The following is a 71,795-nucleotide window of genomic DNA, read 5'->3' on the forward strand; positions in this document are numbered from 1 at the left end:
GGATGAGGGTGTCTGATTTATTTTTGACTTCCAAGAATGGCAAACATCCTGCCTGAATCCTTTTGGGGAATGGGACTTTGTAATATTTGAGCGGGAAGCAGAGCTTTGGTTTACATGTGGGCTCCTAACACAATGCCAACTGCTTTATTAGAGGACAGACGACAACATTTTCCTAGGAGGGACAGCTTTCCCAACTCCCATGCTCTCCAGGCTTCTCTACACATATAAGCAGGTTCCCGCTGTTCAGCATATTAACACTAATAGACTCAGCAACATGTCATCCTAATGATCCTAATGATGCATCAAGGAAGGCCAAATCCAGTCCCCTTCAGGTGGACACACCTTTTCCAAAAAGAAAAACAGAATGATCTGTAGCTTGCTCTGATGCCACAGCAACTCCCAAAGAGGCGGAGGGGCACCAGTGAAACTCCAGTGTAGGGACTATGCCACAGAACTAGAGGGACAGTGTGGTCTAAGGGATATGGCACTGGATTGGGACTCAGGTGACCTGATTCTATTCCCAGCTCTGCCACTGATCCGCTGTGTGATCTTGGGCAAATCACTTCACCTCTGTTTCCCCTGTGTCTATGTTCTCTATTTAGACTGCATGCTCTTTTTGGCAAGGACTGTTTCTCCCTCATGTGTATGCAAAGAACCTAGCAAAATTTGGCTCTGATATCAGTTGGGGCCTCGAGGTGCTACTGTAATACAAATAATTAAAAACACCACCACTGCAAAGGAATAGTCAGTCAGAGGTGCTGGTCTCAAGCAGAGGACACACAGCCTCTTCAACGGATGGTTTAAATGGCTTCTGTTGGAATGGAAGTATTTCCCCCCTCCCCTTTTTTTTCTTGCTTTGGTGTCTTGAGAGCATTTGTTTTTCAGTGAAGGGGCCATGTAATCCCACATTCAGACTGTGGTATAGTGAGGAGGAATGTACCAGTTACTAATAGTTTGGATATTCTACAGTCATGTTTAGACCAGTTGGTGAATGGTAACACCAACAAAAGTGCACTCCCTACCATCCTGCTTCTGAAATATCAAATGAGTTCTGCCTTTGAGGTCAATTCCTGAGTCTTTACGTTATGCCTCTGGCCCCACTGAGCCAGCACGCCCTTTCGGGCACTGACAGGAGGTGCTCTTTCACAGGGGCTCTGATTCAGCTAGGAGCCTGGGTGGTTAGTGATGAGCAACCTAATGGTGCAACCAGTAGCTATAGGAGAATGTGATGCATTTGAGACCTGATCCAAAGCCCACTGAAGTCAGTCGGAATCTCTCCATCCACTTCAATTAACAGTGGCTTAGGCCGCTGGTGCTTTAGTAGTACCTTGGGCCTTTGCATGTGCTGCCTAAGGCCATGGGCATAAAAGCTCTTCCGCTACTGGGTGGGGTTTCTAAGAAGGCTTGATGGGCTGTAGAAGAAGTAATATAGCTATGCTGTTATATACATGATTTGGGGGGCATTAAGAGATACCAAGTAAAACACTAACTGCTTGCATGACTCTCAGGGCACTGCCCAGAAGATAAGCTCTTTGGATAGGTGTGATGCTGGAGACTTAGGCCAGTTCTAGGCCTATGTATCAGCTGAAAGCGTCAGGCAAAACGCTGGTGGAATGTTATTAAAATTAAGTTGTTAAAATTGAAGTAAAGTAAAATATGTAGTGTTTGGACTTTCCTAAATGCTGATGATCTGATAACTATAATATGCATATGTTAATCTCTGAATTTCTCATGTGAAGAGTAACATCTGTGCATGCATTTTACATAACTCTCACACGGCTGGGACACACCGCACGAGAACAAGATCCATTAATCATTGCAGAGTTTCACCCATAGAAACGACTATACCTCTTAGGGGAAGAATGGTCAATTGATACCCATTAAAAAGCAACATGTTCTCAATACACTAGGTAGAAACCAGTGTACAGGTCAACAGAGAAGAGGAAACTCCCACCCAGGGATGAGTCATTCAGGATGACTTCACTGAAGAATTACCTCATGGACTCCTCCCCATCACCTTGTTCATCTGTAAGCCTAGGTTCCGAATAGGCACATGGCAGGGTTTTCAGATAAAAGCTGCCTAGGAGAAGGAAATCAGATTCTTTTTACCAGACTGGATCTTAAGAGGGAAAGACTTTGTGTGCCAGATAAAGGACCCCTAGCTTCCACAGCTGGGATAAGCCTCAGAAGCTGAACCTATGAGATTTTGTTACTTTGAACAGAAGTTTTATAAGATAATAACCTAAGTTTGGCTTGGTCTGTCTGACTGTTTAGTATTCTTAGCATTGTGCAAATATCTCTTGCTTCATTTTCATTTAATTAATAAAGCCTAAATAAGTTTATTACAGGATCAGACTGAGCATTGCCTTATTGGATAAAGGAGGGAAATCTAACGAAGAACTGACCCGTGACATGTTTCTAGTCCTTTGGGAACAGAGGAAATTGGATTTTCTGCTATATTACAGTGAAAGGGGCCTAATATCACAGGGGTCCACTTACTTAGAGCCAAGAGGGACTGGGGTTTCCAAGGGGACTGTTTAAATTCTATATGAAGGCTGGCAAAAAGTCTACAGAGTTAACAACCAGTGTGGTTAGCTAGTGTGTTTGAAGAGTCAAAGTCACAGCTGGCACTGGGCTATCTTCCTTGTTATTGAACAGTCTGCCCTGAAGTGGAACCCGCAGTCTTCAGATACCAAGTGGCATGTCAGTAGGGACTGCCTTTTTGTACTATGTTTGTACAGCGCCTAGCACAATGGGATCCTGCTCCATGATTGGGGCTCCCAGGTGCTATGGCAATACGAATAAATACATACTAATATCCTTGCTCAGCTAGGGCCCGATCCAAAGTCAATGGGTGTCTTTCCATCAACCATCATGTGCTTTAGATTAGGGCCATAAAGTATTAGGAGTGTGGTCTTTTCAGCTGAGTGCCCCCTGGGCAGTTTAGACAAGCATACACTAGACAAGCAGATTTGTCCCTGCATCCAGGATACTTAATAAGGGCATTTATTACAAACATTTATTTAAGATGTATGAACAACCAAATTAATCCACCCGAAATGCCTGAAGTAACAGACACTTTCCTGCTATTTCTTCTGTATCATCAGCACTAGGATCCAACAGCAGGTGAAATGAACATCCAAAAGACAGACCAACAGTGTTGTGTATGATAATGCCATTTCCTTAATCTCTCTCAGCTCTGGCTTACCCTTTAGTAAGGCACAGTCAGAGTTGCTTTCCCTTTTTCGGACCAGTTCAGATAAGCTGCCTCCAAGGGTGTTAGCAGTTTCCACTTCTGCTTCAGGAATAAGATCCGATAAATCCCTTTAATATACATGAACCGTCCCTGTATGAACATGATGCCTATACACACGGAGAGAAAACTGTGGCCTGAACATCAGAAACATAGCGCTAGAGAACGAGTGCTCTTGCTTCATCTTGAATCCCTTTCAAATGCTTTCTAAAGAAGTGCTCTTCTTTCTTCCCGAACAGGGTTCATTATTTAGTCAAATAGTGGTGGAAACCGCAGGCAGGCATGGTTCTGGTGGGGCCAATGTTTAGCTAGGCACACACACAAAAATTACATTTGACATTAGCACTAATTGTACACCCAATGGAATAGATGATTAACTGAGACACAGAGACACCAAGGGATGGAAATGTCAGAGCCGTAGGGGGTCTCCTAGCAGGTGGGGGTTGGTTTTCATTAGTGCACTTCGTGTTTGGATGGGCTGTCCCGCTCCTCTCTGAACTGGAGAGGGGTCTGACCCACCCTGAGAGAATGGATGGTAGAAGAAGCTGATCTTGTGATTAAGAAACTCACCTGAGGCTTGGGAGCTCCAGCTTCAATTTCCAGCTCTTCGTGTGACTTTGGTAAGTCGCTGAATGGCTCTGTGCCTCAGTTTCCCATGTCTGATAATGGGGTAGTGATTCTTTTGTCTGTCTTGTCCATTTATATTGTAAGCTGTTTGGTTCAGGGACTGATGCTCACTGTATGCTTGTGCAGCACCTAGCACCAGGGGCCTTGGTCTCAGCTGCAGCTTCTAGGCAGTACTGTAATGCAAATAATAAATGCTAAATGAAGCCATACTTAGACTCCTGCTCATCTCTAGTCCAAACTTGAACTAAGGTTGAGGCATCAGTAATAACTGCTTAAGAAGCACAATTTGGGAAGCAGGGGAGCTGGACTGATGGGCCACAGCGACTGTGCAACCCACCACTATGGTGGGAAGCCCAACTGGGGAATTCAGCTCCATGAGGCAGGGGCTGGGTGTGCTGCAGAAAGCGTGCACCAGATCTTGCCAGGAAGCTATAACTTGTGTTGCAGTGCAGCCATGAACCACTCCTCCTGGCAGATGCACTGAACAGCACTAACTGTCTCCAAAAGGAGCTGCACCCAACCCTCCTTGTCCAGAAGGAAACTCACTCATGGTGAAATCTTCAACAGCTTTCCCCTCCTACAAGCTGTGTCTCCAGCTCTTCCCATGGCATTACTAAGAAGATGATGAGGTACCAAAAGGCAGCACCACCCCAATACATTTTTATTGCATGGGGGCACAAATAAGAGGGTTTCAGCTGAATGCCAGAGGAAAGGTGGGTGTTAAAGAACTTGCCATTTTGTCTCCATCCCCAAGTAGCACGTCCCTGAAACGTCTCTCTCTCCCAGGCAGCTGCCTGTATGCATTGCCTTTAGAAACACCCATTCAGCACTAGAAGGAGTGGAAGACTCCTGGGGAGTGGTGGCAGAGACTTTTAGAAAGGATATAGTTAAAAAAAAAAAAAAGGCCAAATTGTGGTCAATTGAAAAGGGGATAGAAGAAACAAAGGAGAAAGGAAGAGGTGAGTCACTTCAGTTTGAGGGACTGGCCTCTCCTGGACAGAAATTTTAAATTCCATCTCCATGAGCATTCAGACCTGGAAATCTTTTTATTGACTATGGGTGAAATCCTGATCTATATTGAAGTTGATGGGAATTTTGCCACTGATTTCAATGGGTCCCAGATTTTACCCTAGTTTCACTCTATTTCTCCCAGCAGATGCCTCTAAGGAAATCCTAGATAACTTTTTCACAAAATGAATAATTAGTCTGTGGAACTCATTGCCACAAGATAACATGGAGGTTAAGATCTTAGAGTTCAAAAAAGGATTGTTTTTTCATATGGCTAAGAATATCATCCTGTGATGGGGAATGTATTCCACACTGTCATGAAACAGATAACTAGAACTACTGAGCTCAGGGTACCTGGCCTCAGCTGGTGGGTGGGCCAGCCACAATTATTGATCAATCCAAGCTGTGGGTTAATATAAAGAAAGGAACTTGACAGTAGTAAAGGATCTGTAAGGAAAGAGATAGGAACTCTGCAGTCACCCTCTGGGACCAGAAAGAGCCCAAGGAGCGTTGTGGGGTATTTAAGGTTATACTGTTAGCTTGGGATTTTGTTGGAGATTCCAGGGGAAAGCCTTATGAATCTTGGCCCTGATAGAAGGGTGAGCCTAGAGAGGTTGTGAGGGAGAAGGCCAGAGTAAGGTGAAGGTAGGAAGAAGCAAGTAGTTTGAAGTAGCAGACCTTGGCTGCTGGTTATAGGATCTCTGGGCTGGAACCCAGTATAGTAGGACAGCCCAGATCCTGTCACTGGGAAAGGTGGTTTGAAGGCTCTAAGAAGCAGACATGGATGACAGAGAGCCCTGAGAAATGGGAGTGAGGACCCCAAAGCCCAGAGTTGGGGGCGAAGATCTGCTACAAGGTCTTGGACTTTGTTTGTTGGACTTTTCTGGTAACCTGAAAAGAGTGGACTTAAATTGTGATCTGGCCAGAGGGCCAAGTTATGGGTCTGCAGAGTCGGAGCAATGGTCAGCAGGGGGTACCAACTGGGGAGAGTGCTGCTATGCCACAGCTGGCCACATGGAAGCGCTCTAGCAGTGAGTGACCTCCTTTATGCATTCCCATAGCAGGAAGGATTGGACTTTGAAAGGGATAGTGGAACAAGTAGGAAGAATGGATGAACTTCAGTGAAGTCTTTGTTTGCACGTGGATGCAAGTGATCAAGAATGAGGCAAAAGGAACACAGAAAATATAACCCAACAGGTTCATTTGATCAGTACAATATTCTTGAAAGCTTTTCTGGTGGGGTCATCTGGTTTTAAAGCCAGTACTTTTCAGAGCATTCTTTATATATAATCTTTGATTGCTTTACATTTGTCTGCTAGAGAGACATTTAAATGACACTTTGTGCTCCCAGTTAATTTATTAAAAGCAAAGTACTTTGCCAATATCCTCTGTCCACTTGAACTGGTAGTTTAAAAATATACCGTCAACTGGAGTTGGTTTTAGTGGCTGGTTTATGCCCACCATCTCCTACTAAAAGCTACTCCAAGAAAAGCTCTGCTTTTCCAAGTGTGTGGTAGTGCTAAGTTGCCAACATGAAAGTGGGCTAAGTCTTCCTTATTTAAAGGCAGATATTAGACTTGTGTGGGGGATGGAAATCCCCTTTTCCACAAAAGATTTGGGTTTTTTCAAAATTTGGCTTCATTCCAAATCTGAGTGAAACCCCAAAATTACAAAATTCTCCATATGCAGGAGAGTTTTTAAAAGGATGTTTGGTTCATTCACAGTAGTACACATTGTAATGTATAATATAATGCAGAATAAAAATATCTAAATGGAAAGATGTTTCCAAACAAAAAAACCCAAAATATTTCATTCCAAAAATGAAACTGGATGTTTTGACATTGTCAAGTCTTCCCTCCCCACCATTTCTTCCTAAATGAAATTCCAGCAAAATGAATCCAATTTCATGAAACATTTCAATTTTGACCGAACTGCATATTCTGTCAGAATATGGTTCAAAGTTTCTCCAGCCAGCTCTAATTACAGATACCTCTCCAGTTCTCAATCTAACTATGGCTTCCTTAGTTAAACTTCCCTAGAAATAAGAGTCATACCATGGTATCATTATAAGAATGCATATGATAAGTTGGTCAGAAAAAGAATCTCAGAATTGTTACAGCTGAAAGAGACATATAGTCCATTCTCTTGTGCTGTCATTTAGCAGTATCCTAATACATCTAGACCATATCCCGTATTGGTTCAACAAATTATAACGTGAAGGATTCAAGTGACTTTTGATTCCATCACCTCTTTAAAAAGTTGGTTCCATTCAATGGCTGTTCTTACCACAGGTCCTCATGGGTTATATTAAGATAATTGATCTCAATTCTCCGACTTTCTTTTAACTTACAATTCACCATCACAAAGTTCTACTGCACCAAGCTGGTAAGTTCAGGAAGCATTTATAGAAGGGAGTGTTAATTCCCCCTTAGGGGCTGCTCATATTCAGTTCTCTGACCCGTGTTGATGGAATCGTTTCTTAATACTGACAATGTACCTCGATATTTCCCTGTAATTGAATCTGTCCAGACAACTCAGAGGCAGCATTCCTATCCTAGAGATTCTTTTTAGACATAATCAATAAGGATTGACTTCAATGGAAGTTGCACTGGGCCCTAAATGAATAATTTCAACAAAATGTTTCTTCGCCTTAGCTTGTGATAAATCCATGGGGTGGGTGGGTATGCGCACACTCCTAGAAAAAAGGGTGAAGGACTGTAGGAATCTCCCTTCATTTTTCAAATTAAATGTTTTCTTGGTCAGAACTTTAACCAAAGTGGGGGTCAAGCAAATTTATATTCAGTGCAAATGCTGGAAAAGTTTATACTTAGACAATAACTCAAATACTGAGCTCAACCCGCAGGACTGCGCATCCTGTGTTCAGTGCTTGATCCAGTGAGGAAAGAAACGAGCAAAGGTATCTCTAAGCCGCCTGACAGACACTGCTTCCCTTCCTCCTCAAACCCCAGTCCAGCTGCTCACCAGGGATCACTTCAGCCATTGGCACAAACTAAATCAGCCTCGGGGATACTCTAATTTGTTTCTCACTCCCAGTAGCCCCAAAGTGCCATTCCAGCAGCCAAAGGTCACCGGAGCTCAGGAGCACTTTGGCCACACACCACTCCCTGCTTCTTTTTCCAAAATATTTTATGGCGTCTATAGCGTATACCTCAGTCTGCTCTCCCCTTCATGCACTGCCTAGAACTATCAATGGGAGTAGCACATAGGCACTGAGCAGGACAGTGGACTGCTTTGGTTCTATGATAAACACAATCGGACTTTAGGAAGGTGATGTAGGAAGGTTCCGAGTGCTGTCCTGCACTTCAGTTTGGTAAGTGAGACTATTTTTCATTTCACATTTCAAGCAGCCAGCTTTTAGCAGAGGGAGAACAGTAGGTTTGAGAGGCACAGAGGGGATTAGGGATGAAATTAAAGGCATGGAAAGAACTCGGTGTTCAAAACGTGAGAGAAGGGGCATGTGAAAATCAGGGAGGCAGAGGTGGCTGAGAGCTGAGGAGAGCTGGGATAGCAGACTCCCTGGCTGGTACTTTGCACATTGCTTCAGTTTTTTTTACCTCTAAAGAATGGCTGTTTTGAGGCAGCCCCTTCTAGGGCCACTCTCCTGCAGCAGGCCATGGCATAACCATACGTCTTCCTCAGTTTCCCTTTTCTCCATACATTCAAAGGAATATTGTCTTTCTAAAAGGCAAATTCAAACCCTTTTATTCATATAAAGTGCCCCAGTCCACAGATCCCTCATAGTAAAACCAGTTCCTCTCAAAACCGCTTAAGTAAAACAAGGGTTACTACGCAGCAGCTCTCCAATCCCATACAAAAGGTCACCATTCCCAGGTCACCCACTCAAGAGTCATTAACTAGTCTACCCCAGTTCCTTTGTCCTGAGCCAAGGCCTCACTCTCCAGGCCTCCTACCTGGGAGTTCCAAGACCCACTTGTCTCCCACAAGTTTTTTCCCATGTCCCCAAGTCAGGTCTGTTGAAAGAGGGTCTCCTCAGAGTGTTTCATTGCCCCAGGACTCCTCACCTTTGATTCCTATCCCTGCTCAGAAGAACCTCCCTCCAGGACCAACCCCTGGTTCTCGGGTTCTTTCTACAGCACTCCACTCAGGTCTCTCTGCAGTGTTACGCTCCCCAGGCTTCCTTGCTGTGAGTCCTACCTTTGCTCCCTGGGACCTCCCTCTAGGATCAATTGCTTGCTTCTGGGGCCAGGTTACATTGACCATACTGGTTCTTTCACTCTACCTTGGGACCACTTCACAAGCCTTCCTGCAGGGTTCCTCAGCTCTAGCTTCATACTCATCATCATCAGCTCATGGTTATTGCTCTCCTCCTGGTTTCCTGGTACTCTTTCCCCTCAGACAACTAGCTCTCTGTCTGTCTCCTCTGCACCCAGGCAGCTGTCATCTATCCCTTCCTCACTTCTCTGGCCCAGGTGTGTTTATTTAAACCCAATTGAGAGGCAGCTATTGAGTCACAGGTGCACTGGACCCTGCTCCCCCATAAAGGGGCCAATTCACCCTCTAACGATGGTATTTGCATGTGTTTAGTGCTAGCAGGTGAAATCCAAAATGACCAAATTCAGCTGAAATGTATTTGTATTCAGTATTGGGACAGATCCTCAGCTGGTGTAAATTGGTATAACTGATGTCAAGGAAGCTACGCTGCCGTACACCCGCCGATGTGCTGGTCAAAAATATCTTTGTGCACTGATACAGTTTTGTCATGCTGTTTGTACTTTCCAATTTAACTATGGTAGATGACAAACAACAAAACTGTAACAGTCAAGAGACATCAAGCACTTTACAAACGGGGCTTATTAAGTCTAGATCTCATTGTGGGAGTACCCACAACACAGCAAACATGAGTGCCATTGAAACCAGCTTGGCAGTTTAGTAGAGAGGCTAAGGACCAGATAGGCCATCAAGACTAGACTATCATCTCTCCACTGAAGACGATCCCTCCCAGCCAGAGTTGGGAGCCCGTTAGGGAGATAACACGAGTCTTACATTGCTGTGGCCCATGTAATTAACAAGAGAGGGTTTCTGGGATACATCCTCAGCTAATGCAAATTGACATAACGCCATTGACTTCAATGGTGCTATGACCATTCACACTAGCTGGCCCTCAGTCTTAAGGCTTGCAAGTCAGCACACAACATTAACACCATTTTTTAAAATGATCAGAAGTTGTTTCCAATAAGTCTTGCCCAAGAGAAAAAGGCAGTTGTAGCAGCACCAAATCCCTGAGGCAGCCCCTCAGCTGGCGTGAATCATCATAGCTCCATGGATCTTCGAGTCATTGGGTTTGGACTAATTACAGCAAACGGAGCAAAACCCTGAATCCTTCTCATATTGTTCCAATTAGATTTCTTAATTTAAAATCTTCCCACTTTCCTCCCAAGGATTCTAGTCTTATTTATGCTGGTTTTATGCCAGTCTGACCCCTTTGGGCCAGATCTTCAGCTGGTGTTAATCAGTGCTGAAGTCAAGAGAGCGGTGCCTATTTACTGCATCTGGAGATCTGACCCTTTTGACTTCAGCAGAATTATTCCTGATTTACGCCAGCGGGGGTGGATGTGAGCTCAGAATCAGGTCCAAAGTGGGCATGCCACATCCTATTTCATTTTTATTATTCATTATTATTTTGTTGTCTACATTATTGTATGGCTGTAGACTAAAAAGGATAGAATGGTCTGGCTCTTTATCTCCCTTGGTTTTATTCTTTTATGGCATTAAAGCACTTCAGCTCAGCGTAGCCCAAACTGGAGAAGAAAGTGCGGGAGAATAAAACACACAGGACCAAGGCGTGAACTCCATTGCAAGGAGGGAGAGAAAGAGAAACAGAGAGCGAAAGCTTTTGGGTGCAGGAGGAGAAGGGCTGATGGCTGGTTTGCAGAGGCAGGGTGTCTGCAATCTTTGTAGCAATTAGATTTAATGGGACAGAAGCGTTTTTCTCCTCCACATCCCCTCCTCCTCCTCTTCTCTCCCCCTCAGGCTAAAGGGAGGGAGGTGGGTAAGGGGAGGGGGGGATGTGAAAGGGTCTTTGACGTCAGACCTGCCCTATAAAAGCCTGGCAAGGAGAGGCAAAGCTGAGAGCAGAGCCAGTACGACAGCAAGGATGCCAACCCCCAACTCCTCCACTTCTTCAGCCAAAGGCTTCCGCAGGGCGGTGTCAGAGCTGGACTCCAAGCAAGCCGAGGCTATCATGGTAAGAACCCTCCCACCCCACCACCACCCCCAGTAATCTCCCGAACGGCTAACGCTGCACAAGGGACTGCAACTATACTAGATGGACTAACAGAATGATAACTTTATTTCTAAAGCATCACTGCACCCTGGTATCTAGGCACTCAGGGTTGGCAAATCATAAATAAAATCCAGCCTAAATAATTCATGCACACAAACTAATATACAATAAATATAAATATTAGAAGACAAATAATCCTAACTAATAATATAATAAAACCGCCCTCTTAAACTGGAATAACTAATAGAGTGAAAACAAGACTAACAAGGAATCCCCAGGGTAAAAATGCACTTTGAAAATCTAAACACTCTCTAGGTTTTATTAATTTCACGGCACTAAGCCAAAGAGCATTCTTCTTTGCCAACTGAATGAAAACGCATGTCTGTCTTTTTTCCAGTGAAGCTACAAGGTGGTGGGAATTCAGGCAAACTTGCTAACTGTTACTATGTAATTATTGCAGGGTCTGCTTCCACCCACAGAGATTTAGGACCCTGCATGCAATATAACTATAAATGAGGGGAAAATAATACTTCATGCTGAGTCTTAAACTACCTTTAAAATTTGAATCCAGGTGAGTTTCAGATACACTGATTCAGTTGGCCTGGCACTAGGGACATGCAGGGCGTTTTAGTTAAAAACAGTTTTGTCATCTAGCGCCAACTGATGTCTCTAGGAGACATTATAGCCAATGAGACAATAAGGCATGCAGCATCTTGTAAGATCAAACCTTTAATGCATAGTCTGTCCCTTTTTGTGGCAGTCTCCCTCTCTGCTAGATGGCTGACTGTTACAGTGGGCAATCAACTGTATGGAACAACTTCCAAATGCCCCACAGTTAGGGCATTATAGGATCTCAAGTGATAGCTTTGATTAGCACCTGCATTTGGCAAACTCAATTTAGTGCCTTCTATGGTTTGTCCCTAATACCAGTAGGTAGGAGATAGTAAATGTTTTTTTTAAATGGATCTTACTGGGTGCAAAGAGAATATATTGAAAATCTGGATTTCAGATAAGTTTAGAGTTTGTCTATACCGTAGAGTATATGTGTGTTTTAATATCCCTTGGCTTTTCCTAGCAGTGCCTGTACCATCTTTTCCGTAGCCGAGTCACATGAGAGCTTCCCCACATAAACTTCACCCCCCAAATTAAAGCTCCCCTCTTTCCTACCACTTTCCAGAACCACAGATATTAGACATGGATAGAAAAGACATTTCTAGAATCACCGATATTTGACATGGAAAGAAAAGAAAGAGAGATGAGGTCATCTATTCAATACAAAATTGTTGTTTAATATTGTGTGTAAAACTGGATTTGACTTCTGATATGTTATTTGCAGGGGATGGAGCTTTCCATTCTCTGCTCTCAGTATTTTGCTGACCCACTCTTGCCTCCGCTCTATGCAATGCTATGTATTTTGTAAAATCAACTACTGTGCAAACAACAAAAAAGTTTCCTAGACACTGTAGCATGCTAGGAAAGAAAGGAAGGAGAGTTAGGAAATGAAGAGGTAAGCATGATTTCTGTAATACACAATCATAGAAAACCATGGGAGTTTCCACATCTCACTTTGGCATTTTCCAACTGGCACATAGGGAACTACAAGGTAGTTAACTCTTAGAACCCTTTTAGAAGAGATGCAACTTGTACCAGCAAAAGAGTGCTTTGGCTGGCGTAGTAGTGAACTCTTAGAACACTGGCACTTTCCAGATTGCCAGTCAAATGAATGCTTAGAAGAACACCCCTCTGTCTATGGTAACAGCAGGAGCTGACAATGAAGGGGCGTTTATTTGGTGCTATAATACAATTCATGTGGGTATTTAGTCTTTAAATGACAAACGTGACATTGAATGGTCTTGTTTATCAGGTATATTAGTGATAGCAATACTGTCTCCTTCATGGCACCCTGGGAAGGGAGCATAGAAAAGCTCACAATGAAATTGTGTTAGATTGTCTCCTTTTGTCCCTTTTAGTGACTCTCTCCCTCCGCCCAAATGGCTAATTTAAAAATTGAGCTGGACTGCTGAGGGGAGCACTTTAAGTACTGTTTTACCAAAGCTGCTGCTCCTGGATTATGATAGACCCCTCCCCCCCACACACACACCTTTTTCACTCCACTTTCAGCACTGAAAAGCTTATATCATACTTCAAGTTATTTCAAAACACCGTTGCCTTCGAAGGGAAGGGGACTTGGAAAAGCTCAGAACGAAATTGTTAAGCTTTAATAACAGATGGCAAATCTGAAATGCACATTTAAGACTCTGTCTTTTCTTTTTTAGTTTATCCTTTTTACTGCACCTTTAGCAGAAGGTTTCCACATTCACATTATTCATTAATCAGATTTATATCAACTGAGGCTCTGCCCCTGCATTTTTGCTATTTATTGAGTGGGCCCAGATTTTTAAAGCTATTTCGATGTTGCTGTGCTTAGCATCGCAACATCTAACTGATTTAGGAATCTAAATCTCTTTTTCAAAAGGGATTTAGGCACTTAAGAGTCTAAATCTCAGAGGCAACTGATGGATTTAGACTCCTATGTGCCTAAATCCCTTTTGAAAGTGAGATTTAGATTCCTGAATCATTTAGGTATTGTGATGCTGACCGCAGCAACATCTATATAGTTTTAAAAATCTGGACCTGTATTTCTGGAACAAGCTGTCATCTTGTTTCAGTGTTTTAACATCCTGTCAGTGATCTGTTCCCTGTCCCACATACGCACTCTGTTCTAAAGGAGCTGTTGCATTTCCTTTATTATGATGATGATCATGCAACAGGACCCTACTGTGCTTGGTGCTGTACAAAAACGGAACGAAAAGACAGTGCTTGTCTCAAAGCATTGAGGATCTAAGCCTTGTCTACACTAAAAAGGGTTTGACGATATAACTGTACCGTCAAACTCTCTTACGGGAGATGCAGCTTATACCAGCAAAAAAGTGCTTTTGCTAGTATCGTTTATATCAGTACCTGAACAAAATAAGCTATACTGGCAAAAGGAAATAATGACACAATAAAGATCAGTATGCTAGGCTATAGTAAATGTTCTTAACAAGTAAAATCCTCTCTGTTTCCTAGATTCTTGAAAATTATAAGCAGGGAGAAAGCTAAGTTGCTGTGGTTACTCAAACTCAGAAGGCCATACTCTGGCATCTTTACTCACACCAAGTCATCCCGCTGAGTTGCCACAATTTCAAAGGGGCTGCTGGAGGAGTAAAGTACCACAAAATGTCAATCATGGATTCACAATCTAGTCCAGAATAAGCAACTTGATGCTTAACAGAACAAAAGTAATGTTTTTATTGTAGTAAGAATTCTAAAATACATGAGATGAACTAATCTGCAAGCTGATTCAAAACACACCTTTCAACAATGACTTCTAACAAAAACAAGCATTACTGGGAGAACAGTCAGTGTGGAAAGAGGAATCAATTTTGTTTGTGTGTATCTAATTTGCAATTGGTAATGAAAACCCTCTGCAACTGTATTGAGTTACAACTTAACCTCTTTGGGAGTGAATAACATTCTAAAAAATAGCAAAAAGGAGGGTAAAGAGAGAGAGAGAGACCAGTGTGATGGAAAGCTAGCAAACAGACGGAATAGAGTAAGCCGTGGAGATAGCAGGCAAATATTACCTCCCCCAGACCCTTCCAAACAAAATCTAGTATCTTGTTAACTTACCCAGACATACTAGGTGAATGTTCAGGTGACTGCCTGCCAGCTGCTAGGATGATTCTACAGTTCTTTCTAGTAGCCAGATGTAGAGGAGGAAAGGAAACAAAACGGATTCCCTTTCGATGCAGTGCAGTTTGCTGCACACCCGTGAAGCCAGCCTTAATCATGCAGAGGAGGAGGTGTCATGTAGTAAGTTTTAGCAAAGCTGCAGTGTCAATGTCTGATTATGTTGGGGACTGAACGCCAGCATAACTCACCGAATGGAAGCAACTTGTGTCAAGTGGATGTTTATCAATGATCTGATCTGCTTATTCTAGTCTGATTTTCATACAACACATGATCATGCTTTCAGAGCCCTTTCCAGTTGTCCATTAGACTCTGTGATTTATATCTGTCATACGTGGTTCTTTCCTTCTTTCTCTTTTTCTCTACTCAGCCAAAGCTAAAGTTTGTTGAACTTCAGGGCACAGGGCAAGATGCAGCTTTTTGTTAAAGCATTGCTTGACTTGGACCATTGAGGAGGTGATTTGTTACAGATGGCAGGTGTTGCACAGGGGTGTTTGTTCCATCTATCGCAGGAAATTTAAATTAATTTGATTAACTTTAAACACTTCTGATGGTATTTAAACCGGTGCTTAACTGCTTCCAAAATGGGGATGCTTTCTTCAATTGAGATGTAATATATTTGTTAGATGAGTTTTCTGTTTGGACATGAACACATACCCAGTCCTTCATACCCATTGTGGACCTGATCATGCAGATAACCTGTGATGATTTGTTCAAATGTGTGTGGTTTATACTGCAAGGAACAAACGTGTGACAAGCTTCAAATATCATCATATAAGGGAATCTATAATAAAAAGTACTAGGGGTAGGTGCATGGGTTGATGTATACAAATATGCGGCACAGAAAACTATATAAGTGCTTGTGTTTAAAATATCAGAGGGGTAGTTGTGTTAGTCTGGATCTGTAAAAAGCAACAAAGAGTCCTGTGGCACCTTATAGACTAACAGACATATTGGAGCATAAGCTTTCGTGGGTGAATACCCACTTCATCAGATGAATGTGTTTAAAATGTGAGAGGAAACCTTTGAGACTGGCTTCATAAAAGATGCATGCATGATTTTAAAAGTAAATACACCTGGGTAAGTGGAGGAAATTAAAAATACAAAAAAAGGCTAAATGGTAGAGCTGGTTTAAATTTTGCAAGAATTTTTTTAAATTTTCCCCCAAAACCTTTTGGGAGAGCTATGGACATTTTTGAAATATTTTCAATGGACACTAACTGAAAAATGTAGCCATCTGGGTTTTAGTCTCTTGGTGTTAGTCTTCTTTGTGTTTCTTCATAAGTCGTGTCTTCTTTTTGTCATGCTCAATTGTCATCATTCATCATCAGGTTTGGGGGAGTGGTTAGGATGAGTTATATGGTAGGATTCTTTTGACAGTTTAAAGGGGTTTTTTTATTTTGAAACCTTCCGATTGTGATGTAGAAAATGTTCAGTTTTTTGAAGGAAAAAACACAAATTATCAACGAGAGAGAAAATTTCTCTATTATGAAAATAAATGGAAGGTAAATGCTTTCAAATTTGTTAAGAACTCTTTTTTCAACAGGTGAGTGAGGTTTGCACCTAGCTCTACTAATTAAATGAAGGCACTTGAGTAGGTGGGGAGAAAAAGGAAATGAGAGATTTTATAAAGCTTTAAAACCAGACTTTAGTGTATTACCACCCACCTAAGGAAGCTCACATATACCCCTCTGTAGGGGGAGCAACATATTCAGTGACTGTTTATTGTATGCAGGACTAATCTTTACTAGTCCTCCTGTTGGCATATTCAACATATCTGGAGAACTATGGGGGGGGCAAACCTCAAAAAGTTCAGAGATTTTTCAATACAAGAGGAAAGAAGGGCTTGTGTTTGAGGTCCTGAATTGGGACTCAGAAGAACTGGCTTCAGTTCCTGCTCTGTGACAGATTTCCTGTGCAAACTTGGGCAAGCTACTTAAGCTCGCTGTGCCTCAGTTCCGGATCTCTAAAATGGGGATAATATTTCACTTCTCCCAATCTTTGTCTGCCTTGTCCATCTAGATTGGAAGCTTTTTTTAGGGTAGGGACTTTCTTACTGTGCTTGTAAAATGGCTAGCTAAATTGGGTCCTGAGCTGAGTTGGAGCCTCTAGGTGCTACCGTCATACAAATAAAAGTTTCCATTTGGAAAAGCACCCAAAAGTTTGGGTTATTGTCACCATCTTATCTGAACTAGACAAACCTGTTATGCCTGCAAACATGGGCTGGGAACAGGTTTTCTCAGGAGCTCACAATGCTTCCTGTTTCCAGCCTGGCCAGAATAGCTGAAATAACTTTTCTTCTTCTACTCTTCCCTGCAATCAGGGAGCTCAGAAATAAAGAGCATTTCAAATGTGGGGTGAAGATTCAGTTTGGTTTTATTTTATTGCTTAGCCTATTCGTACTCTGTTGCTAAGTCTTGCCCTGGGAAGGAGGTATATTACCAGCAGTGTGCTGAGGCCAGGCTGACTAGTCATGGCTGGGATGGATTTACAGCTTTTCTGGTCAGACCAAACAAAGCATCATGAATGTATGATCCCATAATGAGCAGTAGACACAAGCAGGGCCGGCTCCAGGCACCAGCCTGGCAAGCAAGTGCTTGGGGTGGCCACTCTGGAAAGGGGCGGCAGGTCCAGCTATTAGGTGGCAATTCGGCGGACGGTCCCTCACTCCTGCTCGGAGCGAAGGACCTCCCGCCGAATTGCCGCAGCAGATCGCGATCGCGGCTTTTTTTTTTTTTTTTTTTGGCTGCGTGGGGCGGCCAAAACCCTGGAGCCGGCCCTGGACACAAGCCTGGTAGGAGTTTACAGATGGACCATCTCGCTCTCTTATAATCCAATTAGGGCCATTTCAGATGGATTTTAAACTATTATCTCTGATAAGAGTGGTGTTTAAAAAAAAAGACAACCAAGGGAGCCTATAAAAGATGCTATTTGCAGGCCAAAAAACTACACAGACATACCCCTGCCTCAGTGTTTGGGAATGCGCATAAGACACACACACAAAAAACAGATAGATCAATTTCTCTACTGGTGTAAATGGATCTAGCCCAATTACATCAACAGAGAATGGAGCCCAAGATCTGTTTTTGGTGGCAGTGAATAAGAGGATCATAAGTAAAAAGTGGTTGGGTTGGCATATTCGCTCTGCACTGGAACCTACCACAGCATGAGAGGACTAACCCAGTAAGGCATTGGGAACCTGTGATTCCCATTGAAAGCAATGTGAGTTGAAGGTAGGCACTTGCGAGATCCGGGCTCCTGCCTCCCGTAGAGGCCAGGGTTTAAATCAGTGTGTCTCAAAGCTCTAGAAGAAGCTTCTTTATCGTGAAACAACATACGAAAACAATAGAATCCATAGTGCCCATAGCAAAAATCCAGGCTTAACCTTAGTAATACAAGAAATACCCTCTTTTGGTTAGCTATGGTAGGGAGTCTAAACTGGGGAATCTGAACTGCAAAGGTGACGTGCCTCAATTTGCATCCAGAAGAAAAGGAGTGACTCACTAGGAGCTTGATTCAGTCAATGGGCGACTTTCCATTGACATCAATGGGCAAGAGATCAGGCCCTACTTACAAAAATGTCTATGACTGCTCTGCCACCTGAATTATTTGGATCACGTTTTGCAGTGGAACAGTTCCAGTATCTGAGTACACTTACTGCCAAATTCAGAACCTTGAAAAGAACGTGGACCCAGACTGAGGTTTGCAGAGCCAGATTGCTCTAGTTGTCTCCAATAAGAGCTGCTCTCTGCTAGTCCTGCAAGGAATGTTACAATGGGGATCAGGTGGTGGGAGTCCCATTGTTCCTCGGTTGTCTTAAGGAGAAGATTGCTGCTTTTTAACTCTGCTCTCCTTCCAGTCTCCACGGTTCATCGGTAGACGGCAGAGCCTCATCGAAGACGCCAGGAAGGAGAGAGAAGCTGCTGCAGCAGCAGCAGCTGCCACTGATGCTGCAGAGTCCACAGAAACAATTGTTTTTGAGGAGAAGGATGGGAAGGCCATGTTGAACCTTTTCTTCATGCTTAAGGGAGCGAAGACTTCATCCCTATCCCATGCACTTAAAGTGTTTGAGGTGAGCGGCTAACCTCTTGTACTGCACTCAATGAAAACTGCATTTGATGTGGGTGGAAGGTCTGTTACTGTAGCATGGGGGAACACTGCCAACTCACCAAAATTCAATTGGATAAGGGTCTAGTTTAAAGCCTCCCTAGTATGAATTATTGATTTAATTCTTCAGGACTTAACTGGATGAATTCAAATATTGATGGTTACATTAACTTAGTAGTACACTCTATTCATTTACTGGTGTCTCTATCACACTCTTTCCCAGGGAGACCAATACGAATGAGACAGACCCTTTGCCTGACAATGCTGTGGTTGTAATTCCAGGCTCTGGAATTGCCTTTGATTGAACATTGCCCATAGTGAGCCAGTACCCAGCACAACTAAACTGCGGATTTGTACTCACCTCTGATTCTCATGGTGCCTTCTAATGACCCGCACTCTGCACTGTTGTCCACCTTTATGGCAATCCCTGAAACACTTCAGAGACTGCAGAGTTTGGACAGATTGCAGATGAACCATGCAGCTCCCTCACATAGTCACCCCCTCACTCAAAGCTCTGCCCATCTTTGAATCATATCCCCACTGAACTTCAGCCAAAGTGACTGGACCAGCTTCAGCATAGTGCCCATTAATGTCAATGATACCTACTTACCCCAGGGATGAGTTTGGTCCATAAACTTTCAAAAGTTGCATTGATTTCCTTCATTACTGCATCCTGAATATGCCCGTGACAAGAAGCAGTTCTTACCACTGTATACAATTGCATAGGGAGATGATAAATAATTGGGCTTTCCCAGTCAAAAGTAGCATTATCTATGATATTGGTACCATGGATGGAAGCTCACCTAGGAAAGTGCTGCTTATTTAGCCAGTCATCAAAGATAATGACTTGAATTTATATAGTACTTTTCATGCAGAAATTTTCAAAGCAGATTACAAATCATGAGCCTGAGTCTCTTCATTTATATTGGTTTAATTCCATCGTCTTCTGTGGTGTGAATGAGAGGAGAATTCAGTCGTATGTGCATGTATGTGTGTGTGTAACACCTTAGTCCCCAGTGAAATGCAGCCACTTCTGGGGGTGAAACCTGACCACCATTAACAATACACAGCAACACTGCAAAACAGCTGAAGACAGGTAGAAAAGAAAAAATATTCAGTTGAATTTGTGTGTATATGTGAGGGGGGAGTTTAGTTAGTAATTACCCAAACTGAAATTTGATCAGGACACCTCCTCTAATCTTATGGAAAGCCACTTGGGATCTTTAAGGACTGCAAGTGGCCTTGTATCTCTTGTGAAAGGATGGGTGGAAGCAGGATAGAAATGTACCAATTTACAATATTTAACACTGTGTTCCTGTAGCATATTGCCTTTGCAGTGGGATCTGTGGACCAGAAGTGCTCCATAAGGCAAGCATTTGAGAGCCATGCTGGTCTTGGTCACAGTTGCTGTCTCTTTCCAGGAAGTTTGCGGCTGTCAGAAAAGACTCAGAAGCGCATCAACAACAGATTTCAAATGCAATTTACTACTTCTCTGGTATGAGATGCAAAATGATTCTCATCCCATGAATTTTACAGGGTCCTGCACTTAGTAGATGTGGGTGATATTTATTTTACACTGTGTGTGTGTGTGTGTGTGTGTGTGTGTGTGTGTGTGTGTATAAAATATATTCCAAAGAAGCAGAGAACAATTTAAAAAGTCAAGCAAGAACTCAGGGTGGCTTTTATTCAAATGGCACCTGATTCCTCTTGGGGCAATTTACTCACTGCATGAGGAGCTCTCTCAGCGGAAGCGCTCTCTCAGCTTGACACAGAGAAGTTTTTTTTTTTAAAAAAAGCCACAAGCATGTCAAGTTACAACAGGGGAAGATTCATTTCTCAGATCCCTCTGGCAATGCAGGTACAAGATATGAAAACAGACGGGTGTAATGACATTTGCCTCATCATGAAACAGGCTGCAGGGAGACTGGTTTCACTCTGCTGTATGCGTTGCATGCAGCCAACACATAGGTAATGCAATCAGACCTGTCAGATTAATGCTAAGGTATTGATTATTGGGGGACAATGTAATAGAGAGGTGGGTAGGTACATTTAAAAACATGGTCCTAAATTGAATTTATCCATGACATTGCCTCCGTTCCTTCTTCTCGTTCTGCCTCTGATTAACTAAAAATCACACCCTTTCCTCTACTGAAGAACTCAGAGATTCGGAAAAGACTGGGTCATCACCCAGAGAAATGGGTTTGCAAGGGCCAGATTTCCCTGTACCAGGGAAAATATCCAGGAAGCAGTCAGAACCCTCCTGTGGATGCAAAGGGCCAATCCCCCTTCTCCACTCTTTATCTCTGAGCGAATTAAGTGCTGGTGAAAGATGCCAAATCGATATCCCTGAAGACCAAGCAGTGCTCAGGTACAGCATGGGCAGCTGCAGAGCAAGCTTGCCATAGCATCCCTCTATCCTTTCCCTTTGCCCTAGCTGGAGGGACCACCTCTAGGACTGATATAATCTCAGTAGTCATTCCCCAGTTGTGGAAGTGAGCTTGATGACATCAACGTCTGTCCCCAGGACTGAGGCCACCAAACTCATTTCACATAGGTCATTCAACAGCAATCAGATTTACTCTCAGTTGTTACCAACCTAAGGCTTGACTCAATCCTGTGACCTAGAGGTGAAATCTTGCTCATGGCACCAGCCTCCCCATCTGCTTCCAGATTTTGTTATGGAGTGGGACATAGGCTTATCTATTTCTCCCTCCTTCTTCCTTCTGTCTAATCAGAGACTGGTTTAGCTGGTCCAACTTGGTCTTTTTTGTGCCACTGCTGTAAGCTTGTGATCAGAAAGGCAGCTAAAAGCAATGCCTTGGACAGCCAGATGTTGGTATAAGTTTCCCAGGTCTTGAAGTGGCTAATAAGACCATGTGCTGTGCTTGTGTTGTTTTTTTTAAACTCAGGGAGGACACAAGTAAGATTAAACACCAGAGATAGAAGCTGCATTTTCTATCTTTGCTGTTCTTTTTTCTCCCCCCCCCCTTTTACTTGCGTTCAGTTTGTTTTGTCTGAAAGGAAGCAGGATCAGACTTTGACAACCGAAGCAATAACAGCTAGAACCCAACCAACGTCTGCTCTTTTCCTCAGAAGGACAGATACTGCCACCTATAATAGCATCTAAACGACTGTCACAGAAGGCTTTTTCCCCCTTCTAAAGACTCCCTACTTCTAAAGGGAAACGGAACAATGAATGTTAGACTAAAAGCTTTACTTAACACTTAAAATTTCTGATGGTTTATCTCTCTCTTTCTTTTCTGTATCTTTAATAAAATGTTTTTTAAAATTAATAAAGTGTTTGTCATGATGAGGTCTCTGTATACCAAACTGTTTTATGTTGGAGAGTTCCAGGGTCATGTTAACACCTTTAACTCTTTGGGCTCCTTTATTCCAACTAAATCAATCATTTCAGCTCATGTGCTAAAATGAAGCCTGTTTTCCTATAGCCAAATGCCTGGGGAATAAGCAAAAAAATGTGATAGCTTGAGTTAAAAGTCTAGCTTGCACCTGCATTCAGTTAGTCTGGAGACAGCAGAGAAAATGGGCCACTCGAGTGCTGCTAGTGAGAAACAGACTAATTTATAAGCTAGTTAAACTCTATTAAGATGTCTGACTTTTGGGGTCTCTCTTTCATGTTTAATAAAAGAATTAGAATGATGGGACAGATCCGCACCTAGTGTAACTCATCTTAGTTCCATTTAGCTTCAGTGGAGTTATGCCAGTTTATACCTGTTGTTGGGGATCTCGTAGAGGGTGCTTTGGGATTCTCCAATACACTAAAAGATGTTCCCAGCAGCACACCTAGCTCTGTCACTGAGATTGGAGGGTAGGGCATGAGGCCAAGTTCCAATTCTTCTCAAGAAAAAAGATGTTCCAATGGCAGCGTGAACACTGGCTGATCTCCCATGATGCCGCTGCCTTCCCTTTGTTGGGTAATAAAGATAACAGGAGACAAAGGAGGAACCTTTCCTGTTATTTATGCTTTCATAAGTGTCTAGTAATTAATTCCAAATGGAGCTGAAGGAAGTTACTTATTAGTTCTACCATGTATCAGGAGTCAAGGTATTGGAAGGGAAGCTAAACCAATCACAATGCTCTCTGAGCCAGCCCAATGGCCAAGCAGTAACACAACCTGTTAACATGCTGGAGATTAGAGTGAGAATATTGCTTCCAGGCTAAGAGGGGATGGGAAGACAGTGGAAGTAGCATGCAGACCTGCTGGTTCATATGGCTGGTAAGAAAGGACAGAGGTGGTGGATCTTAATATTACTTTTTAGAGATGCCGATAGCTTTTTTGACAAGAGTCTGTGAAGGAATTTCCTTGACTGAGAAATAGTAGCTGTGGTATAAGATCCTTAAGGAATTCAGAGGAGATGGATGTAATGCATGAAAAACTGTCTGTGTGTTGGAAAGAGAGAGGAACTCTACGTGTTTAATCCTGTAGCTCCTTCAGAGAGAAAAAATGACTCATAAATGATGTATAGCATTGACAGTTTCTTCACTGTCTTTATTTCAGCACCTTGGCCAGTGCACAGGACTGACACTGCCTGGTAGATGAAAGCTAGCTCCTCACTTCTCGTTTTGCTTCCTTTGGGGTAATAGTGGCTGAAATCCACACCCATAATAGGCATTTGAGAGATATTAAGTCTATTGGTGGAATGTCACTTCCTTGTGTGTACTGCAGCTGTTCAACATAAGTAATAAGGTTCTGCAGCTACAACAAATTGCAGCCATTTGTTTGCACACTCTGAGCTGAGAGCTGGTGCCTCATCACTTCGGTAACAATTAGAACAGTTTGAGGAGGGCAATATTCCATGTACAGAAAAGGCCACCATTTAGAAATTACTTTTTACCTGAGTCAGAGTGAAAAGCCAAAATAGAGAAAAAGTTAATTAAAAAAATTCTGAAAATTTCAAATAGGAAATGATGATTTTTGACATTTTAAATTGAAGCAAAAATTTTTCAAATCACCATTTCAAAATGAGACATTTTGTTTCAAAATAATTTCTCATTCTGATTTTCCCAATTGAAGAATTGAAAAATATGTCACCATGGTTCACGTTTTCTTGCGCAAAATTTTGACATTACAAAATGTGGTTTAATCTTGCAGAAAATGTCCATTATGATTTAGTGGCATTTTGTAATGGGAAAATGTTTCAGTCATAGAATTTCAACCTACTCACGTTACAGTATACGAAAGGGAAGGAATTAACAGGAAAGTGTCCTGTTCTGATTTCAGGCGTTCCTAGCTCAGCATCAGAAATACCCATGCTCCTCCCCTGCAGACATCCTGGAAAGAGTTTGTGTTTCTGGACTTTCTCCACTTTAATTTCACTTGTTGGAAAGTTTGCAATGCAATGTTATCAGAGCCTGTATTTTTATATTATATCTTTCCCCTCTTCCACCCTCTAAAGACATTCGAAGCTAAAATTCACCACCTGGAGACAAGGCCCAGCAGGAAACCTCGGGCAGGAACCACTGAGCTGGAATATTTTGTACGGTGTGAAGTCCATAGCTCTGATGTCAGCACTCTCATGAGCTCCATCAGAAGGGTGTCAGAAGATGTGAGGAGCACTAAGGAAGACAAGTGTAAGGAACTTGCAGCTGTTTTTTTTCCCCCAAGTCTAACATGAAGATTGAACTTTAGAAACTGTGGCACAGGGATTTCAGCACTCACATGCCAGGAATCTGAATAGACTAGACTAGACTAGACTACTCCTCCCAGTAAGCTCCTCAGATCCCATCTTTTCTCTCTCACCTTCTCCCCTTTCAAGAGGTGTCGGATTCCTTCTTCCAGGTCCAAATAGCAACAGGATTAGAAATGTAATGCCCAATACCTAGTACTGTACAGCTTCCACCCTGCTTATTCTAGCCAGTTGTCTGTTTTGCATTGACCTTTCTACCCATGTGTCAGTAACCCCACGTGTGTTTGGAGAGTGCTCTTTCTACACCAGTGAGACACTAGTGACCAATTGCTTGTCTCTACGGATTAATAAAATGAATCCTTTCTAGTTGAGCCAGAATTCTATTTTGATACATCACTAAGGTCAGAGGATTTCTCTCTTCCTCCCACTTTAATTCCTGGAGCAGCCATTAGGTGGGTGGTAAGAGTAAGGTAGCCCTGGAGGTTCATCAGAAAAAGTCAATAAGAGCTTTAATTTTTTCCTGGTGAGATGCCAGCACTCCAAGAATTGGCAAGTGATTTAAACATGATATAAAGGCTGAGGCAATATTTGGGCTAGATAGGGAACAACTCTGGCTAAATGTGCCCAACAGATACAAACAGAAAGGAGAGCAGAAGATGGGGATGATGGGAAAGTGATCAGTCATGGGGGCTTTCCTTACTATATCTGGCATCAGAAGATCATGTGCCTGGGGTCCTGGGTATCACCCTGCTAATCTGGGGCCATTATTATCTCCCTGCATTCCTTGTAATTCTGTCCCTTCAGTGTTAGCTGATCAGTGCTGCATCATCTCTCTCTGACCTAGGGATGCAGGTGAATAGCCTGGTCCAAGTCATTGGATGATGGTTCTCTATGTACATACAAGCCTGGGAAGGCTGGTAAAATGGATTTGTTCCCTTACTACCTAATCCTTGATGTACTTAAGCTTCATCAACAGAAGCACAGGTGTGTGGGGGTCATGCAGGATCCTAGGTGTCTTACAGTGACCATGTATTATTTTACCCTGGGGAGGGTGAAACTGCTATGAGTGAAAGACATTTTTTTCCCTAGTGGTTTCCTAGTATCAGAAAATGTCATTGTGCTGGGAGTTTGAAAGGGAAGTCATGTTTGCTCATGTGATGGAGGTGACTTTATTATGTCTGGCTGTGGGATAGGTGTACCATAGGAAGGGATCATAGGCAATCATGGAGCATAGCCATTGAAGCACAGTGGTGTCATGTGCAATTAAATCATTTGGAATTGAAGTGGTCATGTGTTTATGCATGTGCCACATCAGGTCATGTGTGTGCTATGACTTTATCTCCTCCACTTGACATGTTAGCTCAACATTCACGTCTATGGTCTTATTTCTCTTTACAGTTTACTGGTTTCCAAGAAAAATCTCTGAACTGGACAAGTGTCACCACTTGGTCACCAAGTTTGACCCAGACTTGGATTTGGATCATCCGGTGAGTTGGTGTGTTCAGACATATCCTCACTTTCCAGCCACGTGTCTTCCAACAGAAACAGAGAAATGGAAAGCACCGGTGATTGGAACTGGTTGGGAATTTTTTGACAAAATATTTTTCCATCAGAAAATGTCGATTCTGCAAAACCATAACTGTTTTCAGGAAAGGGTCCATTTGGACTAATTTTTCATTTAAAAAAATATTAAAATACAAAAAGATCAAAATCAAAAGGAACTGTTTTGATAGACTTGAACCAAAACTTTTGTGGGATAGTCAGCTCATGAATATTTTTGAGATTCTGACTTTTCATCCAAATTGGGAAAGGAAAGCTTTTTAAAATGTCAACCATTTTCCTAGGATGGGAAAACCATTTCTGGCCTAGCTCTACCTGTAATCCCACTTTGTCTATCGCCCTGTAGCCAGTACAGGTTTAGTTCCTGCAGGATACTGTATTCCTCGGTGCTTTGTCTAGTCTAGTTTGATCAAGAGATGGGGCTTCTACTACATTCCTAAAGAGATTATTCCTCAGTCCAAAAGATCTCACTTCTGAGGAAATTTTCATGGCTATCCAGCCTAAATTTTAACTGGATCTGTTTCAGAATTGGTTTCCCAGAGATGGAGTAGAGACAGGGCCGTCCCTAACTTTTTTGCCACCCCAAGCAAAGAAAAAAAAAGAGTGCCGCCCTCCATAGTGCCGCCATAACACACTCCCTCAGCACCGTGCCGCCACACCCCCCGCGCGGAGCGCCGTACCGCCGAACCCCCCAGCGCCGTGCCGCCAACCCCCCCCCCAGGCCCCTGCGGAGCGCCACGCCGCCGAACATGCCAGCCCCCCGCAGAGCACCGCCGAACCCCCCCAGCCTCCCACGGAGCGCCGCCGAACACCCCCCCGCCCCGCGGAGCGCCGCGTCACCAAACCCTCCCGCCGCCACACACACCTCCCACAGAGCGCCACCGAACCCCTCCGCCGAACCTCCCAGCCCCCCCCAAAACAAAAAACACTGAGCGCCCCCCACCATCCCAAGATTGGCCGCCCCAAGCACGTGCTTGATTGGCTGGTGCCTGGAGCCGGCCCTGAGTAGAGATGTCTTGTGTTTGGCTTGATGGACCTGGCTTCTCAGAAAATGAATAGACAGGACATACACTGGATTGGGGCAGGGCCCAATTCCTTCGCCTAGAAGGAGAATAGAAAGCTCTCACTTTGAGATGGGGAATGGAGTTACCTATGGGTATGAAAGGAGGGGCCTCTGTTGTAATGAGAGGCAGTTGCTAACTGTTAATGTGTGGGTGTGTACATCTCCCCCCCCATAGGGCCTATATTAAATGTGTGTGTGGTGGTGCGGGAAATGAGAGAACTTTCCTGTATGAAATGTTAACGAACTTAAACACTTGTTCTCTGTTCCCTTTTGTCACAGGGATTCTCTGACCAAGCATACCGGCAGCGAAGGAAAATGATAGCAGAAATTGCCTTCCACTATAAGCAGTAAGACACTTTCCAAATGTATGTGCAGGAGCAATTTCATAGCACAGTGCCACCTGCTGGGAACTCATTATGCTACTTCCATAAATCTGTCTTCTATCAACTTATCTTCTTCTCTGTTCATTATTTTGCCCTTCCATTCTCCCTTTCCAATTTCTTTTCTCAGGTCCTCTGCTCCCTGCACTCATTTCAGCTTCCTCCCATGTTTAAAAATCTGCATGTTCATTAATTCTTAGATGTTAAGGCCAGAACAGACTTGCTGCATAATACAGGCCATAGAACTTCATGCAGTAATTTCTGCACCAAGCCCATAACATTAGTCTGAGCTAGAGCATCTCTTTTAGAAAGATAGCCAGTCTTGTTTTAAAGACTTCAAGTAATGGAGAAACCACCCCATCCCTAGGTAAATTGATCCAATGGTTAATTACTCTCACTGTTAAAAATGTGTATTTAAAGCTAGACAAATTCAATCTAGAAATAAGCTTTCAACCACTAGATCTTGTTATACCTTTTTCTGCTAGATTAAAGAACCATCTACTATCAGAACTCCCTTCCCCATAAAGGTACTTGTAAACTGCAAACAGGTCACCTCTAAACTCTCTCTTGGATAAGATAAATAGATTGAGCTTCTTAATTAGTTCGTTATAAGGTATGTTTTCCAGACCTCAAATCACTCTTGTAGTTCTTTTCTAAACCTTTTCCAATTTTTCAACATTCTTTTTGAAATATGAATACCAGGATTAGATACAGTTTTCCAGTAATGGTCTCACTAATGCTGGATACAGATGTAATACCACCTTCTCTGTCCCTACTTAATATTCCTCTGCTTATGCATCCAAGGAATGCATTCCCTTCCCCACCCCGCCCACTTAGTTATAGTATTACACTTCTCATCTTACCAAGCAATCCAGATTGGTCTTTAGAACTGACTTGACCACATCATTATTTTTTAATCACTCCTCCAATTTTTGTGTCAGCTACAAATTTTATCAACAATAATTTTGTATTTTCTTCAAATTATTGACAAAGATATTGAATACCATGGGGCAAAGAACAGATCCCTTGGGAATCCCACTTCCCCTAACAAGATGATGATTCCCCATTTACAATTACTTTTAGATCCATCGGTTAACCATTTAGCTTTAATAATTGCTGTTTAACATCCTCCCTAGTTACTGATGGAATAGAAAGTATTTCATTATCTCTGTAAGGCATGAATGCATCATCTTGCTTCTTTCCAAATACAAAGCAAAGTTATTTATGGAATACTTCTGCCTTTTCTACATCATAATTGACAATTTTATCATCCTTCTCTATCACCAGGTCTATCCCAATGTTAGGATTTTGTTTGTTTTAGTATATTTAAGGACAATAAGAAGGAAATATTTACCTCTACTGGCCATACATTTTTCATTGATACCTTGAGCTTCCCTTATCAATCATCTGCATTTCCTAACTATCCATTTGTATTCATTGCTATCAACTTTTCCATTGTCCACTTGTGTGTGTGTGTGTGTGTATATATATATATATATATATATATATATATATATATATATAAAAGAAAAGTAGCCATATATACATATCTACATACATATATATATGGCTACTTTTCTTTTTCCTTTTTACCAAGGTGTTTTTTTTTAATAAAAAAGACTTCTTGTGGAATTGTGGGTTTGTTGGGGTCATTGAATAAAGCATTATTAAACATATGTCAATGATCACTCACATTTTGATATTTAAATTTTTCCTCCCCTCCCACTCAGTTTTACTCAATTGTCAGCTTTGGGGAACTGTCCGTCTTAAAGCACCAAGTGTGTGTGTGTGTGTGTGTGTGTTTGTCTGTCTGTCTATGTATATAATTCTTGTGATTTATCACTTAGAACATTGATCCATAATCATTCCTGTTCCTGTCCTTCTGAGTTGTCAGTAACTCTAAAGTAGGCAATAGTATCTTTAATGTAGTGTGTCACTCCCTTCCCTTCTTGCTAAGCCTACCCTATGAGCTAGGGTTGTGATTCCCAGCTCACATACACATACTCACACTAGCTTGATGAGCATTAGCATGAGTATAAATAGCAATGTAGCTGTGGGAACATAGGCAGTGACAGTGGAGGCACAGCCTAGCTATGCCAAGATCAAACCCACCTGAGCCCTGTGGGCATGTACTCAGCACAGCTTAGCCATGCTGCCATTGTCCATATTACCACAGCTACAATAGTATTTATACTCTAGCTCTCATGGAGCTAGTGTGAGTATGTGTATACAAGCTGGGAATCACACCCCTAGCTCAAAGTGTAGACATATACCCTATCAAGGAAATCTAGGCTATCCAGTGATTTTAACATTCTAGTCATGTGACTCCTCCCACCAGGTTTCAGTAATACCAGTCATCACTTTTTTTCTATAAAATGAGCATTCTAATTCCTCCTGTTTATTTCCCAGCTTTCTAGCATTGGTGTACAGGCAATAGAAGAATTGCTTCTCCTTACGGCCCTTGATGCCTTGATTCTTTACCTTCAAACTACGTTGAGTCTCAGTTACATGTTTTGAGCATATGTGCAGGGTTTGACTGTTTAGCACTCACCCTAGTAGCTGCTAGTTTAAAGCCCTCCTAACCCTATGTGCAGTTCTAAGCTCTATGTCTCCAGTTAGACCCATGCTAGCCCCATCTTCATATACTAGCTGTCTCTCTAATTAGCCTTATGACCAGAGCTGGGCAACTAATACCGTTTTCAATTTTCGCTGGCAACTGTGAAAAATTAAAGAAAAAAATAATTTCTGGTGGGGACAAAAATGAAGGGGTTTTTTTGACCGGTTCAGTGAATCAAAATATTTGTAAAATGTTGTTTTGTTGGGCGCACCATAAAACCTTTTGTTTTGATTTTGAGCATTTTTAATATATTACAAAAATGATAAATAAAATGAAAGGAACCTTTGAAACAAAGTTTTCATTTTTCTAGATTTTTTTTTAAGCTTTCATTTTGACCCAAACAACTGAACAATCTTGACAGAAATTCACTAAAAGTTTTGGTGTCACTGAATCTGCATTTTTGGCCGAAAAGAAGTTTTGATCAAAAAATTTGACCCAACTCTATTTATGACCCATATGTTTCCTACTAGACCTGTGCTAACCCTGTGCCCCATATGCTAGCCATGTGTTAGGTTTAAAGTTGTCTGATCCATATTATACTGTGCAGATATTGTGCATCGTAAACGTAGTGCTCTTTTCTTAAAGGATGGGGGAGCTTTCTTAAGGTTGGGGCCCCAGAGTGTATAGCATGTTGTTATTGTGTTTTCCCATCTCCTATCGTCCCTAACCCCATATTTGCCTTGCAGCGGGGAGCCAATCCCTAGAGTGGAGTACAGGGCAGATGAGATAGCTACATGGTGAGTGTTGATTTAATGCAAAATCCTTTCTGACTCCATTCAGCTGAATTAGGAACCATGAAAGAAATAAAAAATTTTGCCCCATTGACCAGCTATGGGGGTGTGTGCCTTGGACAAATACAGAAATCAGAAAACAGTAGTGGGTTTATACTGGGGCCAATACTGGAAGTTGAGAACTGAATGGTTGTGGTGGAGTGTCTTAAAAAATGTATCACGAAGGTGTGGATGTTGCCTAATAGCCTCTCTGTAAAGAGCTCTGACTGTTTGCAAGGGTTTCCTTGGGGACTAAGTTTCAGAGTGGTAGCTGCGTTAATCTGTATCCTCAAAAAGAATGAGGAGTACTTGTGGCACCTTAGAGACTAAAATTTGTTAGTCTCTAAGGTGCCACAAGTACTCCTCGTTCTTTTTGGGAGCTAAGGGAATTCTAAGGGTATGTCTACACCCAGCCGCTAATTCGGCGGCTGGCAATCGAAGTTCTGGGTTCGACTTATCGCGTCTTGTCTGGACGCGATAAGTCGAACCAGGAAGTGCTCGCCGTCAACTGCAGTACTCCAGCTAGACGAGAGGAGTACCGCGGAGTCGACGGGGGAGCCTGCCTGCCGCGTGTGGACCGAGGTAAGTTCGAACTAAGGTACTTCGAACTTCAGCTACGTTATTCACGTAGCTGAAGTTGCGTACCTTAGTTCGATTTGGGGGTTTAGTGTAGACCAAGCCTAAGTGGGAGGGTCCAGGAGACCCATCCCTAAAGAACAAGCACGTCAGATGATGCTAATATTCGTAACTCCGAGAAAGAGATGCAGCATGTGAGGAAATCTGACCCTGTACTGCCACTCTACTTGCTAACTGCTCAGCCACCTATAAGGTCTAAGGCAGATCCAAGACTCTTTGGTACCATAAATCAATTTCTGCTGCTCCTCCTCGCTTAGGGTGACCAGATGTCCTGATTTTATAGGGACAGTCCCAATTTTGGGGTCTTTTTCTTATATAGGCTCCTATTACCCCCCCACCCCCGTCCCGATTTTTCACACTTGCTGTCTGGTCACCCTATAAGGGCTGTACCTAAAGTCCATTACAGTTCCACTTCTTATGGTCTCCAGAGGCTCCTCTTAGGGTACGTCTAAACTGTTTTAAAACCCACAGCAGCGAGCCTCCGAGCCTAGGGACAGGGTCGGGCTGAGCCATGATGTGAGCCCCATGAGCCTGAGTCTGTAGACCTGGGCTCTGAGACTCACACCTGCAGGTCTCTGTTTGCCGTTTAGACTTACCTTTGGTGGGTAGGACCACTAATGAGAAGATGACTTATCAGGGGAGCTGCTGAGGTGTATTTCTGGATTATCCATCTGCTGTCTCTCTTAATTTATCTCTCACTAGTGTGACTTTTTTAACAGATAAAGCCACTGGGACTGGATTTTTGTTCCCAGTTAGAATGAACTCTCTTGATGCACCTTGACCTTGAGTCTTCACTACGGGGAGGAGGAATCGATTTAAGATACGCAAATTCAGCTACGCGAATAGCTTAGCTGAATTTGACGTATCGGAGCCGACTTACCCCGCTGTGAGGACGGCGGCAAGATCGACCTCCGCGGCTCTCCGTCGACGGCACTTACTCCTACCTCTGCTGGTGGAGTAAGCGCGTCGATTCAGGGATTGATTGTCGCGTCCCGACGAGACGCAATAATTCGATCCCCGAGAAATCGATTTCTACCCGCCGATTCAGGCGGGTAGTGTAGACCTAGCCTTAGTTATCTCCAGATACACGAATTGTCCCTGTGAAGGTGGCCTCTGAATTCTCCACTCTCACAGTCAGCAAGAAGCACTTGGGTGGAGAGTGTGTGTATGCACATGTGCTCGAGCATGTATGTGTAAACAGATCGAAAATCAATGGTTTAAAAAATAAAATAAAATAAAAAAAACAGGGAGAGGAATTCCAGCAGGATGCGTACTGGGTGTTGTCTGTCCTGATGAGAGGCACAACAAAGGCCGGCAGGGCTAGATCCTGAATTCACACCCTCTCTCCTATCTGTCACTCTGAAGGAGGGAGGTTTACACCACACTGAAGAGTCTGTACCCGACTCATGCCTGCAAAGAGCACCTGGAGGCCTTTCACCTGCTAGAGAGATTCTGCGGCTACAGCGAGAACAACATTCCTCAACTGGAGGATGTCTCCTGCTTCCTGAAAGGTGGGTGTGGGCACATTCCAGGGCCAGGAGTGGGATTACAGGGTCGTGGGTATCAGCATGTAGACATGTGAATCCGTGAAATGGCTGGGGTGCATTTCAAGGTAGAATGTGAATCTGCAGGAGGGAACTGGAGGTTAGGGTAAACAAGTGCTTGCTATGGAGGCCGACAGCATGAACGGTATTGTAAGGTAGTACAAACAAGGGAGAGGTCTTGTGTGCTCCAGGAGGGAAGTGGGCAGGGGCGCATGCAACAGTGTGTACTCCTCTGGGGAGTCAGAGTGACTATAGAGAAAGGGAGGGAGCCAGCGAGCATTCTGGGCCCAGTCTGAGAATTCAGGGTGGTGGCAGGAGTGCATTGAAGCATGGGCTTCCAGGTCGGAAGTGCAAAGAAGGATTGGGGGGTGGGGCGGTCTAGAGTGGAAATGTGTGTTCCAAGCACAGGAGTGAGAATCAACTCCAGGAATGTAGGGGCTAGTGTGGAGGGTGTGTCGGAGAGCCCAAGCACTGAAATATTCGTGTATGGACCCCATTGTACCTAGTGGTGAATTTCAGCATTTGCCCAGTCACCATGTCCTCTTGGCTTGCAGGGAATTTATTGTCTATTGCAAGTAGAGATGCTAGGTCTGCCAAGGTAAAACTGAAGACATTCACTTACAGTACTATAGCTTTTGCTGTAAGTGCTGATAATACTATCATGACTAATGAACACCCCACCCTGAGACTCGGCTCAAAGGACTTTCATTATATAAGTAGGGCCCTACCAAATTCATGGTCAATTTCACCGTCATAGGATTTTTAAAATAGTAAATTTCATGATTTCAGCTATTTAAATCTGAAATTTCATGGCATTGTAATTGTAGGGGTCCTGACCCAAAAAGGAGTGTTGTGTGTGGAGGGGGGTCACAAGATTATTAGGGGGTGGGGGTACTGTTACCCTTACTTCTGCACTGCTGCAGGAGGTGGCACTGCCTTCAGAGCTGGGCAGCTGGAGAGTGGCGGCTGCTGGCCGGGAGCCCAGCTCTGAAGGCAGAGCTGCCACCAGCAGCAGCGTAGAAGTAAGGATGGCATGGAATGGTATTGCCACCCTTACTTCTGCGCTGCTGCCTTCAGAGCTGGGTGCCCAGCCAACAGTCGCTGCTCTCCAGCCACCCAGCTCTGAAGGCAGCGCAGAAGTAAGGGTGGCAATACCGCAACCCCCCTCAAATAACCTTGTGATCCCACCCTGCAACTCCCTTTTGGGTTGGGACCCCCAGTTTGAGATATGCTGGTCTCCCCCATGAAATCTGTATAATATAGGGTAAAAGCACAAGAAAGACCAGATTTCATGGTGGGAGACCAGATTTCACAGTCCGTGACATGTTTTTCATGGCCATGAATTTGGTAGGGCCCTATAAATAAGTGGTTGTTTGGATTATTTCAGAGAGAACTGGGTTCCAGCTCAGACCTGTGGCTGGCCTGCTGTCTGCACGTGACTTCCTATCCAGCTTGGCCTTCAGGGTATTCCAGTGCACGCAGTACATCCGCCATGCATCCTCACCCATGCACTCCCCAGAGCCGTGAGTATGGCCGGGTACAATGCAGTATCCTCTCTGTCCTCACACTGCTCCTGACAGTGTAAAACCAGGAAATGGGATTCAACCCTCTAGCAGTGACTAATCCATCCTTCCTCTTTTCTTTCCAATGGAAGGGACTGTTGTCACGAACTTCTGGGGCACGTACCAATGCTGGCCGACAGGACGTTCGCACAGTTCTCCCAGGTAATTAGGGCAGATTGGTCCTTGCACTGAAAGCCCAGCAATGGGTCCTGATGCTCAGAAGCCATTTTAGGGAATGGTGTGAGAACTCAAATTCCAGTCCCAACTTATCCCACCAGGGATTACTTAGGGATCTGCGTTGTTATGTTGACTATAGGGGAGCAACTTCACTTCCAATTTTCCCCAGCAGTATGGTTGGGAATGGCATGGAAATAGTAGCTGTGTGGGAGCTTACTCCTAGCACTGCGCTAGCAGGAGTTATTGTAGGGCAGGGATAGGCAAGCTATGGCATGCATGCTGAAGGCGGCACGTGAGCTGATTTTCAGTTGCACTCACACTGCCCAGGTCCTGGCCACCGGTCTGGGGGGCTCTGCATTTTAATTTAAATTTTAAATGAAGCTTCCTAAATATTTTAAAAACCTTATTTACTTTACATACAACAATAGTTTAGTTATATATTATAGACTTATAGAAAGAGACCTTCTAAAAACGTTAAAATGTATTACCGGCACGCCAAACCTTAAATTAGAGTGAATAAATGAAGACTCAGCACAGCACTTCTGAAAGGTTGCTGACCCCTGTTGTACGGCATGCTATAGGATCATGGACTAGAGCGGAACAGAGTATCAACCACAGCAAATAATTTATCCAATGGATTTAGGCCTTTCCTCCCTCCCCCAAATTATCCACAGATCAAACTTTGCATTTTATGAACGTAGTCATTCTTAGTAACTGTTCCTCAAATACATGGTGTGTATGTATTTCAGATCACAGGTTGTTTGTGCCCTCTCTACTTCGAGCTGTGCTTTTTACTCTTTGTTCATTTCTGATGGGTGACTGCCCACCTACATCATTAGTAGTACACCTCTACCCCGATAGAACGCTGTCCTCGGGAGCCAAAAAATCTTACCGCGTTATAGGCGAAACCGCTTTATATCGAACTTGCTTTGATCCACCAGAGTGCGCAGCCCCGCCCCCTCGGAGCGCTGCTTTATCATGTTATATCCGAATTCATGTTATATCGGGGTAGAGATGTAGTAGTATTTTTATTACTATTGACATGACTATTGTCATGGACCAGGACCCTGTTGTGCTAATTGCTATGCGAAACACAGAACAAGAGAAGGTCCCTGCCCCAAAGAGGTTACAGTCTAAATACGTTATCAGAAGGATACAGACAGCTGGGGGAGTACAAGGAAACAACGAGACAGTATTGGTCAGCATGGTAGGCTGTGTTCTCAGTGCACCAGTAGCCAAACTGTTTTCAAGTTTCTGGTAGGCATCATGGAAAAGGAAAATTCTAAAGAGGGATTTCAAGGAAAATAATGAGGCAGCTTTCTGGATGTTTATGGGGAGCTCTTCCCGAGCAGGAGGGTCAGCTTAGAAGAAAGCATGAAGGTCCTTGTTTGAAAATATAACAGACGAGTGACACAGGCTGACATTTGCTGATTGGAGGCAGAAATTGACATCTTGATACTGAATGAGAGATGATAGGGAGGTGGAGATAGGCCATCAAGGGCCTTAAATGTCAGGTGTGGTATTATCTCTTTGTTTATAGACTGAATGGACAAGACAGAGAGAGAGGAAGTATTATCCCTCTTTTACAGATAGGGGACCGAGGACCAAAAGATTAAGTGACTTGCCCAAGGAGTCTGTGGCAAACCAAGCAATAGAACCAGATCTCCTGAATCCCAGCCTGGTGATTTAACCACAAGATCATCCTTCTTCCTCCTGCACTCTCAGCCTCCGTGGCACAAGCTGTTAGAGGAAATGATACCGAAGCAGCTGCTACACACCAAGCTCAGAATTAGCGTATTGCCCCCTGGATGCTGGTTTCTGGGATGCTAACTGGGGGTGGTGTGAGAAGTCCATAAAATGAGTGACATCTGAGCAAGCTAGAAGCCAAACCCATTAGCAAAACTGACTGGATTGAAATGGCTCTGGGTGCAACCCGTGTTTATGCGTTAACCTTCTTCCTTCTCTTCCTAGGATATTGGACTGGCATCGTTGGGAGCTACTGAGGAAGAGATTGAGAAACTTGCAACGGTAAGTTTTCCTTTACTCTGAAGGGATCCTTGTTACTCTAGCAGAACTGGTGAGCTCCTTCTCCTCCTTGGGTATTAGTGGCTGGCATGATTCAGGAAGATGTGGTTTAGTTAGGAAATGGGGCAGTTTTTCCTGAGTTACATACAGACAGGTTCAGTAGAGGCATTAAGATCAGTCACTAATGTCCTGTCTCCAAATAAAACAGGAGTACTTGTGGCACCTTAGAGACTAACAAATTTATTAGAGCATAAGCTTTCGTGGATGCATCCGAAGAAGTGGGCTGTAGTCCACAAAAGCTTATGCTCTAATAAATTTGTTAGTCTCTAAGGTGCCATAAGTACTCCTGTTCTTTTTGCGGATACAGACTAACACGGCTGCTACTCTGAAACCTGTCTCCAAACGTCTTCATTGTCGCTCCCCTCACGTTCTCTCTGTCCAATCAGCAGATATGTCACTGGGGAGCCTCTGTTGGCTTGTTTCCCACACAGCATGCTGCATTACACCACTGGAGCATGTGAGTGGAGAACACAGAGTTCTGGTTCCCTTCTTAGGTGGCCTTCTCCAGAGCGTCACATACCACCAATGAAACACAGGGCCTCATCATGGGGCTCTGCAGCATTGCAGTGCATGCTGGGAACACAGTCTACCTCACTCACAGGGACAGAGGTCAATTACAAAAGACTAAGGTTGAGCAGAGCTCACCTGGCCACACATTAAGTTTCATGGACAATGGCACTCACAATTCTTTATCATCTGGCATCACGCTGTCAAAGATGTGGGATTTACTGCATAGCCTTGAAAGGAATCTTTGGAGCTGGATTAAGTTAAATCCCTTTCCTTTAAGTCTGCCTAACCAAGTTCAACTTCAAGGCCCATTCACAAAGGTATTTTGTTGACACTGAATACTCAGTGATATAACCAGATTATTTAGTACATTATCCAGAGAAATGTGTGAACCACATTGGGACTAGCTGGCCTTGAGCACCTGCAACACAAGCAAATGCTTCGAGCCCCATGCTATTGGGGACCCCAGTAAAACTACTAACTTGCTGTCTGTCTCACTCCTTCCAGCAGTGAAACCAGACAGCACCATGCTCCCAGATCTTCCAAAGGGGGGAGGGAGGGAAGAGGCAGCTCATCACGAGCTATGAAGGAGGGATTTATTCTTGAGAAGGTTTCAATTAGTCAATGCAAGTCAGATATGACAGTGATGGGCACAGTATAGGCAGACAGGCTAGAGAGATGCAAGTTGTTCCAAAGCGTATGAGTGATCTGATCTGGGTTTGTGGCCAGTGACCTCTCTATTTTCCTTTCAAGCCCATCTAACAGCCCCAGGAAGGCTGTTCTCTGATCTGAACGGTCTGCGGGGAGGTGAAAGAAAAATGAAGAGGAGAAGGAGGAGGAGTGACTCCTTGCTTGTTTTTCTCTTCCCTTCGCAGCTTTATTGGTTTACAGTGGAGTTTGGGCTCTGCAAACAGAATGGAATAATCAAAGCTTATGGAGCTGGGCTCCTATCCTCCTATGGGGAGCTAATAGTAAGTCTCGACCTACCTTGTTCTTCTCTGCTCAGACACATTGCGCCAAAGGGCCCCTTTCCCCTCTGCACACCTTCAGTTTCTTTAGCGAATCCACTTTCTGCATTTCTCTCTCTCATGCACACAAACTTCCTTCCCCTCCTTTAAGTATTGGCTTTTATTCGTACTTTCCTCAGCACTCCTTGTCGGACGAGCCGGAGGTCCGGAACTTTGACCCAGATGCTGCCGCTGTTCAGCCCTACCAGGATCAGAACTACCAGCCAGTGTATTTTGTATCTGAAAGCTTCAATGATGCCAAAGACAAACTCAGGTAGGATCCAGAATGGAAGTGCCACCAGGGCAACTAAATACATACAGTTAATTATATCATGGCCTGCCTTCCTCTTTGCATCATTCAAAACAATACTTGGTACCGTATATACTCGATCATAAGCCGGTTCGTTTATAAGCCAAGATGGATAAGTAAAAATGGAAAATGTGTATGACCCATTCATAAGACGACCCTATAATTCAGAGGTCAGCAAACTTTTGGCCATCAGGATAAGTCGCTGGCGGGCCGAGATGGTTTGTTTACCTTGAGCATCTGCGGGCACGGAGGTAAACCTAAGTAAACAAAGTGTCCCGGCAGCCAACTGCTTACCCTGATGGGCCGAGACAGCAACTGGTGGGGAAATTTTTTGGGGGGGGAGAAGCTGGAGGTCAGGGGAGTAACCCCTGTGACCACCCCCCACATGACCCCACCCCTAGCCCAGGACCCCCACACTCTCCCCATCCCATCCCTTCCCACCTTATCTGGGGAGGATGTCTCTGGCCTGGCTGGAGCTGCTCCGGCAGTCTAGGCAGCGCGGCCGCAGCCTGCTCCGGCGGGCCAGACCGGGCAGTGCGGCCGCAGCATGTTCCAGTGGGCCAGGTGACGCGGCCACAGCCTGCTCTGGTGGGCGGGGCTGAGTGGCGTGGCCGCAGCGTGCTCTGGCGGGCAGGGCTGGGCGGCGCAGCTGCAGCATGCTCCAGCGGGCGGGCGGGGCCAGGGCCGCAGCCTGCCAGCCCCGGAGCTGCAGCTGCTTTGGAGACTGGAGAAGTGGAGAGACTCTGGCCTCGCCTCTTCCCTTCTGTCTCTGCTGGCTGTGCTGCCTCTCCTTGCCCCCTTTGTTGGGGGGAGGGGCTGTGTCCCACCTCTCCCTGTCTATACCCGTTCATAAGCTGACCCCCTACTCTGGTGCTTCTCTTTTTTACTAAAAAAATTCGGCTTATGAATGAGTATATATGGCACTTTAGCTGAAAGTCCCCATTTATGACCTCAAAGCACATTAGAAACCATAATTAATTAGGCCTCACAAGGCCCTACAGGATTAGCCTCAGTTTTAGGTAGGAAAACTAAGGCACAATGAGGTTAAAGCAACTCTGCAAAGCTCACACAGCAGGGCCAAGATTTCTCACTCCTAAACCTCTGCTCTAAGCACTAGGCCACAGTGCCCACCCGTCCAACCCTTAATCATTCATAGGCATTAGACCTGTCAATTGCAGTGAGCTGGAGGGCAGACTGAATGAGCTAACGGAATGGATACTTCTATCTCTACTACAGGAATCCTATCAGAAGGGTCACAGAGTGGAGCCCCAGCTCCACACTTAGTGGTGACATGGCACATCTGCCAGACATGCCGTTATTGCAGAGTATGGCAGAGACCAGACTCATGGCTGGTTGGGGATCCCAAGGTCTGTGGCCCAATTTTCCCCTTGATCTCCAGGCTCATGTCCCCTGTCCCTACCACACTGTTGGCCAGCAGTTCTAACGTACAACTGTGTGAGTAGTGAGCATTCATGATGGGCAGGAGAATATGGCTGCAGGATTTGTTGTTTACTTTATACCTTTCTCTGTAGGGGACTGCTCTGATTAGTCTATTGGACCATGCAAAAAACTGTGCCCAGGAGAACACACTTATACTCAATCATTTTACTCTCTAGTGTCAGGGGGAAATAATGTATGCTTCCTTTAGCCATTAGCAAAGAAAAGGTGTTTTTTTTTAATATCACACAATGTACAGGCCCAGGGCATCTTGACGGTGGAATGCTCCATTTTCAATAATGTGCTAAGAATCTGCAATGTTTAAACCAGAATATTTAGGGAACCCCTGAATATGTTAAAATTCACTAGCATCACTTCCAGGCCTTTGGGACTCGGTTACCAAGATGTAAGCACTCTCAGGCTGCCCTCCTTAAGAAATGAGGCTTCTTTTCTTACTGACAGATAATTAATTAGCCATCTGCAGTTTTGAGAAACCCACTGTGCTGCATGTGTGGACAGAGGATTGCTTAGAATGTCTCTCACTGATGGAAGATACCCCAAGGCCTGATCCTATTTAAAGGCCATTTAGGAATTACACAAGAGTTGAACATGAGGTTACTTCACTAGTATTATTATTACCTTAGCATCTAGGAGCCTCACTTGTGGTGCTCAGGGATCGCTCAGGCTCAGGTCCACAAAGGTTTTTAGGAGCCTAAGCGTCAGGTTTGCAAGAAATTTGCTTTATTGTGTGCCGGTTCCAACTAGCCTTGCATAACAAGAGCTTCACAGTGCCCCGTCCATACTGTCTGGGAAGCTCAGCCCTGAAATGCACTCCCCAGCACCACACCAGTTATGAAGTAGGACCCCATTGTGGTAGGTGCTGAACTAAAAGTTAGTTCCTGCCCCCAGGAGCTTACAATCTGGCACTTATTTAGTTATCCATGAAGCTACCTACAGAGGGGATGTTGTGTTCCTATGCACCAAGAGAAGCAAGATCTCCAAGGAGTTCTGAGATATGGATCCTCAAAGGGCCCACATTTCTAATTATTAATGTTTTCCCCCAGGATTCTCCACATCCCAATTTGCAGCAGACCACTGCAGTTCCAATAAGACCACCATTGTCAGTAATGTTAACTCTTTCAGTGCCCTGTCAGAGCTTCTTTTATCTTTTGAGCCACCATTCAAAGAGCTATTCATTCTAATCCGAGTAACAATGAAAAACAGTCATCAATAGACAGTATCAGGGGGTAGCTGTGTTAGTCTGTATCCACAAAAACAACAAGGAGTCCGGTGGCACCTTAAAGACTAACAGATTTATTTGGGCATAAGCTTTCATGGGTAAAAAAACCTCACTTTTTCACTCCATGCATCTGAAGAAGTAGGTTTTTTACCCACGAAATCTTATGCCTAAATAAATCTGTTAGTCTTTAAGGTGTCACCAGACTCCTTGTGGTTTTAGTGATAAATAGAGGCATAGTTAGGAGAGAAAGGAAGGCAATACATCTGGCCAGAAAACAAGAACTCCATTTCATGAAAAATTTCGACAAATGGTTGCGTTCCACGTTGGAACAAAACTAGAACTTTGAGAAAAAATTATTTTTGTGAAGAAAAAAAAAAAAAAACCAAGAGAGACCATCCATGCCAGTGTAACCAATAGCTTAGTGATTATGGCAGTCACTGGGAGGGTGAGACACCCAGGTGCAAGTCACTGTTCTGATTCAGGCAGATATTTCTTGTTGGAAAATACGGATTTGTAGAAAAATTTTCAACCAGGTCTGGAAGATCGTACATTTCCCTATTTTAACTGTAAGTGAATGGCATTTTAAAGACCACAAGAGGGTGCCAGAACATAAGGAAAGACAAATATTACTTGATAACTATAAAGACTATCAGTAAAGGATGCAGGTGAATCAGGTATTACAGATCTGTCAAATATTGGCAGCAAGGTGAAATGTGCAGGATATTGTTTAACACTGTTGGTTATTCTAGTTCTCTTATGCTTTGGGTGATCATCATCCTACTCAGTCATTCCCCTGTCCACCTCTATCCACGTGAACCTGCTGTTACCTGTTTACTAGTATCAATTATTGCCATCAGAAATAATGACTCATGTAACTGGGGTTCATCAAAAATACTCTCTTTAGTAGAACAAACTTGTTCCCCCATCTTTGTAAGCTTTTTTTGGTTTTCAAATATGGATGTCTAATGTCAGGATCCTAAGTCCATATTTATTCAGTAGCGGAAAATCATGTGACTTACTTAGGTGCTTAATATTGTCATAGGAACCTAATGTCAGACACCCAGTTCTGACAATCTTGGCCTTTGTTTTTTAACTTATCCTGTGATCTTTATTCCAAATGGCTATGGTCCTGATTTTTGAGAGGTGCTGAGTGTTTACACCTACAACTGAAGTCAATGGGTTAATGCTGAGTCAGGTGCAGGGTTACTAATTTAGAGTGAAGTACTGACTTGAGTTAGGACACTGTACAGAGAAGCCATGCAAACTTCCCCTTTGCCCGCAGAGCTCTGAGAACAAAGCCTCTCTGCCCCCATGGTCCACAAATGGTCCACAGGAACAAATTCATCCTGGGTGTGACTCCAATACACGGAAATACACTAGGGATATATCAAGACTACATCTCTGCCACTGTCATTGGGGATAAACTTGATGTTGGGACAAGCGCAGATTTTTATTTTTTTTTTAAGTTGATAAAATGTTAAAATGGAAAGTGATTGAAAGCAGAGAGAGCGTTTTGAAGATATTTCATGGCAGCATACGCGCTCCCCCCCCCCCATTGTTTTCAACCCACTCACAGCCCCTTTCTACTCATTACATTTGCTTCTACCCTCTCCCTACAGAAGCTATGCTGCACGCATCAAGCGACCCTTCTCGGTGAAATACGATCCGTACACCCACAGCATTGAGCTTCTGGACAACTCGCAGAAGATCCACCACTCTCTGGAGAATGTGAGGGATGAGCTTCACTCCTTAATTGATGCGCTGAATGTTATCAGTTAATATGAAAACCATGTTCCTTCTCTCCCCTCTGCCACTGGGTGCTTCCTCCTTCCACCATCACAGAGATGACCCCTGCTCTGGTACTTTGCCACTGTGCTTTCAGCCAGGTCCTGGGCAATAGCTTCAACCCATTCTCTCTTAGGGTTTGTACTGCTGCCCACCACCATTGTATCTCCACAGTCATTTAAAGATGGATGTTTGTATTTTGAGATGATCCAGTTTGAATGGAAGATGGATGGGTTAAGGGCCTGATCCAAAGCCTACTGAAGTCACTGGGAGTCTTCTTATTGCCTACCATGGGCTTTGGGTCAGTCCCCAATATAGTGTCACACTACAGTCATTATATGTGAGCTGTGGGTCATAGACTCAAGTGCAATTAATGGAATTAAGAACACAAGAAGTCAGGAGTCCATTACAAATACTGGACACAAGGGATTTTTCATTTAAGATCCCACAGGAAATATTTCATTTAATTAAAAAAAAAATCCCAATAGCAGCTTCATGAAGAAGCAACCACCCTGTATTCAGACTAACACAGCTGCTACTTTGAACCCTGTATTCAATCCCCTTTGAGGGCAAAAAGGCTTTTAAGTGAATCCTACCAGCTCTAGGTCCTAGTTTGAGCTGAACTCCTAACCCAAATTAAACTTCTGAAACTGGGCTGGGCTCTCTGGGCTGGAGTAAACTCCAAAAGCTAAAACAAGCCCCTGAGCTAAACTTCCAGGCTGGAACAAACATTTGAGCCACACCAAACTTCCAAGTTGGAATGAGCTTTTGAGTGCTGTCAGACTCCCGGGTAGAAGTGAACTCCCGAGCTATATTAACCACAACCATCACCCGCAGCTTTCTGACTAGACTGAACTCCCAATGTGGAGTGACCTTCTTGGGCTAGTAGCTAGTTTTATAAATCCTTAGCCCCACCCCTAATGGAATCTGGCCAATCAGCCCTCTCTATCTTACCAAAAATGGAGTCTCACAGCTAGTAGCAAACAGCCTTTTCTAGCTCCAAGGAAAACTGCACCAACATGTTAGCCCAAGCTATAAATACTTAAAATATATTTTCCCTAGGATAAAGACAATTAGGAGGAGGGCAGGAGAAACCAACCCTTCAGTGGAGCTCTGTTTTCCTACCTCCCATTGGGACTCATTAAGGAGTTTTAATGCAAACACCACACATCACTCATTTAACCCATTCTCAGACTTACTCTGAGGGGGTCTCCATGCTCTGCCTGCTCAGTTACAGAGAGATAATAACCCAAAAGACTACGCTAGTCTGCATTCTGCCATTCTACCAGTGAGGGTGCTCATTCCGAAAGGGAGGATTTTAATTATTTTACATTGTTCAAATACAAGAAACTAAATATATATAGTTACTGTAGCTCCATTGTCCCATTTCTCTCCCCTCCCAGCAAGCAAGCAGGCTGGGTAAAGAGAACATCGAGGGGTCGAAGGTGCCTTAGCAGGAGTGTCTTATGCTTTGATTCAGCAAAGCACTTAAGCACGTGCTTAACGTTAAGCACGTAGGTAATCCCATCAGTGGTAATCTTTGTATTGACTTCAGTTGTGTTGGATAACACCCATCATGAGATTGCTCAGGTGCTTAAAGTGAAGCATGATCCTACGTGCTCTGTGGGGCCGGATCTGGAAGCTACAGTGCCATTTTCCCAGGCCTCATGACATGTGGAGTCAGTTTGTATAAAAATGACCTGGAGAATGAACGAGCAACTGGTCACTGTTTTAACTCTCCTTTAAATGAAGCATGCTGGGAGGAGGAGTTCTGGGGCCGGGAGGAGGAGGAAGATACAAAGCCTTCATCTGATTCAGCCTTTAGTTTATTCACTGATATTTGTGTATACTAATGCCTTGATGAATGGTTCTCTCACTGTTGTTGCTGCTGCTGTGGATGGATCTGTCTGTCTGTGTAAAGAAAAACAATTTATTTTTCATTTCAAAGTCATGCTGCTGCTCACATATTATTAATAATAAAGATTATATTTCTGGTCTAGCATCCTGGGTTTGGTTTCTGTGTCTTTTCTCATTTCCAAACTGAGACCAGGCCCCATATCTGCAGGCAGGACACAAACATAACAAGGATCCGAGAAGGCAAAAGATCTCCGACTTGTCCCTTATACACAGGGTTTTTGCCGCACCAAGCGGCGAAAAAACCCCCCCAAAGCCTGCGATCACGATCGGCGGCAGCTCCACCGCGCCGCTTTCTTCTTCGGCGGCAAGTCCTTCCCTCGGAGAGGGACACGGACCCTCCGCCGAATTGCCGCCGAAGAGCCCGACGTGCCGCCCCTTCCCCTTGGCCGCCCCAAGCACCTGTTTGCTCAGCTGGTGCCTGGAGCTGGCCCTGCTTATACAGAACATTGATTTAGTGAGCCATTGTATCCTAGGGAACAGGCTTATTTGTTGCCTTCACAAGGTGTTATTAATTGCACAGTTACTCATATTGCATTAGTGGAGATGTCTTTTTTCTTAGTAGTAAACACCAAACAGAAGCTTGCTTCAGCCTTGCCTTCACTATCCTTTTCCCCTTCTTAAATTCCCCACTATTACTACCACAAGTTCAGCCCCAGTGGTGTTAGTAATGGTAGGAGTGCTAGCTTAGCCACTGTGTCTCTTTGTCCATCTCTAGGGGCTAAACCACATGGGGTATGTCTATACAGCCAATCGCAGCAAGCCTCCCAATCCGGGTCAGCAGACTTGGGCTTGTGCTACCACTCTAAAAAATAGCTGTATAGACAGACAGCATTTTGAAGTTGCAGCTTACCCTGGAGCTCGGGCTTTGAAGCCCACTCCACGTCCAGAGCTAGCCCAAGCCACAACTTCAAAATGCCATCTACACAGCTATTTTTAGAACACTAGCATGAGCCCAGGAGAGGTTTGTGAGTCTATTACTGTCTCAGCACTAATGGGGTTGGTATTCTGGCTCAAACATTGGTGGCTTCTACTTTTAGATCCAGAAGTCCAGGGTTCAATCCTCACAGATGACTTAGGGATTATCTAGGGATGACCATGAACAGCCTAGGGTTGTCATTACAAGTGCACTTGTATAGGAACCAACGCATGTTATTAACTGTAACACAAAGTGATTTTGATGGGGATGAAAAATGCACCTGCTGCTGCTGCAGTTTTACTCTCTATGTCTAGACCTGCTCTGAGCAGAGATACAGACAAGCCGGTGGTTAACACAGCAACAGCTATCTACAGCACTGTGTACATTAGTGCGCTCACCAGAGGAGCCACACCAGTGGTAGTATAAGTGGGAAATTATATAGAGAGAAAAGAGGCATGCACCTTGTTGAATCAGTTTGTTGAGTATGACAAACTTTGGATCAGACTCAAATCACTGCACAAATCAGTGCAGTTATATGTTTCGGGTTTTTATTAAAGAGGATTTTGTCCTGAAAATATCTAAAGTATTTCCTAGGAAATGCTTTGTTTTTAGCAAACAAAACATGGTCCAAGTACTATTTTTTTTTAATAATAATTGTGTATTATTCTTCAGTGACAGCTTTAGAAAAAATGGTGACAGCTGGCTTTGCTGTTCCACAATGGCAGTCTGAACTGAAGCTCTGCCTAATGTGTGTCACACTGTTGGTGTGGGTATGTTTGTGTTTTCACATAAGCACCTGTGAATTGATTTGGATAACATAAGAACAGACCTGAACAATCACCCAAAATTCGAATCAAGTGCAAATCAACCTCTTTTGGGGGGGGGGGGGGGAGGGGGGGAAGGGAAGGGGAGACAGGCAAAAAAAATGTTCTGTACTTTTCTTAGTTTTCAATAGTCCAGCTCCTTTGCAGCTGCGCATTATTATGTTTGGGACTGAAAGCAAAAGTCCTATAGAAAAGCTGGTCTTGTGCTATTTCAGGCTTGGCCAAAAGCAGGAAGTATCAAATATCTCATGAAAATGCCTGATTGAGAGATTTTGAGCCCCATTTTGCTGACTAACTAGGTTTGGCGAGATCACATAAGGATTCATGGTTAAAAATATATAAACACTGACTACAAAACAGAAGTCATACTGATATGGCGTTGTTGAGTTCTCAACATACAACTTCCATTACAAACTAAGCAAACACATTACAATTATTATACTGCCGGTTTCGTAGACTTAGATTAATAAAATGAGCGGTTGGGGGCCGAATGTTCAAACCTGCACACCCTTTTTATATATGCCTGCCTTGCATAGATACAAATCAGGATTTGTGCATGACCACGTCAATATGTGCACACAAATCCTGGCTTACATATACTCATTGGGTATTGTACAAGCACAAGTCATGTTTGTACTCCACTGTGAATGGAGGAGTTTTGCATGGGCAGCTTTCAAAACCTAACTAGAGATGGATCCATCTCCCCCCACCATCCAAAAAAACAAACCCTGGCACTGAACAACCCAGAATTTTGAAGAGCTTGGATCCAGATCTAAATTCCCAGTGTCAAACCCTGGATCCAACCCTAACCCAACCTCCAAACCTTTAGAGGTTTGCCCCGCATTGACAAAGAGAGAGCTGTGTACATACATTACTATATAACACACTAAAGATTCAGCCAGAGGGATGCTAGCAGTGCTAATTAGGAATGAAACACAGGTGCTTTTTGAGATGTGAGCCAAAGGGATGGCAGATTGGTGACTCAGAGTTAAGCAGGAACCATCTTAATTGGTCTTGTTGGAGAAACAATGACGTAAGATCCATTTTTATCCTTGCTGTTAAACGCTCTTACCCTTTTATTATTTACGGTGATTTACTATGTCTACACACTTGGTAACTGAGCAATGAAATGATTTCAAAAATAATCTTATGGCCTGGGAAGTATTAGATATCCTGCTCTGATGATCTGATGTAACAAACAATAACCCGAGAGAGAGAAAAATAGTGAGAAAGGCGAGTTGTTCATTCTTATTCCACTGAGGTCAGCCCTAAATAACTCTTCTGCCTCCCTGTGGGGGCACAGACAAGATAACAAGGACAACAATGTCAAAGCAAAGTACCGGGCCCCTCGATTTATAGCTAAGGCCAAACCACTAACGAACAGATTGGAGCTTTCTTTCTAAACATTGATAAGAACTGAGAGGAGGTAACTTTGAACTAATAGGAGCAGATCCTCAGCTGGAGCAAGTCGGGAGAGCCCCCACTGGTAGTGATAGCCCAGTGCCTCGCGTCACTTCCACACCACAGTGCGAGCAAGAGGGATTCTGAAGCACCAGATGCAGGCTGCACAGCTGACAGCCCCTGTGAGAGGGACAGCAGAGAACCAGCTCTCCACTAATTAGCTCCCCTAAGAACCTAGAGATTCATGTGCCTGTCTCCAACCAAACCACTCTCCAGCCTATCACTGGCTTAGTTTCTGTGGACCCTGTAATACTAAGGGTGCTTATCAGTGGGATTTACACCTCGTTGTCTAGGTACCAATAAACCAGTAGTCAAAATCTACCCACCAGTTACTGCTGTGCCTCTAAGCCTTAAGTGCTCAAAACAATCCACTTATCCAGTGATTATTATTGGTATCTAACCCCCAAGGGATTTGATAGATTTCCAGAATAATTGGGAATGTCTTAAAGACCCGGGTCTCTCTCTCTGTGTGTGTACACACATGAGAGAATTAACTCTTCTGTAACCTCATAGTGCTTCACAGGGCCAGGGGCTATTCAAGAGTTAAGTGTAACTGATGATAAAGAAAGTTATGGATAAAATAAACTAATTCCAGGCACAAGCCTCAAAACAACAGCCACCCCTCCCTGTATCTCAATTTCCCAATCTGTAAAATGGGAATAAATAATGTCCCTGACCCTTCTTTGTAAAGTGCTTTGAGATCTGCTCATGAAAAATGAACAGAACTAGGTTTTATTAAGAAATCCAGTCGACACAATGGTCTTTAAAGTCATGCTGAAGGGCAAACTGACTTATTTTCAATAAGAAATACTACACTTGACCTTAAGCTTAACTTAAACTACAAGCCTCCTAGATGATCCAATCTTCCATCACAAACAACACAATCTTCTACTTTATTACTTTAGAAAGAAGCACATGTGGAGAAGCTTAACCAAAGAGGGAAGTGTGGATGGAAAGTAGAATCATCTGAGCTCCCAGGGATGTGAAAAGGGATGAAGGAATTGGGCCAATTGTTTCCTCCCTGCTACAATGTCACCGTTGGATGAAGGAATCATAGTAAGAGCTGGAGTCAAGAAGCCATGTGCTGTGTATAGCAACCACTTTATTGAACCTTCTGCCTTATGAACAATGCAATGTATTCTTAGGTACCAGTACTCCTTATGTTCATTAGCTACCTATTGATATACACAGATATATCTCCTTTCTCTAGCAATCTTGTAACAGATCAGATCTGATGGTAGAATCAGATACAAAACCCAGGGGAAAGTCTAGTTGACTGTACTGAGTTTTGAATCAGGCTCTCGATTTTATACTATGGCACCATTGCTGTGGATGGCACCCTACTAGGGTGACCAGATGTCCCGATTTTATAGGGACAGTCCCGATATTTGGGGCTTTTTCTTATATAGGCTCCTATTACCCCCCACCCCCATCCCGATTTTTCACACTTGCTGTCTGGTCACCCTACACCCTACAAACAAAGAACAAGACAAAGTTCCCTGCCCGGAGGAGCTTGGAAAGTTGTGAAATCCAGCCCGGTAGCAATATTGCTCCTCTGGCCTCATAGCTGGAGGGAAGATCAGGTCAGGCCATAAGAGGTGTGCCTGGCTGACAGCCTGGATTAGTTTCTAGAAACAAGCTGGATTGCTTTTATCCCAGATAGTGGAGTGAAGTCCTTGTTAGCTTGCACAATGTCCCTTTGGACGCAATGATCTCTCTCATTGTACGGCTCCAGATAAGCCTTTATAGCTCGCCACCACTGCTCTTCAGCTCTCTGCCTCCATATCTCCCACACAGACAGAGATTCCCTGCCACACCTGCAGGCTGAAGCTACATCCCTCTTCGGATACCACGGGCTTTTAATCCTGTATTTACATCCCCTTCTTGCTCTCAATTCACCCTGCGTTTCCACTGCAGCTCCCTCATTTCCCGATCTGTTTGTTGTTGTGTGTAATGCAGTAGCACACCGCGGCCCCATTGCATGATGTGCTGAGGATTTAATATGAGCTATAGGAAGCTAATCAAACTCATGGTGAGAAACAGCCCTGGAGCTTCCAGTCTAATGGAACACAGGATTGGAGGGGATAAAGGTGAAACAACTTCCCCTCTGTGTTGTGGGACCTTGGGAACAGACCTCCTGACTCCTAGGCCAGTGCCCTACCCTCTAGACTACATTACATCCTCATCTCCTCTTTTGATTATGCTGAGCATAAGGATTTAGTATGAGAGAGCAGCACATGCAGAATGACACAGAATATGGGTGCTGGGTGGCACTGTGAATTGATGGACTGGCCTTTCATTGTTGGACTCCCGGAAGCTCTATTTTCCCACCACAGATACAAAGCAGCTGCCACTGACAGCAAGGGGATTTACTTGCATACTGCAGCTAGAGAAACAGACCCCTGGCTTCAGATCCAGATTAGATCTCGGTTATGAGTTGGCTTGTTATTTCCTTTGCTAAGTGGATATCATAAAAGCTGCTACACAACACTTCTGATCTTTATGAGAGGCCCTGTTGCTGCTGGCTCAGTAAGAAGATGCAGTGGCAGAAAGGTCTGTGGAAAGTTCAAACAGTGCTCGCATGCATTATGCCTAGCTCAGCTACTATGGGTTTCATAGACAATGAATTCGTCCACAATTGAAAAAAAAGAAGATGACGACAACAACAGGTGATCCCTAGAGAGAATGAGTCCATGGTCTCTGCCCCATTTCCAATAAGAAAGGTGTCCATATTACAGAAACCATAATCACAGCTGACAGAGCAACTGACTAATCAGCCTGCCAAGGACTGAACTTCTGTACCTGTTTAATGGAGAAAGGGCTTCCGTTTTTACTGCTGATCCATATCCTTCACAATCACTGACCCATCTGCTCTCAGTTTGGATTTCTCAGTGGTTTGAGCAGCGGCCTGCTAAACCCAGGGTTGTGAGTTCAATCCTTGAGGGGACCACTTAGGGATCTGGGGCAAAATCAGTACTTGGTCCTGCTAGTGAAGGCAGGGGGCTGGACTCAATAACCTTTCAAGGTCCCTTCCAATTCTAGGAGATAGGATATCTCCATTTAAAACAAAAAACAGTTGGACATGGTTAAACAGCAGCGTGATAAGATCAGGCTGGTGAGAGAGCTGGCAGTGGCATGGGGACACGGCAGCCCGAACAGTGAACACAATACAAGTGAGGCAACTAAAGCCATGGGTGTGACTTGTGGTACCGATTGGTTTACTCACTGAGAACTTGTTCATCCCTGAATCTGACCTTTGGTTTCAGTAGAACTTGCACAAACTTGTAATCGTTAACCAGTTCCCCCATAATAGTCCTGTTATTTTTCAGGACAGCGTTCGAAAATGCTAGACATCTACTGTAGTAAAGGATTTATTGTGCTGGCAACAGACTGTAAAACCTGATTACACGACGCTGAGGATTGCCTAAGCCAAGTTCCCATTGATATAAGCACTTAGGGTTGGGGGAGGCACAAGTCTTGCTGGAAGATATCAGCTCTGGACGTGACTTGAAACTATGTCACACAGGGCAGAAGTCATGAGCAGTTCAACAACCCTTCTCAACCCCCCACAGCATGTTCTTCTGTCCAAATGACCAGAGGATGAGGCGGTGCAGGGGGTTTGAACACACTGTTCAAATCTGGCCTAAAAATCAAAGAAATGTTTATGACATTGGCCCGTTTCCATCTAATTAAGTGATGATTCAGGGGTAGGTTCACCCCACAATGAAACTGACTGAGCTGGTCGAGATTTTTCAGACATCTTTCATTGAAAGATGGCCTTCTTTCAAACTCTCAACTTTTTGCAAAAATTTGTCTTCATTGACATCGTCCTTCTTGCACAAAATTTTTCAGAATATTTTAATCAACATTTTATTGAAATTTATATCAGAATCATTGTTGATATTTTTCATTCACTGAAAGCCCATGTTTGAAATGCAATATAATTGATAATGATTTTTGGGCAAAAAAAATCATAGAAAGTTTTCGCAAGAAGTGGAAAATGGGTCTATTCTGAACTCCAAAACAACTTCAAAATTTTGAATTTTCCCCCAAATCATTTCCCCCCCCCATCTGTAAAAACAGAGCTGCCATGGGGAGGGGGCGCCTCAGGGCGGAGGAGGGGCGGGGAGCTGCCGCAGGGCTGGGCGGGTGGGTGCAAGGTGGACGTTTCGCCAAGGGCACGAAACTTCCTTGCACCGTCCCTGAGTAAGATATGATCCAAGTTGTGGTTTTGGAAATACATAGGGGGTTTCTGCTGATGTCTGGTAGCTTTCCTGCATCTGAGCTGGTTGCATTTGAATGTATAACTCCTTCCGGGATTTCCCTATGATGTTCCTTCAGTCTCTCTTTTGCTCATTCTCACCCACCTCTTGCATTCAGACTTTTCTGGGAAGGATCAGGATGCTGAAAGGGTCCTGCTTATCAAAGCTCATTTTAAAACCTCCAGAGTTTGCGATATATGTGAGGATGGAGGCTTTAAACAAAGAGATCCGGGTCTCTTCTCTGCAGCAAACCGTCACGGGCACCCAGAGAGTTTACGGTCTGGCTTGTCTACCGTGATGCTTTTGATGCTTAATAGCTGTCACTAGTGATTAAACTGACAAAGAGCAGGGTTGAGAGCAGACAGCCTTACACGGTGCCTCTGCTCAAGGCACACTGTTCTAAGGTGTGGAAAAGACAAGGGGATAGGAGATATAAACAAAAGTCTAAGCAAATATTTAATGGCATAGCAGAGACTCATTCCCAATTATACAAGAACAAGGGAGCACTAAGGCAACAGATAAACAGGAAACACTTTTCTAAAATGGCACCTCTTGCCATTAACCTATGGAACTCATTGCTATAGGATATTATTGAGGCAATCAGTTTAGTGAACTATTGTTCTTCAAGAGCCTAAGATGTGCAGTATATTGATAGGGTACACCTAACCACGTTGCAGGAGGGGGAACTATAAACATCTAACTTGTAACAGGACTTGTGCTCCTAAGTCATTTATGTATTTTTGCCAATGCCACCCATAATGTCAGAAGCTTAACAGGCTGTGGGATTCATTACTTTGGATCAGTATATTGGGGGAGATTGCCAAAGACACAGAGATGTGGTAGGCACCCAGTTTCTATTTGTGGTTTTGAAAATCTCCTGAACATTGGATTTACTCTAGGAAGCAGGTAATACCCTATCATAGCCCAGTGGAAAGCAGGCCTGATTAAGTGAATTTACTCTACTCAGATCTTCCTGGCACCCAAGCCCCTATGCCTGAATATGCTGCCAAGTCACTCAGTAGTGCATCAAAAGGCTTTTGGGGGGACCGTGGGAGGGGGTTGATGGGGATAATGTTACATAGTGTGCAGAGATGCTGTTAACTTGTTTGAATGTCATGGCAGCATGAGAAAGAGAGAGAGAGAGTATCTATAGCGGAGGACATGACTGATAACCGTGTGTTAGATCTATGTGGGTAAATAAATCCCCTCTCCATCCATGTATCAGAGGGTTGCCACTTTTCACAAGACTTTCTGCTCCCAGAGTCATTTAGCAAACACATGATACTGTATTCCCTAAAAACATGAAAATGCCAAACAGGAGTTATTACTACAGAGCACTGATAGCAGAGGAAGAGATGATCCCTTACCTAAGGACTTTAGGCCATTAATTTAGGTAATTTAGACTGATTCAGCTCTCATCATTTTTTACATTGGTCTGACTCCACTCATTTCAAAGGAATTCTGATTTATACAGGTGTAAGAAGACAATCAGGCCCTTAATTTTGAGATTAAACAGGCGAGAGAATTAAGAGATATAAGGTCCTGAATTTCAGAGATGCTGAGCGTCTGTAACTCCAGTGAATAGTGTAACAGGATACCAGAAGATGGTCCAATCAAAGGAGTCCAGATTTTTTAAATGCATTTCTTTTACTGTGGGTCTTTGCAGAAAAAGTGTGTTTTGAAGAGGGTGGCACAAGTGGATTGGCGGCAGCAGGCACGGGAGCAGGAGGAAGTGAGCTCAGATGATGTACAGTAGCTGGAGCCATCTTGTGAGGGTGAGGCAAGAAGCTGCAACCTGCTGTGGTAGGTTACAGCAGTGTTTGAAAGTTGAGCTTACTTTCAGGAAAATGAAACTAATGCCCCCTGCCCCTTTGCTGGTTAGTCCTTTTGACCTCACATACTTTGTGCAATGATGGTGTGGATCTACATAGTATGATGCTTTCTTTCCTTTCTTTGATGAGCAGTGAAATAATTAAATGTGTTGACATTTAAAGTATCATCATTGGCATCTGGTTAGCACCCATTGACATGAACAGAGCATCTCACACCTCAGAGCTATTGTTTCAGGCTCTCTGCAAACTCAGGTGCAAACATCTCTATAGCGGTTCAACTCACTTCATGTTCTGAAGGTTTTCTTCTCAACCATACCAGCTAGAGACTGGAGAACAACAGGGAGTTCCACCCACGCCCAACACTTTGGGAAACAATGGGCAAGAGCAAATCAATAAAGTAGTCAGTGACAAGGCGTGTGTTGTGATCAGATAATTAGAAAGAAGGGTGATTGTAGCAGCATAATTCTGTATCGAGTGGAGGGGAGTAAGATGAGTTTCAGGAAGGCCAGAAGAAGAGGAAGCTACTGAAGACAAAAGTAAGATCAGGGCCCGTGCTACCATTAAGGCAAACTAGGTGGTTGCCTAGAGCGCCAAGATTTGGGGGCGCCAAAAAGTGGTGCCCCCAATTTTTTTTTTACAGCATTCCTACGCCCCCTCCCCGAGTGCGCGGTCACCGCTCCACTTCTCCTGCCTCCCAGGCTTGCAGCGCCAATCAGCTGTTTGGTGCTGCAAGCCTGGGAGGGAAGGAGAATTAGAGCAGGGGCGGAGTGCTCGGGAGGAGGCGGAGCAGAGGTGAGCGGGGGTGGGGAGCTGCCGCACGGCTCCCCGGGGAGCTGCCATGGGGGTGCCTCAGGGCGGTGGGGGGGAGCTGCCGCAGGGCTCCCCACCCCAGCTCACCTCTGCTACGCTCCCTCCCCGAGCACGCCATTGCTGCTCCACTTCTCCCACCTCCCAGGTTTGCGGTGCCAATCAGCTGTTTGGCGCTGCAAGCCTGGGAGGGGAGGAGAATTAGAGTGGGGGCAGCGTGCTTGGGGAGGAGGTGGAGCAGAGATGAGCTGGGGTGGGGAGCTGCCGCACAGCTCCCCAGAGGTGGGAGCTGCTGCAGGGAGGGGGCGCCTCAGGGCGGAGCGGGGGCGGGGAGCTGCCGCAGGGCTTGGGGGGTGGGTGCAAGGTGGAAGTTTCGCCAAGGGCACGAAACTTCCTTGCACTGGCCCTGAGTAAGATATGATCCAAGTTGTGGTTTTGGAAATACATAGGGGGTTTCTGCTGATGTCTGGTAGCTTTCCTGCATCTGAGCTGGTTGCACTTGAACCTATAACTCCTTCCGGGATTTCCCTATGATGTTCCTTCAGTCTCTTTTTTGCTCATTCTCACCCACCCTGTATTCTACTATGAACCAAACAACTACTCCTCATGCTTTTTATCTTCCATAATTCCCTTTATTGCTGTGCGATAGAGACATAAAGGTAATAAACCTCTTAAGAGGAGCGGAGATGTCCACCGGTTTTATTTTCCCTATTGATTTTGTATCATTTGGATACCAGTACGGAAGTACAGAATAATAATAATAAAAAAAAAAACCCACGCCCTGTCTGCAGTGTGTAGTTTTATATAGCACCTTTTTATGCTACAAGTGCTTTCCAGAGTAACGTAGCATCTGGACAGGCAAATGTAGCAGCCATTATGCATTCAATATGAACTCCTAAGAAACCTAGAACGACAGCAACCTCCTGACTCCCATATATTCTGAGGAGAGAGAAACATAAATTCTGCACTTAGCTCCCTACGTTCTGGAGCATTCTAGTAGAAATTCTGTATCATCTTACGGTGAATTTGTTTTATTTTTGTTTTTATGACTATGAATAATGTAGTCAATACAATAGCCCCTCCATTATTCATTCTGATATTCAATTCTATTTATTTTAATTTCTCCTCACATTATAATATGCTAAATGTTATCATTAGGATTCAGAATTAACAATCTAATAATATAAATGGGGTAGCTCCCACCTCTCCAAGCTATTCCTTCAGGTTTTCTGCAGACACCAGTGCATTGGTTTACATTTGGGTCACAGTTTTAAGTTTTCCATTGGAACCCTGAAGGCAAGAAACCTGATTCGTTAAAAAAAAAAAAAAAAAGAGGTTCATAGATTCCAAGGCCAGAAAAGACCATTGGGATAATCTGGTTTGACCTCCTGTATAACACAGGCCATAGAATTTCCCCAAAATAATTCCTAGAGCATCTTTCAGAAAAACATCCAATCTTGATTTAAAAATTGCCAGCAATGGAGTAGAATTCTACAGAAAATCACATGGCAGCAGAAATTTTCATCAGAAATGTTTTCCGGGTCCAAGATCCAATTTCTGGTATTTTATATATATATGTGTGTGAGTGAGTGAGAGATACAGATATCCTTCCCTCTAATGAAGTGTTTTCTTTCCTCTTTAACACCTAGCTCTAGCACAGTCTCATCAACAGCTTGGCCTATCGTCAGTTACTCAGTGGGCTGAAATTAACCTAACATATTAACATGTTTGCTTTTGTCTAATTTTACACTTCAGAAACAGCTGTTGAGACTGGCAGCCACTTGGCCCCCTCAATCCTGGCAGTGCCTATTGCCCAGCATTAGTGTAATCGTTAGAGCTTTAATAGCAGCATTATCTCCTGCTAAAAGGGTCACCACAACTCCAGGCAGAGCTTCTGCAAAGCGAAAACAGGCTACAGGTGAAATGAGATGGAAACTGCAAACTGTTGCTTCTATCTTAACCCTCCTAAAGACCTGTTGACACTGTGCAGAGAGGACTTAATGTGCCTAGGCAGCAAAAATTTTGGTCAGGGGATCGCTGAGAAGGTGGAGCTCTGATTAATTTCTGTGTTGTTCGGACAAATGCAAAAGGATATAAATACACTGAAAGGAGGATAGGGAAGTCACTATAAAGCAACTCTTGCCTCTCCAAGCAGACCTCATTTCTTCTCCTGCTGCCACCTAGTTAGGTAAGTCCATTTTCCTCTCTATCACCATCATCTCAGCCTCTAACTGTGTTTTTTTCCCAAGCCCTTTTCTTAGGAGAATGTAGTGCCAGTGAAAGGTGTTGGCTTGTGATGTTCATAGCACAGGTGGGCAAGTGAGAAGAGGTGACCGCGGAGGCTCAACAGTGAAAGTCCATCTTGAGTGTTTTCCCCACAAAATATTCATTGCCAGGGGCAACCTGCTAGAAGGGGGAGAAACCCACATCTAAATGCAGGCTGAAATAATAATAATAAAAAAAACCCAGCTCCTTATAATTGGGCGTTGTGGGCTGCCTCCTTATCCAGGCCCTGGCTGAAATGCATTGGTAGGATGGGTAGGGAAGCTGGCACCGCTATGGCACATGTTGTACCTGTTCTATGGATAAGCAGAAGCTGCCTGATCAGGTCTGTTTCACCCCTTTGTGTGCACCTTGGGATTAACATGGCAGAAGACTGCAGCATTCCGTTCAAAAGACTATGCCCCAGATCCTGGTGTGTGCAATAGCCATCCCCTAACTAGCACCACATGACTAACATAACTAGCCATAGAAGGGTCATCCTGCTGTAGGAGGGTCCTCTGCTGCTGCAGAGGTGCTGTTGTGGCTCCTACAGTACAAGCCTCCCCACCAGCGCTGGTGTAGGGAATATGACTGGGGTTTCCATATGCCCCACTGAGCCCTGACTGCTTTGCTGCCCCAGGATTTGAGGAGATCATAGGCTATCTTCGCATTCTTCCCCGAGGCTCCAAGCTGTGGCTGATGTGCAGGAGTTAAGAGCAGTTCTCTGTTATTTCATACTCAGGCACATAGGGTCCAGTCAAGTTCTTTGGGGGAAGAGGCCAGGGGGCGATAAATTAGACATGAGCCATTTTCTACTTGACTGGGTTCCATACGTACTGGGTACGAGCTGTTTTTTTAAATGTATTATTATTAATGTAATATCACATGGGAGGCACCAAAGTTTCCCTGTGACTGGGATTCATAAAGCACCCTCTCACCCATGCTTCTGTGGGATTGTTAGAGGGGCCCTTCCATCACCTTGCGTTGACTCTCTTGCCAAAAGAATTAAAGGCTTTAAGATGCACGACGACATAAGTCTCATATTAAACTCTCTCCTACCCACCCTCCCTGTCTCTAGCTCATTCTCCCCCTCACTCTTTGCCTCATTTTCCCCCTCCTAGCTTTCCTAGGTCTCGCCCTTCTCGTCATGGCTCTCTGGATCCGATCACTGCCTCTCCTGGCCCTCCTTGCTCTTTCTGGCCCCCCTATCAGCCATGCTGCTGCCAACCAGCATCTTTGTGGCTCACACCTAGTGGAGGCCCTCTATCTGGTGTGTGGAGAACGGGGCTTCTTCTACTCTCCCAAAGCCCGACGGGACCTCGAGCAGCCCCTAGGTAAGTCAGTTCTTTCCAGCAGTCCCACTTGCCTCCCCTGCAGCTCACATCAGCTTCTTTCCCTTTGCAAACCACTTCTCTTTATGCAGGAACTCGCAGGCTATGTATATATGTGTAGGAAGCATGTTGCTGAATCATAGTGAGAAGATGCTTCTCCATCACAGGGTGGCTGGTGAGGAAAGGGGAAGTCTGTATTGCAAGTGTTGGCAGGGAGAAAACTAGGGCACAGCATGTCTTAATAGTTCCATCTGTCCGTCAGGGCACGCTGTTGAAATGTTAGCAGCCCTCTTCTCTTCAATGGAGCAAAAATGTATGAAGCAAAGAAATGATTCTAATTATTATTATTATTATTATTATTAATGTGTATTGTGGTAGAGCCTAGTGATCCTACGCCTGGATCTGGACCCCATTGTACAAATACTGGAAAATCAAATTTCAAATGAAGCTTTTAAAAAAAACGCAAAGGCTGGCTGCGTGGTCCTGCAGTAAAGCAACATGCTGTAGGAATTATCACTGAAGGCTCACACTTGTCTCCTCCCTTGGAAAGCAGGGGCTGGGAACAGTGCCATTCCCAGCTCCTGATGGGCTCATAAAGTGCTTCATGCTGCCAAATGGCTGACATGGAAGTGGTATTGACAGGCACCACGGCTCTTCTCAGCCAGTTGGCTGAGCACAAACCATCTGAAGGAAGGACAAGGCTTGTCTACATGGTAGCCCAAGATTTCAGGTGCATTCCAAGGGGAAGAGAGGCTCCTCCATTCAAAAATGTCATGGTGTCAAAATCAGGAGCTCACTTGGGTGCCAGTGGCCCTGTAGCATCTGCCTGACTGAGGTGCAGAGTGAATGGGCTTGTTTCCAAACTATTCTGTTTGACAGTAAAAGGACTGGCTGGAAAATTTGAATTGAACAGGAAGCCCCTTTGTGCTAGGAGATTTCCAAACATAAAACAGAGAGCCCCAGAGAACTACTAAACAAAGACAAACAAAGAGCCAGGAGAAAGTGATGCAATAATGGAAACGGTCACAATTTTTCCATGTAAACTTTTGTAGTTGTACAATTGCTTTTTTTTTTCTTCCAAGCAAAAATTTTCATTTCATGTGAAGTTTTCCACGTTTTTCATTGAAAAGCCAAATATTTCTATTGAAAAAATTTCAGTTAATCAAAAATTTGGAATTTTTTTGGTAAAAGTCCTCCATTTCCCCCAAAAAACTTTTCACCAAAACATAAACATGTACCATGTTCCAGTCATCCCTAGGCTACATGCAGCCAGTGAAGACGAAAAGGCTATTCAAGATTCAAGAGGCAACACATTCAACCTCACAACTAACATTTGCCCACAATCCCTTGGGCAGTGTAGTTGTTTGCTCAGGCTCACAAGATGAGGACCTTCTGAGATATTTGCAATTCCAGCCTAACTCATCTCTATGTAACAGAGAAGCACATTTTTACAATAGTCTATTACCAGCCAGGCACCTCATTTAGCTCAGAAGATCTTTCTCCATCTCTACAAGTCCCCCACAATAATTCCACACCCTCTTCCTTTTAGTATTGCCAATACCCATCAGGCATGGCCCCTCTAATGAATTACAGAACCTGGTTGGAACATGAAATACAGGTAGCATGACCAGATTGCAAGTGTGAAAAATCGGAACACTTTTTTTTTTTTTCTTTCCGGGGAGCAGGGTATAGTTGTGTATATAAAACAAAGCCCCTAATATTGGGAGAGTCCTGAGAATATTGGGACATCTGATCACCTTAAATACAGGGTCTCTATATGCTACAATATTAATAAAGGGAAAATAAATTCAGTTTCCCCCTATTTTCCAATCAGCTCTATACAGGAAATGCAGATCACTATAAAGAGGTACCCCAGCTGAGATAAAACAGTCAAAGGTAATTCTATATATAATTCCACAAGGTTTTCTTCTTTTTCCTGGCAGTGAATGGCCATCTGCAGAATTCAGTGGAAGAACTGCCATTCCAACAGGAATACCAGCAAGACAAGAGGGGAATCGTTGAGCAATGCTGCCATAACACCTGCTCCCTGTACCAGCTGGAAAACTACTGCAATTAGAGGAGACAAATATGGAGGGGAGTGTGTGTCTGTGTGTGTGAGAGAGAAAGGCACTTTCGGTATTGCACCTTTAAAGCAATTGAATAAAAATGCTGTGAATCTACTCAAGGAGCTATGTAATTCATTATATGTTTGCCTCTGGAGCCTACTCTATGTTTGTTTAAGGAATCCAGAGTCTGAAAAGTCCTTTGCAGTCTGATAGGTCTGAATCAAAGGGATCAGAAAGGAGTGGAGTCACCCATCATGTAATAATGCCTTTACCCAACTCAGAAGACTTCTTGGGAATCTAAAAAGCCCTAAAAGCAGAGAACGCAATGCTGAACTGGGCATGTCAGGGTTAGTAGTAGAAAACTACCATCAGTGACTTAGCGATGGGTGGTAAAAGGGGGTTTAAGATGAAGCATGTCTTGCCAGCAGCTTATTCTCATACCATCTCCATCAACACTTGATACTGACCAACTTTCTGTAGGTCCATGGTCCAAATATAGAAGGACTGCTGGGAAAATGGAACTCAGGTAGCAGAAGATAGCAGGGCTCAGGCTGCTATAAGCAAAGAGTGGAGTCATCTCTTAACTATAACTGGTTAAATTAATCATTATGAACAATTGATTAAGTGAATCCAGCCCTCTTTCTGTATGCAAATTGCCCACAAGTAGCTCATGGTTATTAAAAATGTGTTTGTTTTTCAACAGTCTTTAACCAATAGTTGATATAAAGCTAATTTCAGTGAAAGGAGTTTCCCCAAGCCATTTGTAGTGAGTACTCAGTGTTCAAAATGTGCTGTTTGAGCTGTGCTCCATGTGGAACATGGAATTGTTTCTGTTCCTTGCTGGGATTTCCCTGACCCTTATAACATACTGCCCCTTCCACTCAAAATAAGTTGTTGCCTCACAACATGAATTTCATTTCTTGATTAATCTGATCTCAGCTGCAGCCCTGAAAGGCACCTACACAAAACTGCCTCGGTTCAATAAAACAAACAAGGTTACCGAGATTCAAATGCCGTATGAGTGGGAGACCATTCCCATCTTATTTTTGCACTCAGGGTGTTTAACTTTAATGTTCCTTTTTATGGGGTGACACTGCATTCCCCCCTGTGCTCTGCACTAAACATCCCGCTCTTATCCAGAGAAACAAGTGGGTGAGGTAATTTCTTTTATTGGATCAACTTCTGTTGGTGAGAAAGACACGCTTTGTAAAGGACATTCAAGTCCACTCAGTGAAAAGCAAGCACCTCAAGGTGGCTGCATCCATTTTATTCCTTCCTGTATCTCCACTGAACTGTTTGTTCATTTGTTTGCAGGAAAAGAAACCCAATTCTTTCCTTTCAGAGACAAATTTTGATAATTTCACTTGGAGCTCAGTAGATGAGGGAGGCTACTGAGACATATTAGGGCAGGTCTTCACTACGGGGGAGGGAGGTGTCGATTAAAGATACGCAAATTCAGCTACGCGACTAGCGTAGCTGAATTCGACGTATTGGAGCCAACTTACCCCGCTGTAGGGACAGCGGCAAAATCGACCTCCGTGGCTTCCCGTCGACGGCGCTTACTCCCACCTCCGCTGGTGGAGTAAGAGCGTCGATTCGGGGATCGATTGTCACATCCCGACGAGACGCGATAATTCGATCCCCGAGAGATCGATTTCTACCTGCCGATTCAGGCGGGTAGTGTAGATCTAGCCCTTCCCTGAAACAAAACAATAAATGGTCAATTTTAAATTGCTGATAAGCAGCTGTTTTATAGAGCATCCTCACTGGTCTGCAGGCTCACAAGCATAACTTGCACTACATGGGTTCTACCTGTACATGCCTCCCAGAGATTCAGATGCCCCATCCTCACCCTGTCCCCAAGTCCTCTTCATAGAACCTGGCCCAAAAGATGTCAGAACTGCTGTCTCCCACCAAGGGATCACAGTAGACCACGTGCCATCTTTTAATATGTTCCTAGAGTACAGCTCCTAGTTCCACCACAATCTCCTAGTTTGCCAGATTCCACCACAATCTGGCAAAAGTGGTGACAAGTTCAAGGACTGGAATAGTGTGGGCTTGTGTGGGTCACCTTGGCAGAAGTGCAGGTGGGAAGCACACCTGCACAAAATGGAAAATCAAACAGCATGAGACTTTCCGTCCAGTAGACCTCTTCGTAGCTAGGTACTTATACGGTCCCTATCATTGTCATATCTGACCGCCTCAGACATTGATTCATTTATCCTCACCATACCCTGGGAGGTAAAGCAATGTTGTTATCCCCATTCTACTGATGGGGAACTGAGCCACAAAGGATTCAAGCCCAGTTCTAGTGAAAATCCCTTCACAGGGACAGGATTTCACCCAAAGAAATTCAATGATTTGCCTAAGGTCATGCAGGATGGGGGGTTAATCCAGTGCCTTAACCCCAGGACCACTCTTGTCTCAGCATCTCACTCCTACAGCTGCCACCATCCTGGACTAGAAACAAATCTCTTTGGCCTCTATTCTATAGAGCTGTGGTGCCTGTGGTTGTGCTTGGGAGACTCAGGCCACAAACCCCAGGCTAGGGAGATCTGACGAGATCTTTGCATGGCTGTTCCACTGAAAGCAGCAACTAGCTCCAAGCCAGGCTGAGTATCATTTCATTTGTTTGTAGGGAAGACTCTGGAGAAGCACTTATCATAGCTATGCTAATGCCGAGTGAGCTCACCAGGATTCAGATTATTGCAATAAAAATACCAAGAGCAATTACTAATGATAAGGCTGTTATTTAATTAAATTCAGGCATTTAGCTTAAGTTCCAGCAATCGCACACTCTCTATCATGCCAGAAGAGCAGCGCTAAATGGAGCCACAGAGACAGAAGAGGGAATCTGATGCTGACTCCACTCACAAATGTGGAAGGCCAAACAGCCCAAAGGAAGAAAACCTCATGAACAGAGAGCCTTGTGAGGCAGACGTTCCTCTCCTCAGTGACTGGATTTAGAGGTGCCAGAGTAGTTCTTTCCTTAGAGAGAAACACAAATTGGCGTCCCCTTAGAAACAGCTGAGGAAGAGGCCTGCTTAAGTGAGTCTTGTCCAAGGTCAGTCAATTGTGACCCGGAGCACAACACAGTGTCACTTTTCACCATGAACCTGTAGGATCTGCTGTGCTTTAGAGGGAAGAGCTCAAGTAGTACACACTTGCTGCAGAAAGTGGCATTGGTAATTCAGCAGGTGGCACTCTTCCTTTGAAATTGGAACTGAGCCAGTGCCCTCATGTGTCACTCTGCTACTGAATGTACCGTCTCTTGTACAAAGCGTAAAGCTGTGCAGTTGGTCATTCACTCTCCTTAGCACAGGCAAAGTCAGACAATGTTGCCAGACTTGCAGCAATAGATTCCCTGGGATCATGGGGCCCACTAATACAGGTAGATTATACCATTATTTACTGCTCTTGCTCCAGTGCTGCTTTGTGAGATGGAGCTTGGGGGTGAGGTGGGGAGGGGGATGTCTCAAGCCCCCACAGGGAAGCAGGATGTCTCCCCATTTATCTTGGCCCACAAGCATGGAGTACAATGCAGATTCTTTTTCTTCCTTCTCAGCAAGAATCCTCCACCCCCCTAACTCCTCCTGGCCAAGAACATACACCACTTCTTTGGCCAGAACCCACCCCACTGTGGGGCTGAAATCCTACCTCCTTACTCCTTCCTCCTTCCTCATCCATAGCTGGCATGAGCTCAGTTCTGGGTGGGTGGGGAAAGTTACTCACTGCTTCATGGGCTTTGCAGGCGAAAGCCCCATCAAAGGGCTTTACAGGGAGACCCAGATTTACCTACACCAGCCTGGATGCTGTGGATGAGAACGCTCAACCTGGGTGCTCACCCAATAAAAGCACCTTCCCCACTTGGTCCTCTTCACAGAGCCTGACCCAAAAGATACCAGAATTCCTCCCTCCTCCTCCCAGAAGAGATTCCCAACCCCCACATTCTTGTGCTTGCACATGGGCACCAAGAAAAGGTTTTCTCACCTGCTTCCACTGCCCTCTTTCCTCCTCCCTCCCCTTTCCCTTAGACAGTCTGCTTGCATATAGAGGAGGAGAGGGGATGGGAAAGGCAGCTCCTAGTCAAAATCAGCAACTTTCAGGCACCTGGGATTACATTCCTGTGTATTTAAAGCACTCAAATACCCCAGCAATGAGTGAGATATCAATGCCTGGAGAAAAGGCAGTTTTACAATTTTTGTTACATGCTGTCAGAGATGAACAGTGACTGCCCAGAAAAAAACAATCAAGGCAGCTGCACACATTTAAATCCCTGAACATTCCTGGGGTGCTATATATCTCATGCAGGCCCCCTAGACGGGCATTAGGGTCAGAGGGGAAGCTTTGTATATTGCATCGTTGCCATTGTACAGGTGCTTATCAAAATTAGAGGAGAAGTGTCTTCATTATCATTAACTCTTTGTATGACAGTAGCACGTAGAAGCCCCAGCTGAGGTCAGGACCCCACTGTGCTAGGCGGTGTCCAGATACGTGTCAAGAGTGTCTCTGCCCAAAAGAGTGCAGTGTCTAATCAGACAGAGGTTGGGAGAGAGGAATTTATCATCCTTGTTTTACAGAGGGGGAAACTGAAGCACCAGCAGATTAAGTGACTATTTCAGGGGAGCAGAGGAAGTGTGGGTCAGAGCCAGGAACTGAACACGTATTGCTCAAGTTCTGGCTTGGCACCTTAACCACAAGACCACCCGTCTTCTCTGGTGTGTCTCTTCTGCTTGGTAGCAGTAGACACTCCCCACTAGAGCAAGGGCTTAGCCTCATTCCCCCTCCTCTCAATGCACAACATCTACTGAACTGTAGCTACATCTGTCTGCCTCAGACTATGAAAGGCCTGGCTCTCCCACCTCTCCTAGGGAGAGGAAAAAAGTTGGTATTGTGAAGAGTCTCATGCACTGAGTAACTGTATTTTTAAAAAACAACAAGGAGTCTGATTTATTTGGGCATAAGCTTTTGTGAGTAAAAACCTCACTTCTTCGGATGCATAGAGTGAAAGTTACAGATGCAGGCATTATATACTGACACATGGAGAGCAGGGAGTTACTTCGCAAGTGGAGAACGAGTGTTGACAGGGCCAATTCAATCAGGGTGGATGTAGTCCACTCCCAATAATAGATGAGGAGGTGTCAATTCCAGGAGAGGAAAAGCTGCTTCTGTAGTGAGCCAGCCACTCCCAGTCCCTATTCAAGCCCAGATTAATGGTGTTGAATTTGCAAATGAATTTTAGTTCTGCTGTTTCTCTTTGAAGTCTGTTTCTGAAGTTTCTGTATTTTTAAAGGTGACCCACAACTGGGAAAAATAAATCAGTGCCCTTTCATTCTTCTTTGTGCTGTATTAAAAAGGCCTGAGGTTTTTGGTATATTCTTATTTTTTCTTAAATGAGGAATTCTTGATCTTATTCATCACAGATGATAGGTACTCTGGTTTTACTGATGTAACTACATTGAGGTAAGTGCAGTTACATCCCATGTTGATTGAAGCTCATCAACGCTTGCCTTCCTTGTTTTTGCTAGAGGACTAATGAACTCAGATTTTCTCTTGACTGATTATTAGGAGTTTCACTTGATAAGCTCTTAGACAATTTGACTAAAATATAACTTCCTGTCTCCCTTGCTCAAGTTTCAGTCTCCTTGCTTCTGCCCGGGTTTGGAAGTTAGCTTTCAGCCCAGATGCCCCCCCTTCTGTCAATTGCTTGTGCTGTGGCTCCTCTCTTTCTCTCCCCGACGCAGGGTACTTCCTCTTTGTGACTCAGCTCTCCAGTCAGGTCACTAGATCATGACCCACTTCTGAGGTTTCAAAGTCCCACTAGACAAGCTGTCCATATGCCTTCTCAGGCGGTCCTCTGTTCCAGTGCCAGGTACCACTTTACCAGGAGATGGTAGGGGAACCACTCTTCCCTGTTCCAGCCCAGCAACCCTACAACTAGCCATCTAGATTTGCTTAGCCTCAATCCTCATTGCTGTTTCCCTAGGCAACTCCTCCAGCTCTTTGCCTTTCTGTGAGTTTGCTACCAGAGCTTTCTCCAGTCCCCAGGACTACTTCTCCCCTCTAGGTCTCTTGTAAAACACTCTAGTCCAGAGCAGGATCCCAATGCTCTTCTCCCCCCCCTCCCTTCTTATCCCTAGCCAACTCCCCTTTCTTCTGTAGAGTGACTACCAACCTCCTACCTGCAGCCCCTTCCTGGCTTTATACTCCTATATGCCAGCTCCTTCCCCAGTTGGGTTTCATCTGCCATTAGGCCCTATCAAGCCCTGGTTCCCCTCCAGGTACATCACATAATGTTAATTGGCCCCTCCTGGCCCAGATGAATCCACTCAGGGCTTCTATGGGTTGAACACCCCATTGCACAGCTCTTGTAATGTCTTAGTACCCCTAGATCTCCAGTACTCCATGGAATTCTCCGGCACAAACTGGGCAGCTCAGACCTGATATTTCTAATGGAGAAAAAAATCCCAAGCAGAAACAACATTTTCAAGCCTTCTTCAGACCTTATAAAACAGTGAAGAGGGTGACACAAATGCAATTTTTTTCCTTTGTAGGTCACCTCTATGTTGTTATGGCAAACTCCAGTCTGTCTGGAGGAGCTGAACTGAACAGCTGATTCCCCAGGCTGCAAAGTGAGCAAAGATGGAGGTCTTGCTTGGCATCAGATCTACACCCAACCTTGTTGTCTTAATCTCAGGCAACTGGAGAGTTCCTGAGGCATAACAGGTGCTTCCCCTATTAGGGAGAGAGTGTTTTTCCCTCCCTCTCAATACTAACATAAACAAGAGTGTGTCAGCGGGATAAGACATGGGAGAGCCATCACTGAGAAAGCTCATCCTGCTTGATTCTTAGGGAGAATTAATAACATCGCTTTGCAAACCTGCCCAGAGTTTGAGATGGGGGTGGGGATGGAGAATGCAGAGCTAGCATTTCTGGTAACCAGAGGGATGAGAGAGCGGGCAAGGACCAAAGTCTATTCTCTCTGGTTCAGCTCGTATAACATCAATAATGTTTAGTCACTTCTAACAGTGTCTGAACATTGTCCAGGCTGAAATTGCCTAGTGAGGCCTATTCATTCCATTGCTTCCAACTCTGCTGCATGGAAGGCACAGCTGGAGGATAGGGAAAAAGGGCAAGTTAGCTACCTTTCTTGCCTAACCTTTTTCTGAAAGTGATGTAAGCAATTGCTCAGAACAAGTCAAAAGTGCCTTTAGTTGTCTACAAACTACTTGACTGTTTTTTTTAGGAATGGGATCTATGAGTCACACATATTGTAACCTTTCCCAGTAACTATACTTTCCTCTGCTGCTTGTGGAGGGTGAGGGGGTAGGAAGGTAGGGAAGGGTATATTTTACATTTGAAATAGTATTTGCTAAAAATTCACCATTGGAATGAAGGACACCACATTGGGGAAGTGGGGAAGGAAAGGGAGAGGGGGACAAAGGGGAAATGAAAGAAGAAAGTAAACTACACAGGAAAACTTAAAGGCAAGCCGTCATTTTGAAGAATCACAGGCATCTCATCAGACCTTGCCTACGAGTCAAAACTAAGCCATCAACATAAAGAAAGACGTCACTAGGGTTAGCCATACCATGACACTCCTGAATTTGTTAATTTCCCAGATAGACCTGAACTGAGCTTTAGTTTCACAGACGAGGCGGAATATTTCCCTATTCGGATCAACCAAACATGGACTCTATCTCCACCATATTAATAAAATCAGAGCTGGGGATCATATTTCTGAGAGCTTTTAATTAAGATACCAGTGTTTTGTATTAATGTAAACAACTGGCAGCTTTTTCAGGCTAGATGTCTACACAGAACTAAAACTCCTATCCCATCATGCGACAAGTCTTGTGTAAATCCTGAGATGGATTTATTGAGGGACTTGAGTTATTCCAAAATCCTGCTCAGGGTTGTGAAGAGAAAATTCCCAGCACTTTACGTTCATTCAGGTCTGAAATTGATTGCTGACATGGAAATGGTAGGTAAAATCAGAGGAAGAACAAGATTATCTCATGTCACATACCGTAGCTCTTCCATGCTAGCTTGATCTCAGAAGGATGTAAGGGGTGGGGGAAAACATGCAAAAGGAAGTTGTGTTCTTTAATATTTTATCATGTAGATAGGAGAAGAAGGAAACTTGAAACAATTGCTCAAGGGGAATGATTGTTTCCCTCCTCTGATAATAAAAAATGGACTCCTTTCCTTCTCTCTCCAGAAATAGTTTTTTCTAAGGTGACAAAGAAAATACAAAATGATAAGCGTCAAACATCAATATACAAGGAACCCAAAAGAGATGCAGCTATTACTCTTGGAGTAACCAGGGAGTGATGGTGAGACTTGATTTTCAGAGCTCAGTGACTAGATATATTCAAATGAATTATATAGGTTATTTTTCCTGGGAATGCTCCCAATGGTCCATCAAATATTTATTTTGCACAACTCAAGAATTAAGGTTAGTAGTTGCTGACATGAAAATCTCACTGAACTAGTTAAAACAGTTACAATTTGTGATTCGCCTGTAGTAACAGCTGTGGGACTCCATTTATTTTACAAGGCTTTCCAACTTCAAGACTGAATCATAGAATCATAGAATATTAGGGTTGGAAGAGACCTCAGGAGGTCATCTAGTCCAATCCCCTGCTCAAAGCAGGACCAGGAATGTCACTATGGCTCAGCTAGTAGTCAACCAACAGTCCTTATTCCATTTTACCAGGAGGTAATCTGAACTGTTGTGTTTGGACATAGTGGATGGGTTTTCTGTTACATCCCAGGGAAATTACCTCCATGTGCTAGAACCTATGGAGGTCTAAAAAGCCTCTGAATTGTAGAAACTCTGATTACTTCTGGATTCTACAATTCAAAACTCCACAAACTTTCAAAGCAGGGTGTGACAAAGTGCTAGGTATGAAACCCTGAGTCAGCACTCTGTTCACAGAAGCTCCAGTCAGGCATAGCAGATGGGAGCTGATGAGGCAGAGTTGTGCCTAATTTGTGGGTGGGACAGGGCAGAAAGGCTAATGAAGCCATTAGCCAGAGCCCACAAATAGGCACAGGAAGGAAGTGAAAAAGGGAAAAGCAGGCAATGAGAGAGAGAGAGTGATTGATTGATTGATTGCTCTCCCCAGCTTGTAAAGGTGCTAGATATGCTGTCAAAGTGGTGGGACTCAATTATAAATAAACTGCGCAGGGCATTGAACCAGTACAGGGGTCTTTGTGTGGTTTGTTGACCGAGACAGAAGCAGGATGGAGGAGGCCCTGTTACACATGGATTTGGACGATGCTTCATTTCCGCTTCCTAAGTGATGTGGCAAAGTGAAGACCAAAGTGGGACAGGGTGGCGGTTTCTTTTTCAGGTGTTTTGACGGCTTTCTTGAAAAGGAAGCAACACACTAGAAATGAATCTTTGTAACTAACAAATCTTAATAAATGGATCTATTTTAGATGCCTGAGAATGTATTATTAAAATTATTTGTCTTACAATAGCACCTAGTAGCCCTGGTCATAGACCCCATTGTGCAGGACGCTGTTTGAACTGAATATAAGTGTGAGCAAAGCACCTAACACAGATATACTGTGCACATTAGAATTTCAGTTCCTATTTATACTCTATGCAGCGTCCAAATAAAATCGCCACTGCATCAACCTCAAAACCCCTTTCTAAAGAGCAGAAGCTTTAGTTCTGTTCTCCTTGCTGCCTGCATTATCTGCCATAACTTGCTGTTTCAATGACAGAGCATTACCATCAAGGACAAAAACAACGTGGAGATAGGCTAAGAACTGTGCGGATGGGGGAGAAAAAGTTCCTTTTACTGAGACAATTGTCAGATGTTGAGGAATGCGGCTTCCCTTTGGCTAGGACAAATTCCACTATGGACAGGGTTAACTTGAGAGAAACTATGGTCAAATGAATCAAGCATAGAACTGGGAGCCAGGAATGCCTGAGTCCTTATCCCAAGTCTGTTGTTGATTCCCCATGTGGCCTTGAGCAAATCAGTTCATTTCTATGTGCCTCTGTTTCCCCCCATCTGTAATAAGGGGCTAACATTCTTCCTTAGCTCACAGGGGTTTTTAAGAGCCGTAATTAGCTACCATATTTACAGTGCTATGAGTGCACATCAATAAGAGATCACTGTATCCAGATTCTAGACAGATACAGCTTTAAATAGAATTATTATTATAATTAATTGGACTGTGGAAGTGCCTAGAGGTCCCAGCCCCTTTGTGCTAGGTGCTGCACAATTAATTTGCAGAAGTTATGTCAATGCAGTTCCATTTTCAGTGATGGTCTGGTCATGGGAAAGCAGATAAGAATGTTTTCACCCCGAGGGTCTCCTTCAGCCATGGTAATGTTGATTCCCCTCCCCCCCCCCTCGAAGATGTTTTTGGGAATCACTTTTAGGAGCAAATTTTCAAAACTTGGCACCTAAGTTGCACTTTCAAAATGTATGCTGGCACCCATTTTGTGCGTATATTCCATATTTGTCTGCTCTGACTGGCATTTCCAAGTGCATGATGAGTAATTGCAGGTGCGTGTGTGTCTATTTGTGCCTGCAGTTACCAGCTTTGCTGGTGCGAATGCTTGTTTGCCTACAGTTCTGTGTGAACTAGGGATTCTGTCCACATACACATTTTTGTGGATGCTGTTTAGACAGCCACTAATAGGTCCTCAACTGGTGTATGTTTGAGCAGCAGCACTGAAGTCAATGCCATGCCAGTATATGCCAGCTGAAGAGACGGCTCCTAGTTTGAAATATTTGGCCCTTGATGCTTTTCAAGCCCAGCTACAGTGTA

At 44.1% G+C, this 71,795-nt stretch overlaps 2 protein-coding genes across 3 annotated transcripts; both read left to right on the forward strand.

Annotated features, from left to right (window-relative positions):
* The first annotated feature begins 11,010 nt into the window (after nt 1-11,010).
* On the forward strand, nt 11,011-44,148 carry TH (tyrosine hydroxylase). Its single transcript, XM_034770278.1, has 13 exons — nt 11,011-11,114; nt 18,745-18,957; nt 24,410-24,584; nt 26,039-26,127; nt 27,543-27,610; nt 30,947-30,997; nt 33,032-33,177; nt 34,598-34,733; nt 34,865-34,934; nt 36,921-36,977; nt 38,417-38,512; nt 38,689-38,822; nt 43,155-44,148. The coding sequence occupies exons 1-13, from the start codon at nt 11,025-11,027 to the stop codon at nt 43,312-43,314; spliced, it is 1,485 nt and encodes a 494-aa protein (XP_034626169.1). The 5' UTR covers nt 11,011-11,024; the 3' UTR covers nt 43,315-44,148.
* Nucleotides 44,149-57,259: 13,111 nt separating this feature from the next.
* INS (insulin) lies at nt 57,260-61,112 on the forward strand. Of its 2 annotated transcripts, none has more exons than XM_034769087.1 (3): nt 57,260-57,527; nt 58,680-58,935; nt 60,876-61,112. In XM_034769087.1, the coding sequence occupies exons 2-3, from the start codon at nt 58,749-58,751 to the stop codon at nt 61,007-61,009; spliced, it is 321 nt and encodes a 106-aa protein (XP_034624978.1). In that variant the 5' UTR covers nt 57,260-57,527; nt 58,680-58,748; the 3' UTR covers nt 61,010-61,112. The 2 variants fall into 2 exon arrangements, with proteins under 2 accessions (XP_034624978.1, XP_034624977.1); XM_034769086.1 differs by having other exon boundaries at nt 57,264-57,527; nt 58,723-58,935.
* The last annotated feature ends 10,683 nt before the right edge of the window (nt 61,113-71,795 follow it).

The sequence above is a fragment of the Trachemys scripta genome, chromosome 4 (genome assembly GCF_013100865.1).
Source record: "Trachemys scripta elegans isolate TJP31775 chromosome 4, CAS_Tse_1.0, whole genome shotgun sequence".
In the NCBI taxonomy this organism is placed as follows: domain Eukaryota; kingdom Metazoa; phylum Chordata; order Testudines; family Emydidae; genus Trachemys; species Trachemys scripta.

Excerpts from the sequence above, each read along its gene's own strand:
- INS (XM_034769087.1), top strand. The coding sequence starts at position 58,749 with ATGGCTCTCTGGATCCGATCACTGCCTCTCCTGGCCCTCCTTGCTCTT. Across the intron at positions 58,936-60,875 it reads GGACCTCGAGCAGCCCCTAG|TGAATGGCCATCTGCAGAAT; the intron begins GTAAGTCAGTTC and ends TTTTCCTGGCAG.
- TH (XM_034770278.1), top strand. The coding sequence starts at position 11,025 with ATGCCAACCCCCAACTCCTCCACTTCTTCAGCCAAAGGCTTCCGCAGG. Across the intron at positions 34,935-36,920 it reads CGTTCGCACAGTTCTCCCAG|GATATTGGACTGGCATCGTT; the intron begins GTAATTAGGGCA and ends TTCTCTTCCTAG. Across the intron at positions 36,978-38,416 it reads AGATTGAGAAACTTGCAACG|CTTTATTGGTTTACAGTGGA; the intron begins GTAAGTTTTCCT and ends TTCCCTTCGCAG.